General features: G+C 42.8%; 3 protein-coding genes and 2 pseudogenes across 3 annotated transcripts; 1 reads left to right on the top strand and 4 right to left on the bottom strand.

The window, feature by feature from the left end:
• Nucleotides 1-35135: 35135 nt before the first annotated feature.
• Nucleotides 35136-36081, bottom strand: LOC147966072 (uncharacterized; annotated as a pseudogene).
• A 5928-nt stretch (nucleotides 36082-42009) lies between these two features.
• LOC147966071 (uncharacterized) lies at nucleotides 42010-42775 on the bottom strand (annotated as a pseudogene).
• An 8853-nt stretch (nucleotides 42776-51628) lies between these two features.
• LOC125514649 (uncharacterized) lies at nucleotides 51629-52802 on the top strand. The gene is made up of 2 exons (XM_048679987.2): nucleotides 51629-51897; nucleotides 52344-52802. The coding sequence occupies exons 1-2, from the start codon at nucleotides 51787-51789 to the stop codon at nucleotides 52572-52574; spliced, it is 342 nt and encodes a 113-aa protein (XP_048535944.1). The 5' UTR covers nucleotides 51629-51786; the 3' UTR covers nucleotides 52575-52802.
• Nucleotides 52803-53966: 1164 nt separating this feature from the next.
• LOC125514650 (uncharacterized) lies at nucleotides 53967-54693 on the bottom strand. Its single transcript, XM_048679988.2, has one exon. The coding sequence runs from the start codon at nucleotides 54468-54470 to the stop codon at nucleotides 54228-54230; it is 243 nt and encodes an 80-aa protein (XP_048535945.1). The 5' UTR covers nucleotides 54471-54693; the 3' UTR covers nucleotides 53967-54227.
• A 1423-nt stretch (nucleotides 54694-56116) lies between these two features.
• Nucleotides 56117-58106, bottom strand: LOC147966070 (metalloendoproteinase 3-MMP-like). The gene has a single exon (XM_087528614.1). The coding sequence runs from the start codon at nucleotides 57437-57439 to the stop codon at nucleotides 56306-56308; it is 1134 nt and encodes a 377-aa protein (XP_087384740.1). The 5' UTR covers nucleotides 57440-58106; the 3' UTR covers nucleotides 56117-56305.
• Nucleotides 58107-72089: the final 13983 nt, after the last annotated feature.

The following is a 72089-nucleotide window of genomic DNA, read 5'->3' as shown; positions in this document are numbered from 1 at the left end:
TCTATGTGCCTCGTTGAAACATTTTGCTCATGTGTATGCGGTGAGTGTTAGCAATCATAGAAGACTATATGATGGTTGAGTATGTGGAGCTCTTACTTAAACTCTATTGAATAAGTTGAACTGCAATTGCTTGGTGACGGAGAACATAGGTTGTTGAGTTTCAAGAGAATTCATTGTTTGAACCTTAACATGTGAATTGGTTGCTACTATAACATGAGAAAATTTTATGATAAAAGAATTGTTGTTAAGATGTTAGGAAAAGTGATTGAAATTATCATTGATCAAACCTATGCACTTTGCTAGCATTCACACTTCATAAATTATTTCTTTTATCATTTACCTACTCGAGGACGAGTAGGAATTAAGCTTGGGGATATTGATACGTCTCCAACGTATCTATAATTTATGAAGTATTCATGCTATTATATTATCATTCTTGGATGTTTTACAATCATTTTATAGCAACTTTATATCATTTTTGGGACTAACCTATTGACCCAATGCCCAGTGCCAGTTCCTGTTTTTTGCTTGTTTTTTACATAACAGGAAATCAATATCAAATGGAGTCCAAACACCGCGAAACTTTTTGGAGATTTTTTATGGATCAGAACACCTAGGATGGGCCAGAGCAACACCTGGGGGTGCCCCGAAGGGGGCACAACCCACCAGGGCGCGCCTGGGGGCATGCGCGCCCAGGTGGGTTGTGCCCACCTCAGTGGCCTCCCGCACCCCCTCTTTACCCTATAAATTCCCAAAAATTCCAGAAACCCTCGGGGTTAACCTAGATCAAAATTTCCGCCGCCGCACGCCTCTGTAGCCACTAAAAACCAATCTACACCCTTTCTGGCACCCTGCCAGAGGGGGAATCATCTTCCGTGGCCATCTTCATCATCCCGGCGGCGACCACAATGAGGAGGGAGTAGTCCACCCTCGGGGCTGAGGGTTGTACAAGTATCTATGTGTTTAATCTCTCTCTCTCTGTCTCGTGTTCTTGAGATGTCACGGTCTTGATGTATTGCGAGCTTTGTTAATATAGTCGGATCATATGGTGATTTCCCCTCTCTATCTTGTTGTGATGAATTGAGTTTTTCCCTTTGAGATTTCATTGTTATCGGATTGAATACTTTTATGGATTTGAGAACACTTGATATATGTCTTGCAATTGAATACTCGTGGTGACAATGGGGTATCGTATTGATTCACTTGATATATGTTTTGGCACTCAACTCGTGGATTCTCGAGGTGACATTGGGGTAATCTATGCATAGGGGTTGATGCACGCTCTTGTCTTTGTTTCTCCGGTAGAAATTTTGGGGCACTCTTTGAAGTTCTTTGTGTTGGATTGAGTATTATGAATATGAATTTTCTTTGGTGTTATTTTAGTATGAACTCTAGGATAGATCGAATGGAAAAAATAGCTTTGTCTTATTTTAGTACGAACTCTTGAATAGATCGAACGGAAAGAATAGCTTTGAGGTGGTTTCGTACCCTACAAACAACTTATTCTTATGTTCTCCGCTTAGGAACTTTGGAGTGATTCTTCATCGCACTATGAGGGATGGTTATATGATCCAATTATATTAGCATTGTTCAGAGACTGCACTAGCGAAAGTACGGACCCTAGGCCTCATTTTCAAGCATTGCAATACCGTTTTTGTGCACGTTTACTATTTGCTACCTTGCTGTTTTTATTTATTCAGATTATAAAAATATATTTCTAACATCCATATTACACTTTTATCACCATCTCTTCACTAAACTAGTGTACCTATACAATTTGCCATTGTATTGGGTGTGTTGGGGACACAAGAGATTTCTTGTATTTGGTTGCAGGGCCATTTGAGAGAGACCATCTTCATCCTACACCTCTCACGGATTGATAAACCTTAGGTCATCCACTTGAGGGAAAATTGCTACTGTCCTACAAAACTCTGCGCTTGGAGGCCAAACACGTGTCTACAAGAATAAAGTTACGTAGTAGACATCAATGCTCCGGCGTGAGCGCGTTGTCCGTGCAGCCATCTCGACGTCCGGCTTCGCCAGGGACACGTTCCGCGGGCACGGCACCTGCTCTGACTTTGGTGAGATGGGCCTGTGCACGACTACCGTAGTCCTGCAACTTGGACTTCACTGTCGCCTTGATCTGCTCGCCGTTAGGTGTGCGTGCCAAGGTTGTGTGCCGGTCGTCGTCTCCCACATGTGCTGGTCGCTGGGCATGCGTGTCGTGGCCAGCATGCGTCGCCAGGCATGCGGGGCGCCTCTCTTGCGTGTGCTAGCTCGTGGTGTTTCTTCTAGTACGAACGATGTATATCTACGTACAGTTCTCAACCGTCAAAACTATGGTTAACATAAAATCAACGGTTATAAAGAGACAACGTATGGAGAACTATGAAAGCCTCTGTCCTTTATTATTAGGTAAAGAAAAGTATAATCGAGTGTTGGACAAAAAATCACATTAATTATGAAAAATATCTTTTTCTGGATGCAACAATCATACTAATTATAAAGAGTGTAATTATTTGAATGGGAGGATCATGTTAATTATGGAAAGTATTATCGAGCGTCACACAGTAGGGTCACTTTAATTATGGGAATATTTTTTTGAACTGAGAGGATCACATTAATTACTAAAAGTATAATAGAGTGATTAACGGATGGACCACTTTAATTATGGAGAGTATCATTCTATGGATATGAGTATCACATTAATTATGAAACGTATTATCAAGCCTAGAATGGGAGGATCGCGTTAATTATGAAAAGTATCACCAAGTCATTAATGCAAAACAATTTATAAACCAATCACCAAATCAATTTAGAAATCAAGTCATTAATGCAATTAATTAGCCAGAAAATTAATTACGTGTGCTACTAATTAATTCCTTTTAAGTATACATTTTTTTGCGACAAATCGGTTATAAATAAGGGCATTAATGCAATTAATCATTTAGTCAGACTTAATTAGGATGCAGATAATTAATAGTACGGAGTTTATTTAACCATGTCTCTACTATTAAAGCGGATTTGGGGACTGTAGGTGGTACGCCCAACTCCCCTCCCCTTGATCCGCCTTACAAAAACCATCTACCCGCACCTCCCCACAGACATACAAGAAAACCCACCTCCGTTGCCTCACTAAAAAAGAAAAGAAAAACAAACAAAAAAAGATTGTCCTCCTCCCGACATCACCCCCCCTCCCGACGATTTTCTACCTGCCACACCATCGGGTTGGCATCGTCTGAAACAATGACACACCTCAGCGTTGATCCAATGTCGACCCCCCCCCTTACAAAAACCATCTACCTACACCTTCCCACACGCACAAGAAAACCCACCTCCTTTGCCTCATAAAATAGAAAAGAAAGAACAAACAGATAAAGATCATCCTCCTCCCCCACCCCCGACGATCTACTACCTGCCTGTTGTCGACCTGGCATCCTCTGAAACAATGGCACGCGTCAGCATTGATCCGGTGTCACCGTCGTGTGTTATCAAATGAGGTGCCCAAGGAGAGCGCCTTAGGGTCGATCCGGTCGAGATGCAATTCGGGAAGAGTCTTCACCCAATCGATGTCCCTCACACCATCTTCATATCCATGCATTATTTCCATCATGCGGCAAGTGTTGCAGCGGACATCCAAACGAGCACAGATAAATAAACCCAACAGCCACCACCCTAAGAGCGTAAAGCAGGTTGTGGGGAATCTGCACACGTTGGTGTGACACCAATGGATGGGGTCATGTGCCGAGGTCGGAAGGAGGCCGCCATGGATGGCCACTTCAACGACTTCCCTCAGCAGGTACCATCACACACATCTCCAAGTAGACCACTACCTGCATATTCCTAACCCAATCAATGTTGTAACAGATTGATGTCATCTGCAACATGTTCCACCAAAAGCTACTGATAACTGAATTGTCCGTATATCTCTACTTCTAAAGGGGGAGTCTGTAGGTCGTTTCTTTCATGAGAACGCATCCATTAATGCTGAAACATTGTCTTAGTCATATTCTGCCCAATTCCTGCCTTGCCCACAGTTGTATGCAATTAATTATCCACACGGGTTAATTACATGTGTTAATTAGCTAGACAGTTAATAGGTTTGTTTAATTTGAAAAATATAATCGAGTGTTGGACAAAAATCACATTAATTTTGAAGATTATCTTTTTTGGATGCAACAATCATATTAATTATAAAGAGTATAATTATTTGAACGGAAGGATCATGTTAATTATGGAAAGTATTATCAAGCATCTGACAGTAGGATCACTTTAATTATAGGAATATTTTTTTGGACTAAGAGGATCACGTTAAATATCAAAAGTGTAATCGGGTGATTAACGGAAGGACCACTTTAATTATGAAGAGTATCATTCTTTGGATGTGAGTACCACATTAATTATGAAAAGTATTATCAAGCCTAGAATGGGATGATAATTTAATTTATGAAAAGTATCACCAATTCATTAATGCAAAACAATTTGTAAACCAATCACCGAATCAATTTAGAAATCAAGCCATTAATGCAATTAATTAGACACACAATTAATTACACGTGCAATTAATTAATTCCGTTTAAGTAGATATTTTTTGCGACAAATCAGTTATGAAATAAGGGCATTAATGCAATTAATAATTTAGTCACACTTAATTAGGATGCAGATAATTAATAGTAGGAAGTTTATTTAACCATGTCTCTACTATTAAAGCGGAGTTGGGGAGTGTACGTGGTATGCTCAACTCCCCTCCCCTTGATCCGCTCTACGAAAACCATATGCTCGCACCTCCCCATACACATACAAGAAAACTCACCTCCGTTGCCTCACAAAAAAAATAAAAGATAAAACAAACAGAAAAATATCGTCCTCCTCCCGACCCCCCCCCCCCCCCGACTATCTTCTACCTGTCGCACCGCTGGGCTGGCTTCGTTTCAAACAATGACACACCTCAGCGTTGATCCGAAGTCGACCCCCCTTACGAAAACCATCTACTTGCACCTCCCCACACGCACAAGAAAATCCACCTCCTTTGCCTCATAAGAACAAAAAGAAAGAACAAACAGAATAAGATCGTCCTCCTCCCCCCTCCCCCCCCCCCCGACAATCTAGTACCTGCCTGCCGCTGGGCTGGCATCCTCTGAAACAATGACACGCTTCAGCGTTGATCCGGTGTCACCGTCGTGCATCATCAGATGAGGTCCCCAAGGAGAGCGCCTCAGGGTCAATCCGGTCGAGAGGCAATTCGAGAAGATTCTTCACCCAATTGATGTCCCTCATAACATCTTCCTATCCATGCATTATTTCCCTCATGCGGCAAGTGATGCAGCGGACATCCATACGAGCACAGATAAATAAACCCAGCAGCCACCACCCTAAGGGCATAAAGCGGGTTGTGGGGAATCTGCACACGTTGGTGTGACACCAATGGATGGGGTCATGTGCCGAGCTCGGAAGGAAGCCGCCATAGGTGGCCACTTCAATGACCTCCCTCAGCAGGTACCATCACACACATCTCCAAGTAGACCGCTACCTGCATCTTCCTAACCCAATCAACATTGTAACAGATTGATATCATCTGCAACATGTTCCACCAAAAGCTACTGATAACTGAAACTTCGGTAAACCTCTACCTCTAAAGGGGGAGTCCGTTGGTCATTTCTTTTGTTCGCACATAGCCATTAATGCTGAAACATCGTCTTAGTCATATCTTGCCCAATTCCTGCCTTGCCTGGAGTTGCATGCAATTAATTAGCCACACGGGTTAATTACGTGTGTTAATTTTCTAGACAGTTAATGGGTCCATTTAATGTGAAAATTATAATCGAGTGTTGGACGAAAAATCACATTAATTATATAGATTATCTCTTTTTTGGATGTAACAATCATATTAATTGTAAAGAGTATAATTATTTGAACGGGAGGATCATGATAATTATGGAAAGTATTATCGAGCGTTTGATAGTAGGGTCACTTTAATTATGGGGAGTATTGTTTTTGGACTGAGAGGACCATGCTAATTATTGAAAGTTTAATTGAGTGATTAACAGAAGGACCACTTTAATTATGAAGAGTATCATTCCCGGATATGAGTATCACATTAATTATAAAAAGTATTATTATCAAGCCTAAAACAAGAGGATCACGTTAATTATGAAAAGTATCACCTGGTCATTGATGCAAAACAATTTGTAAACCAAACACAGAATAAATTTAGTGAGACCGGTTAATTATGCATGTTAATTAGCTAGACAGTTAATAAGTACGTCTAATTTGGAAAGTATAATCGAGCGTTGGACGGAAAAATCACATTAATTATGAATATTATCTTTTTTGGATGGAATGATCATATTAATTATAAATAGTATAATTATTTTAACTAGAGGGTCATGTTGATTATGTAATGTATTATCGAGCATTTGACACTAGGGTCACTTTAATTATGGAGAATATTTTTTTGGATTGAAGGATCACGTTAATTATGAAAAGTTTAATTGAGTGTTTAACAGAAAGACCACTTTAATTACGGAGAGTATCATTCTTTGGATGTGAGTATCACATTAATTATGAAAAGTATTATCAAGCCTAGAATGGGAGGATCGCGTTAATTATGAAAAGTATCAGCAAGTCATTAATGCAAAACAATTTGCAAACCAAACACCAAATCAATTTAGAAATCAAGCTATTAATGCAATTAATTAGCCAAACAATTAATTACGCATGCAATTAATTAATTTTGTTTAAGTAGAGACTTTTTCATGAAAAATCGATTATAAATAAGGGCATTAATGCAATTAATTATTTAGTCAGACTTAATTAGGATATAGATAATTAATTGTAGGAAGTTTTTTCAACTGTGTCTCTACTATTAAAGGGGAAGTAGGGCCCCTCCCCTTGAACCCCCCCCCCCCCCCACGAAGACCATTTGCCTGCACCTCCCCATACGCACAAGAAAAACCACCTCCTTTGCCTCATAAAAAAGAAAAGACAAAACAAACCGAAAAAGATCGTCCTCCTTCCCCACCCGCCGACGATCTACTACCTTTCTGCCGCCGAGCTGGCATCCTATGAAACAATGACACGCATTAGCGTTGATCCGATGTCACCGTCTTGCGTCATTAGATGTGGTGCCCAAGGAAAGCATGTCGGGGTCGATCCGATCAAGATGCAATTCGAGTAGAGTCTTCACCCAATCGATGTCCCTCATACCATCTTCATATCCATGCATTATTTCCATCATGCAGCAAGTGCTACAGTGGACATCCAGATGAGCACATGTAAATAAAACCAGCAGCCACCACCCTAAGAGCATAAAGCAGGGTGTGGGGAATTTGCACACATTGGTGTGACACCAATGGATGGGCCATGTGCCGAGCTCGAAAGGAGGCCGCCATGGATGGCCACTTCAACGACCTCCCTCAGCAGGTACCATCAAACACTTCTCCAAGTAGACCGCTACCTGCAACTTCCTAACCCAATCAACATTGTAACAGATTAATGGCATCTACAACATGTTCCACCAAAAGCTACTGATAACTGTAATGTCGGTATATCTCTACTTCTAAAGGGGGAGTCCATAGGCCGTTTCTTTTGTGAGCATGCATCAATTAATGCTGAAACATCGTCTTAGTCATATTTTGCCCAATTCCCGCCTTGCACACACTTGTGTGCAATTAATTATCCATACGGGTTAATTACATGTGTTAATTAGCTAGACAGTTAATAGGTCCATTTAATTTGAAAAATATAATCGAGTGTTGGACAAAAAATCACATTAATTATGAAGATTATCTTTTTTTGGATCCAACAATCATATTAATTATAAAGAGCATAATTATTTGAACGGGTGGATCATGTTAATTATGGAAAGTATTATCAAGCGTCTCACTGTAGGGTCACTTCAATTTGGGGAATATATTTTTGGATTGAGAGGATCACGTTAATTATCAAAAGTGTAATCGAGTGATTAACGGAAGGACAACTTTAATTATCGAGAGTATCACTCTATGGATGTGAGTATCCCATTAATTATGAAAAGTATTGGCCCTGTTTGGATACTCTAACTCAGTTAGAGGTTAGAGTTAGATTCTAACCCTGAACTAACCCTGAACTAACTCTAACCAAAGAGATGTTTGGACGGTAGGGTTAGATGGAGCGCGGATACGACGATGCGTCTTCACGGGCGGTGCGAGAGGGAGGGAGGGAGAGGACGAGAAGCTTCGAGGAAGTGGGGAGGGATCTGCTACGGGAAGAGCGAGAGAAAATGATGTTTTTTAGTGGTACCGAGAAGAACTAACCCAAATAAGCACATCATGGGTGGGTTAGTTTTTTAGGGTGGGTTAGATGCATCTAACCCAAACTAACCCTCCTGTTTGGATATTTTTGGGTTAGTTAAGTCCAAACTAATCCAAACTAACTCTAACCCATGGATCCAAACAGGGCCATTATCAAGCCTAGAATGGGAGGATCGCGTTAATTATGAAAAGTATCACCACGTCATTAATGCAAAACAATTTGTAAACCAATCACCGAATCAATTTAGAAATCAAGCCATTAATGCAATTAATTAGCGAGACAACTAATTACGCGTGCAAATAATTAATTCCGTTTAAGTAGAGATTTTTTCGCGACAAATCAGTTATGAAATAAGGGCATTAATGCAATTAATCATTTAGTCAGACTTAATTAGATTGCAGATAATTAATAGTAGGAAGTTTATTTAATCGTGTCTCTACTATTAAAGTGGAGTTGGGAACTGTATTGGTACGCCCAACTCCCCTCCCCTTGATCTCTCCTACAAAAACCATCTGCCTGCACCTCCCCACACACATACAAGAAACCCACCTCTGTTGCCTCACGAAAAAGAAAAGATAAAACAAATAGAAAAAGATCGTCCTCCTCCCAACACCCCCTCCCCCGATGATCTTCTACGTCTCGCATCGTCGGGTTGGCATCGTCTGAAACAATGACACACCTCAGCGTTGATGCAATGTCCGTCCCCCCACACGAAAACCATCTGCCTGCACCTCCCCCCCCCCACACACACAAGAAAATGCACCTCCTTTTCCTCATAAAAAAAAAGAACAAACAGAAAAAGATCGTCCTCCTCCCTCCGACGATATACTACATTCCTGCCGCCGGGTTGGCATCCTCCAAAACAATGACACGCGTCAGTGTTGATCCGGTGTCACCGTCATGCATCATCAGATGAGGTGCCCAAGGAGAGCGCTTCAGGGTCGATCCGGTCAAGAGGCAATTTGAGAAGAGTCTTCACCCAATCGATGTCCCTCATACCATCTTCCTATCCATGCATTATTTCCATCATGCGGCAAGTGTTGCAGCGGACATCTAGACGGGCACAGATAAATAAACCCATCAGCCACCACCCTAAGAGCATAGAGCGGGTTGTGGGGAATCTGCACACGTTGGTGTGACACCAATGGATGGGGTCATGTGCCGAGCTCGGAAGGAGGCCACCATGGATGGTCACATCAATGACCTCCCTCAATAGGTACCATCACACACATCTCCAAGTAGACCGCTACCTGCATCTTCCTACCTGAATCAACATTGTAACAGATCGATGTCATCTGCAACATGTTCCACCAAAAGCCACTAATAATTGAAATGTCGGTGTATCTCTACTTCTAAAGGGGGAGTCCGTAGGCCGTTTCTTTCATTTGCACACAGCCATTAATGCTGAAACATCGTCTTAGTCATATCTTGCCCAATTCCTGGCTTGCCCACAGTTGTGTGCAATTAATAAGCCACACATGTTAATTACGTGTTTTAATTAGCTAGACATTTAATAGGTCCGTTTAATTTGAAAAGTATAATCGAGTGTTGGACAAAAAATCGCATTAATTTGAAGATTCACTTTATTTGGATGCAAAAATCATATTAATTATAAAGAGTATAATTATTTAAATGGGAGGATCATGTCAACTATGGAAAGTATTATGAAGCGTTCTATAGTAGGTTCACTTCAATTATGGGAATATTTTTTTGGACAGAGAGGATCACATTAATTATTAAAAGTGTAATCGAGTGATTACCGGAAGGACCACTTTAATTATAGAGAGTACCATTCTATGGATGTGAGTATCACATTAAGTATGAGAAGTATTATCAAGCCTAGAACGGAAGGATCACGTTAATTATGAAAAGTATCACCAAGTCATTAATGCAAAACAATTTCAAAACCTATCACCGAATCAATTTAGAAATCAAGCCATTAATGCAATTAATTAGCCAGACAATTAATTACGCATGCAATTAATTATAGAAAGTATTATCGAGCATTTGATAGTAGGGTCACTTTAATTGTGGGGAATATTGTTTTTGGACTAGAGGACCATGCTAATTATTGAAAGTTTAATTGAGTGATTAACGGAAGGACCACTTTAATTATGAAGAGTATCATTCCCGGATATGAGTATCACATTAGTTATGAAAAGTATTATTATCAAGCCTAAAACAAGAGGATCATGTTAATTATGAAAAGTATCACCTGGTCATTAATGCAAAACAATTGGTAAACCAAAAACTGAATAAATTGAGACAGACCGATTTATTACGCGTGTTAATTAGCTAGACAGTTAATAAGTATGTCTAATTTGGAAAGTATAATCAAGCGTTGGACGGAAAAATCACATTAATTATGAATATTATCTTTTTTGGATGTAATGATCATATTAATTATAAACAGTATAATTATTTTAACTAGAGGATCATGTTAATTATGTAATGTATTATCGAGCATTTGACACTAGGGTCACTTTAATTGTGGAGAATATATTTTTGGATTGAAGGATCACGTTAATTATGAAAAGTATAATTGAGTGTTTAACAGAAAGACCACTTTAATTATGGAGAGTATCATTCTTTGGATGTGAGTATCACGTTAATTATGAAAAGTATTATCAAGCCTAGAATGGGAGGATCGCGTTAATTATGAAAAGTATCAGCAAGTCATTAATGCAAAACAATTTGCAAACCAAACACCAAATCAATTTAGAAATCAAGCTATTAATGCTATTAATTACCCAAACAATTAATTACGCGTGCAATTAATTGATTTTGTTTAAGTAGAGACTTTTTCATGACAAATCGGTTATAAATAAGGGCATTAATGCAATTAATTATTTAGTCAGACTTAATTAGGATGCAGATAATTAATTGTAGGAAGTTTTTTCAACCGTGTCTCTACTATTAAAGGGGAAGTAGGGCCCCTCCCCTTGACCCCCCCCTACGAAGACCATTTGCCTGCACCTCCCCACACGCACAAGAAAAACCACCTCCTTTGCCTCATAAAAAAGAAAAGACAGTACAGACCGAAAAAGACCGTCCTCCTTCCCCACCCGCCGACGATCTACTACCTGTCTGCCGCCGAGCTGGCATCCTCTGAAACAATGACAGACGTCAGCGTTGATCCGATGTCACCGTCTTGCGTCATCAGATGTGGTGCCCAAGGAGAGCGTGTCGGGGTCGATCCGGTCAAGATGCAATTCGAGAAGAGTCTTCACCCAATCGATGTCCCTCATACCATCTTCATATCCATGCATTATTTCCCTCATGCGGCAAGTGCTACAGTGGACATCCAGATGAGCACATGTAAATAAAACCAGCAGCCACCACCCTAAGAGCATAAAGCAGGGTGTGGGGAATTTGCGCACATTGGTGTGACACCAATGGATGGGGCCATGTGCCGAGCTCGAAAGGAGGCCGCCATGGATGGCCACTTCAACGACCTCCCTTAGCAGGTACCATCACACACATCTCCAAGTAGACCGCTACCTGCAACTTCCTAACCCAATCAACGTTGTAACAGATTAATGCCATCTGCAACATGTTCCACCAAAAGCTACTGATAACTGTAATGTCGGTATATCTCTACTTCTAAAGGGGGAGTCCATAGGCCGTTTCTTTTGTGAGCATGCATCCATTAATGCTGAAACATTGTCTTAGTCATATTTTGCACAATTCCCGCCTTGCACACACTTGTGTGCAATTAATTATCCATACGGGTTAATTACCTGTGTTAATTAGCTAGACAGTTAATAGGTCCGTTTAATTTGAAAAATATAATCGAGTGTTGGACAAAAAATCACATTAATTATGAAGATTATCTTTTTTTGGATCCAACAATCATATTAATTATAAAGAGCATAATTATTTGAATGGGTGGATCATGTTAATTATGGAAAGTATTATCAAGCATCTGACTGTAGGGTCACTTCAATTTTGGGAATATATTTTTGGATTAAGAGGATCACGTTAATTATCAAAAGTGTAATCGAGTGATTAACGAAAGGACCACTTTAATTATCGGGAGTATCACTCTATGATGTGAGTATCCCATTAATTATGAAAAGTATTGGCCCTGTTTGGATACTCTAACTCAGTTAGAGGTTAGAGTTAGATTCCAACCCTGAACTAACTCTAACCAAAGAAATGTTTGGATGGCAGGGTTAGATGGAGCGCGGATACGGTGATGCGTCTTCACGGGCGGTGCGAGAGGGAGGGAGGGAGAGGACGAGAAGCTTCGAGGTAGTGGGGAGGGATCTGCTGCAGGAAGACCGAGAGAAAATGATGTTTTTTAGTTGTACCGAGAAGAACTAACCCAAATAAGCACATTTTGGGTGGGTTAGTTTTTAGGGTGGGTTAGATGCATCTAACCCAAACTAACCCTCATGTTTGGATATTTTTGGGTTAGTTAAGTCCAAACTAATCCAAACTAACTCTAACCCATGGATCCAAACAGGGCCATTATCAAGCCTAGAATGGGAGGATCTCGTTAATTATGAAAAGTATCACCACGTCATTAATGCAAAACAATTTGTAAACCAATCACCGAATCAATTTAGAAATCAAGCCATTAATGCAATTAATTAGCTAGACAACTAATTACGCGTGCAAATAATTAGTTCCATTTAAGTAGAGATTTTTTCGCGACAAATCAGTTATGAAATAAGGGCATTAATGCAATTAATCATTTAGTTAGACTTAATTAGATTGCAGATAATTAATAGTAGGAAGTTTATTTAATCGTGTCTCTACTATTAAAGTGGAGTTGGGAACTGGATTGGTACGCCCAACTCCCCTCCCCTTGATCTCTCCTACAAAAACCATCTGCCCGCACCTCCCCACACATGTACAAGAAACCCACCTCTTTTGCCTCATGAAAAAAGAAAAGGTAAAACAAATAGAAAAAGATCGTCCTCCTCCCGACACCCCCTTCCCCGATGATCTTCTACGTGTCGCATCGTCGAGCTGGCATCGTCTGAAACAATGACACACCTCAGCGTTGATGCAATGTTCGTCCCCCCACACGAAAACCATCTTCCTACACCTCCCCACACACACACAAGAAAATGCACCTCCTTTGCCTCATAAAAAAAGAACAAATAGAAAAAGATCGTCCTCCTCCCTCCGACGATATACTACATTCCTGCCGCCGGGTTGGAATCCTCTAAAACAATGACACGTGTCAGTGTTGATCCGGTGTCACCATCATGCATCATCAGATGAGGTGCCCAAGGAGAGCGCTTCAGGGTCGATCCGGTCAAGAGGCAATTCGAGAAGAGTCTTCACCCAATTGATGTCCCTCATACCATCTTCCTATCCATGCATTATTTCCATCATGCGGCATGTGCTGCAGCGGACATCTAGACGAGCACAGATAAATAAACCCATCAGCCACCACCCTAAGAGCATAAAGCGGGTTGTGGGGAATCTGCACACGTTGGTGTGACACCAATGGATGGGGTCATGTGGCGAGCTCGGAAGGAGGCCGCCATGGATGGTCACTTCAACGACCTCCCTTAATAGGTACCATCACACACATCTCTAAGTAGACCGCTACCTGCATCTTCCTACCTGAATCAACATTGTAACAGATCGATGTCATCTGCAACATGTTCCACCAAAAGCCACTAATATTTGAAATGTCGGTATATCTCTACTTCTAAAGGGGGAGTCCATAGGCCGTTTCTTTCATTTGCATGCAGCCATTAATGCTGAAACATCGTCTTAGTCATATCTTGCCCAATTCCTGGCTTGCCCACAGTTGTGTGCAATTAATAAGCCACACATGTTAATTACGTGTTTTAATTAGCTAGACATTTAATAGGTCCATTTAATTTGAAAAGTATAATCGAGTGTTGGACAAAAAATCGCATTAATTTGAAGATTCACTTTATTTGGATGCAAAAATCATATTAATTATAAAGAGTATAATTATTTAAATGGGAGGATCATGTCAGCTATGGAAAGTATTATGAAGCGTTCTATAGTAGGTTCACTTCAATTATGGGAATATTTTTTTGGACAGAGAGGATCACATTAATTATTAAAAGTGTAATTGAGTGATTACCGGAAGGACCACTTTAATTATAGAGAGTACCATTCTATGGATGTGAGTATCACATTAAGTATGAGAAGTATTATCAAGCCTAGAACGGAAGGATCACGTTAATTATGAAAAGTATCACCAAGTCATTAATGCAAAACAATTTCAAAACCTATCACCGAATCAATTTAGAAATCAAGCCATTAATGCAATTAATTAGCCAGACAATTAATTACGCGTGCAATTAATTATGGAAAGTATTATCGAGCATTTGATAGTAGGGTCACTTTAATTATGGGGAATATTGTTTTTGGACTAGAGGACCATGCTAATTATTGAAAGTTTAATTGAGTGATTAACGGAAGGACCACTTTAATTATGAAGAGTATCATTCCCGGATATGGGTATCACATTAATTATGAAAAGTATTATTATCAAGCCTAAAACAAGAGGATCATGTTAATTATGAAAAGTATCACCTGGTCATTAATGCAAAACATTTGTAAACCAAAAACTGAATAAATTGAGTCAGACCGGTTAATTATGCGTGTTAATTAGCTAGACAGTTAATAAGTACATCTAATTTGGAAAGTATAATCGAGCGTTGGACGGAAAAATCACATCAATTACGAATATTATCTTTTTTGGATGTAATGATCATATTAATTATAAACAGTATAATTATTTTAACTAGAGGATCATGTTAATTATGTAATGTATTATCGAGCATTTGACACTAGGGTCACTTTAATTGTGGAGAATATATTTTTGGATTGAAGGATCACGTTAATTATGAAAAGTTTAATTGAGTGTTTAACAGAAAGACCACTTTAATTACGGAGAGTATCATTCTTTGGATGTGAGTATCACATTAATTATGAAAAGTATTATCAAGCCTAGAATGGGAGGATCGCGTTAATTATGAAAAGTATCAGCAAGTCATTAATGCAAAACAATTTGCAAACCAAACACCAAATCAATTTAGAAATCAAGCTATTAATGCTATTAATTAGCCAAACAATTAATTACGCGTGCAATTAATTAATTTTGTTTAAGTAGAGAATTTTTCATGAAAAATCGGTTATAAATAAGGGCATTAATGCAATTAATTATTTAGTCAGACTTAATTAGGATGCAGATAATTAATTGTAGGAAGTTTTTCAACCGTGTCTCTACTATTAAAGGGGAAGTAGGGCCCCTCCCCTTGACCCCCCCTACGAAGACCATTTGCCTGCACCTCCCAACACACACAAGAAAACCCACCTCATTTGCCTCATAAAAAAGAAAAGACAGAACAAACCGAAAAATACCGTCCTCCTTCCCCACCCGCCGACGATCTACTACCTGTCTACCGCCGAGCTGGCATCCTTCGAAACAATGACACGCGTCAGCGTTGATCCGATGTCACCGTCTTGCGTCATCAGATGTGGTGCCCAAGGAGAGCATGTCGGGGTCGATCCGGTCAAGATGCAATTCGAGAAGAGTCTTCACCCAATCGATGTCCCTCATACCATCTTCATATCCATGCATTATTTCCCTCATGCAGCTAGTGCTACAGTGGACATCCAGATGAGCACATGTAAATAAAACCAGCAGCCACCACCCTAAGAGCATAAAGCAGGGTGTGGGGAATCTGCACACATTGGTGTGACACCAATGGATGGGGCCATGTGCCGAGCTCGAAAGGAGGCCGCCATGGATGGCCACTTCAATGACCTCCCTCAGCAGGTACCATCACACACATCTCCAAGTAGACCGCTACCTGCAACTTCCTAACCCAATCAACGTTGTAACAGATTAATGCCATCTGCAACATGTTCCACCAAAAGCTACTGATAACTGTAATGTCGGTATATCTCTACTTCTAAAGGGGGAGTCCGTAGGCCGTTTCTTTTGTGAGCATGCATCCATTAATGCTGAAACATCGTCTTAGTCATATTTTGCCCAATTCCCGCCTTGCACACACTTGTGTGCAATTAATTATCCATACGGGTTAATTACCTGTGTTAATTAGCTAGACAGTTAATAGGTCCGTTTAATTTGAAAAATATAATCGAGTGTTGGACAAAAAATCACATTAATTATGAAGATTATCTTTTTTTGGATCCAACAATCATATTAATTATAAAGAGCATAATTATTTGAATGGGTGGATCATGTTAATTATGGAAAGTATTATCAAGCATCTGACTGTAGGGTCACTTCAATTTTGGGAATATATTTTTGGATTAAGAGGATCACGTTAATTATCAAAAGTGTAATCGAGTGATTAACGGAAGGACCACTTTAATTATTGGGAGTATCACTCTATGGATGTGAGTATCCCATTAATTATGAAAAGTATTGGCCCTGTTTGGATACTCTAACTCAGTTAGAGGTTAGAGTTAGATTCTAACCCTGAACTAACTCTAACCAAAGAGATGTTTGTATGGCAGGGTTAGATGGAGTGCGGATATGGCGAGACGTCTTCACGGGCAGTGCGAGAGGGAGGGAGGGAGGGAGGGAGAGGACGAGAAGCTTCGAGGAAGTGGGGAGCGATCTGCTGCGGGAAGAGCAAGAGAAAATGATGTTCTTAGTGGTACCGAGAAGAACTAACCCAAATAAGCACATCTTGGGTGGGTTAGTTTTTTAGGGTGGGTTAGATGCATCTAACCCAAACTAACCCTCCTGTTTGGATATTTTTGGGTTAGTTAAGTCCAAACTAATCCAAACTAACTCTAACCCATGGATCCAAACAGGGCCATTATCAAGCCTAGAATGGGAGGATCACGTTAATTATGAAAAGTATCACCATATCATTAATGCAAAACAATTTGTAAACCAATCACCGAATCAATTTAGAAATCAAGCCACTAATGCAATTAATTAGCCAGACAACTAATTACGCATGCAAATAATTAATTCCGTTTAAGTAGAGATTTTTTGTGAAAAATCAGTTATGAAATACGGGCATTAATGCAATTAATCATTTAGTCAGACTTAATTAGATTGCAGATAATTAATAGTAGGAAGTTTATTTAATCGTGTCTCTACTATTAAAGTGGAGTTGGGAACTGGATTGGTACGCCCAACTCCCCTCCCCTTGATCTCTCCTACAAAAACCATTTGCCAGCACCTCCCCACACACGTACAAGAAACCCACCTCTGTTGCCTCACGAAAAAAAGAAAAGATAAAACAAATAGAAAATGATCGTCCTCCTCCCGACACCCCCTCCCCCGATGATCTTCTACCTACCGCATCGTCGGGCTGGCATCGTCTGAAACAATGACACACCTCAGCGTTGATGCGATGTCCGTCCCCCCACACGAAAACCATCTACCTGCACCTCCCCCCCCACACACACACAAGAAAATGCACCTCCTTTGTCTCATAAAAAAGAACAAATAGAAAAAGATCGTCCTCCTCCCTCCGACGATATACTACATTCCTATCGCCGGGTTGGCATCCTCTAAAACATTGACACGCGTCAGTGTTGATCCAGTGTCACCGTCGTGCATCATCAGATGAGGTCCCCAAGGAGAGCGCTTCAGGGTCGATCCGGTCAAGAGGCAATCTGAGAAGAGTCTTCACCCAATCGATGTCCCGCATACCATCTTCCTATCCATGCATTATTTCCATCATGCGGCAAGTGTTGCAGCGGACATCTAGGCAAGCACAGATAAATAAACCCATCAGCCACCACCCTAAGAGCATAAAGCGGGTTGTGGGGAATCTGCACACGTTGGTGTGACACGAATGGATGGGGTCATGTGCCGAGCTCAAAAGGAGGCTGCCATGGATGGTCACTTCGACGACCTCCCTCAATAGGTACCATCACACACATCTCCAAGTGGACCGCTACCTTCATCTTCCTACCTGAGTCAACATTGTAACAGATCGATGTCATCTGCAACATGTTCCACCAAAAGCCACTAATAACTGAAATGTCGGTATATCTCTACTTCTAAAGGGGGAGTCCGTAGGCCATTTCTTTCATTTGCACGCAGCCATTAATGCTGAAACATCGTCTTAGTCATATCTTGCCCAATTCCTGGCTTGCCCACAGTTGTGTGCAATTAATTAGCCACACAGGTTAATTACGTGTGTTAATTAGCTAGACATTTAATAGGTCCATTTAATTTGAAAAGTATAATCGAGTGTTGGACAAAAAATCGCATTAATTTGAAGATTCACTTTATTTGGATGTAAGAATCATATTAATTATAAAGAGTATAATTATTTAAATGGGAGGATCATGTCAATTATGGAAAGTATTATGAAGCGTTCTATAGTAGGTTCACTTTAATTATGGGAATATATTTTTTTGGACTGAGAGGATCACGTTAACTATTAAAAGTGTAATCAAGTGATTACCGGAAGGACCACTTTAATTATGGAGAGTACCATTCTATGGATGTGAGTATCATATTAAGTATGAGAAGTATTATCAAGCCTAGAACGGAAGGATCACGTTAATTGTGAAAAGTATCACCAAGTCATTAATGCAAAACAATTTCTAAACCAATCACCGAATCAATTTACAAATCAAGCCATTAATGCAATTAATTAGCCAGACAATTAATTACGCGTGCAATTAATTAATTCTGTTTAAGTAGAGATCTTTTCCGCAACAAATTGGTTATGAAATAAGGGCATTAATGCAATTAATCATTTAGTCAGTCTTAATTAGGATGCGGATAATTAATAGTAGGAAGCTTATTTAACCGTGTCTCCACTATTAAAGCGGAGTTGGGGACTGTACGTGGTACGCTCAAGTCCCCTCCTCTTGATCCACCCTACAAAAACCATCTGCCCGCACCTCCCCACACACATACAAGAAAACCCACCTCCGTTGCCTCTCGAAAAAAGAAAAGATAAAACAAACAGAAAAAGATCGTCCTCCTCCCGACACCCCCCCCCCCCCCGACGATCTTCTACCTGTCGCACCACCGGGCTGGCATCGTCTGAAACACTGACACACCTCAGCGTTGATCCGATGTCGACCCCCCTTACGAAAATCATCTGCCTACACCTCCCCACACGCAGAAGAAAACCCACCTCCTTTGCCTCATAAAAAAAAGAACAAACAGAAAAAGATCGTCCTCCCCCCTCGACGATCTACTACCTGCCTACCGCCGGGATGGCATCCTCTGAAACAATGACACGCATCAGCATTGTTCCGGTGTCACCGTCGTGCATCATCAAATGAGGTGTCCAAGGTGAGTGCCTCAGGGTCGATCTGGATGAGAGGCAATTCGAGAAGAGTCTTCACCCAATCAACGTCCCTCATACCATCTTCCTATCCATGCATTATTTCCATCATGCGGCAAGTGCTGCAGCGGACATCCAGACGAGCACAGATTAATAAACCCAGCAGCCACCACCCTAAGAGCATAAAGCGGGTTGTAGGGAATCTGCACACGTTGGATTGACACCAATGCATGGGGTCATGTGCGAAGCTCGGAAGGAGGCCGCCGTGGATGGCCACTTCGATGACCTCCCTCAGCAAGTACCATCAGACACATCTCCAAGTAGACCGCTACCTGCATCTTTCTAACCCAATCAACATTGTAACAGATTGATGTCATCTGCAACATGTTCCACCAAAAGCTACTAATAACTGAAACATCGGTATATCTGTACTTCTAAAGGGGGAGTCCGTAGGTTGTTTCTTTCATTCACACGCAGCCATTAATGCTGAAACATCGTCTTAGTCATATCTTGGCCAATTCATGCCTTGCTCATAGTTGTGTGCATTAATTAGCGACGCGGGTTAATTACGTGTGTTAATTAGCTACACAGTTAAATAGGTCCATTTAATTTTAAAAGTATAATCGAGTGTTGGACGAAAATTCACATTAATTATGAAAATTATCTCTTATTTGGATGTAGCAATCATATTAATTATAAAGAGTATAATTATTTGAATGGGAGGATCATGTTAATTATGGAAAGTATTATCGAGCGTTTGATAGTAGGGTCACTCTAATTTTGGTGAATATTGTTTTCGGACTGAGAGGATCATGCTAATTATTTAAAGTTTAATCGAGTGATTAATGGAAGGACCACTTTAATTATGAAGAGTATCATTCCCGGATGTGAGTATCACATTAATTATGAAAAGTATTATTAGACCTAAATCAACAGGATCACGTTAATTATGAAAAGTATGACCCGGTCATTAATGCAAAACAATTTGTAAACCAAACACTGGATATATTTAGCCAAACCAGTTAATTACGCGTGTTAATTAGCTAGACAGTTAATAAGTCCGTTTAATTTGGAAAGTTTAATCGAGCGTTGGACAGGAAAATCGCATTAATTATGATGATTATATTTTTTGGATGTAACAATCATATTAATTATAAAGAGTATAATTATTTTAACTAGAGGATCATGTTAATTATATAAAGTATTATCGAGCATTTGACACTAGGGTCTCTTTAATTATGGAGAATATTTTTTTGGACTGAAGAATCAAATTAATTATGAAAAGTTTAATTGAGTGTTTAACAGAAGGACCACTTTAATTATGGAGAGTATCATTCTTTGGATGTGAGTATCACATTAATTATGAAAAGTATGATCAAGCCTAGAACGGGAGGATCACATTAATTATGAAAATTATCACCAAGTCATTAATGCAAAACAATTTGCAAAACAAACACCAAATCAATTTAGAAATCAAGCCATTAATATAATTAATTAGCCAAGCAATTAATTACATGTGCAATTAATTAATTCTGTTTAAGTAGAGATTTTTTTCATGACAAATTGGTTATGAAATAAGGGCATTAATGCAATTAATTATTTAGTCACACTTAATTAGGATGTAGATAATTAATAGTAGGAAGTTTTTTCAACCGCGTCTCTACTCTTAAAGGGGAGTTGGGACCCCTCCCCTTGACCCCCCCCTACGAAAACCAACTGCCCGCACCTCCCTACCCCCCCTCCCCCCCCACACACACAAGAAAACCCACCTCCATTGCCTCACGAAAAAAAAAGAACAATAGAAAAAGATCGTCCTCCTCCCGACCCCCCATGACGATCTGCTACCTGCCGCACGCCGGGTTGGCATCCTCAAAAACAACGACACACCTCAGCGTTGATCCGATGTCATCGTCGTGCGTCATTAGATGAGGTGCCCAAGGAGAGCGCCTCCGGATAGATCCGGTCGAGAGGCAGTTGCGACAAGAGTCTTCACCCGATCGATGTCCATCATACCCTCTTCCTATTCATGCATTATTTCCATCATGCGGCAAGTGTTGCAGCGGACATCCAGATGAGCACGGATAAATAAACCCAGCAGCCACCACCCTGAGAGCACAAAGCGGGTTGTAAGGAATCTGCACACGTTGGTGTCACACCAATGGATGGGGTCATGTGTCGAGCTCGGAAGGAGGCTGCCATGGATGGCCACTTCAACAACCTCCCTCAACAGGTACCATCACACACATCTGCAGTTAGACCGCTACATGCATCTTTCTAACCCAATCAACGTTGTAACAGATTGATATCATCTGCAACATGTTCCACCAAAAGCTACTGATAACTGAAATATCGGTATATCTCTACTCCTAAAGGGGGAGTCCATAGGTCTTTTTGTTCGTTCGCATGCAACCATTAATGCCAAAACATCGTCTTAGTCATATCTTGCTCAATTCCTGTCTTGCCCACAGTTGCATGCAATTGATTAGCTAGACCGATTAATTTTGTGTTTCAATTAGCTAGGAAATTAATAGGTCCATTTAATTTGAAAAGTATAATCGAGCGTTGGACAGGAAAATTACATTAATTATGAAGATTATCTTTTTTGGATGTAAGGATCATATTAATTATAAAGAGTATAATTATTTGAACGGGAAGATTATGTTAATTTATGAAAAGTATTGTCGAGCATTTGATAGTAGGGTCACTTTAGTTATGGGGAATATTTTTTGGACTGAAGGATCATGTTAATTATGAAAAGTTTAATCTAGTGATTAACACAAAGACCACTTTAATTATGGAGAGTATCATTCTTTGGATGTGAGTATCACATTAATTATGAAAAGTATTCTCAAGTCTAAAATGAGAGGATCATGTTAATTATGAAAAGTATCACCCAGTCATTAATGCAAAATAATTTGTAAAACAAAAAACGAATCAATTTAGAAATCAAGCCATTAATGCAATTAATTAGCGAGGCAATTAATTAATTCCGTTTAAGTAGAGATTTTTTTTGCAAAAAATCGGTTATGAAATAAAGGCATTAATGTAATTAATTATTTAGTTACACTTAATTAGGATGAAGATAATTAATACTCCATCCTCAGGATTGATCTGATGTCACCATCGTGTGTCATCAGATGAGGTGCCCAAGGAGAGCGCCTCAGAGTAGGTCCAGTCAAGAGGCAGTTGCGAGAAGAGTCTTCACCCAATCGATGTCCCTCATACCATATTCATATCCATGCATTATTTCCATCATGTGGCAACTGCTGCAGCGGACGTCCAGACAAGCACAGATAAATAAACCCAGCAGCCACCACCCCGAGAGCATAAAGCGGGTTGTGGGTAATCTGCACACGTTGGTGTGACACCAATGGATGGGGTCATGTGTCGAGCTCGGAAGTAGGCCGCTATGGATGGCCACTTCAACGACCTCCCTCAGCAGGTACCATCACACACATCTCCAAGTAGACCGTTACCTGCGTCTTCCTAACCTAATCAACATTGTAACAGATTGATGTGATCTGCAACATGTTCCACCAAAAGCTACTGATAACTGAAATGTCGGTATAGAACAGAACAATTGCCCAGTTATTGTATTTTGAACTATTTATTGTGTGACAGTATGATCCATTTTCTATTAATCGTGATTGGAAGGAACACCATTTCTGAACAATGAGGTTGGTGAGATCACAACGTAAGAAAAAAATAGATATTACTTCATTTGCCACTCATTTTTCTGTGTGACTATGTTGAGATGTTTAGATATCACATGTAGCTCTATATAGATGTTCCATAGTTAATTCAACTGGTATGATTAGCTAGAAAAGTAAAAGATTTAGGGATTTACGTTCAATCTTAGGATTTGCGTTCTTGTATCAAGTTTAAAAAATGCACACAGAAATGCAGCATAGAAACTACATAGGAGAGCTGCCTTTTTATTGATAGAGGAAGGCCGTGAGCACGTCAATTGTATGGGAAAAAGAAAGAAACGAAAATGAAAACTAAAATGAAAAACTCAAGAGAAAAGTGCTATGATCTCATGATAAGATGTCGACCACCAGCCAGTGCCAATGGGAGCACTCCAATAGTAGGTCCTAAGGCAGAGACAAATTTTGATTAGTACTAGCATGCATGCCAATGAAGGTCACATGCTCTGCCTAGTTCATGATTTCTTTTCACTTATGCAATTTAGCAAATAAGTATGTTGTTGTCCAATTATACCATGTCAGTATAGGTTGCGGAGGATGGTAGAGTGAATATTAGTTAAAAAGCATAGGTCAAGCTTGATATGTTTTAATCTGTAATTACTGATCCTCTTGTACAACTAGTCATGCATTTTGTGATTATCAGGCTTCAATTGCATGATTCTTTCGTTGATTAATTCCATATTTTGTAGGTTGGTCATAAGCAAGGCTGCCACATAGTTGAGGAAGATGATGTCCTTTGATTCTGACAGGCGACAACTATCTAGGCTGTACGGCCTATTGGAGAAGACATTCACAAGAGGACAGTGTGCATGTATACTGATTTGCATTGGCAGATCTTGCATTATATCCCAAAGAAATCAAAAGATCAGTTATGTCATCTCATTAGTAAATGACTTTCTATGCACCTTTTTTCTTTCACAATTACATGTTAACTGCATACATTCATGAATTGTACAAACTCTTATATTTTTTAATATATATTATTATTTTAAATGAATATGCGTGTCAACACATGTTCCAAAATTATGTAAGTAATCATTCTTGATACCAAGGTCATGAATGTCTAATTAGTGATTTTTTTTCTAGCTCCAATTTTTCTTTTTTACTTCGCATCTAAGATTTGTTTAAAATCAGACATAGTAAAGTTTGACCATATTTATCTAAATAAATATTAATATTCACAATATCATAAGATGCATTATGAATTAACTTCCATATTATATAATTTTAGTATTATATATATAGGACAACACTATTCTAATCCCAGGATCAAAATAACTATTATGATCACGGCGCCTTATATAGGTCCGATGAGACATTCCCAAACTCCGAAAACACAAAAAAAGAAAAGCCCGATTGGCCCATTCCCAACCCCACCCCACCTCCCGCATCACCTCTGTCGGATCTCCTGACACCTCCCTCCGCTGCCCCTGGCTCCAGCGCGCTTCTTCCCTCTGACCGGCGTCGCCGCCGCACTTCCTTCCACACGGCTGGCGCCCCTCTCGCCGGAGCGCCACCTCCCCATCCGCGGGCGCTCCTCCTCCCACTCCACCCCGATCCACCCTGATGCACGTGACCCACCCGGCGCCGCACCTGCATCTCGCTGCCCCGCTCCCTGGCCACCGGAGCGCCATCCTCTCCACTCCATCGCTGCCACCCCGCTCCCAGCTGAAACCCACGACGCGCCACCGATGCAGGACACCTCCCTGATGCGCTGCCGCCGTGCCGCGGATGACCACGAGCGACCTTCTTCCACCTCTCCAAGCACCGCCACTCGGGACGCCACGCACTTAGGCTCCCCTGCCGCCGCGAACTTCTTGCTCCTACCACCACGACCTTCTCCCCCCTGCCGCAGCGTCCTTCTTCCACGCACTCAGAACTTGGCCATTTTTGGACGAGGAATCAAGATCGCCCCTGCTGCTCTGTTTGGATCTACTCGGTTGCTGGTGTAGTTTGCTTCGAGGCTACTCACACCCAAGCTCCCACTAGCCACGGCAATCTCATTCCCGCAGCGGATGTCGCCGACCTCGACTAGTGGTTGCCGGATTTTGTGTTTCTTCTGTACAAAACTGATGCATTTCTTTTCTTGTTTCTGCAGTTTTGTTAACTGAACTTTACTGTGTCGACTGATTGAACTGCATAGAACTTAACTGTCTAGGCTGCAAGGGTGTCACGCGGAGGTGGCTCGAGCCGGCAGGAGATGCAGCAGTTCGATGCAGCCCCTCCACGTCGTTCAACTCATGCAGCCATCTGGCTCAAAGCCAACAGTGAGCTCCTACTTTAACTCACTGCCCACGTAGCTTCTGGGCATGTGTCGATGTGTGGTTGAAGCTCTTTCTTTCTCTCCATAGTCTCATGTGCTGATGCTGCCCTCTCAGTCTCTCTTATCTCAGTTTGGCACACCCAAAAAATGATTTTGTTACTCTCAGTTTGGCACGCCACTGCTGGTCGAGGAAGCTTTCTCTGGTACCTGCCATGGCAAGAGCTTGAGACGATGTGGTTGGGCGTGCAAGTACTACGCGCCGGACCCGGAGGAGGACTTCGAGGAGGGGTACGAGGGGAAGCAGGTGGTGGTGGAGAACCTGCGGCAGCTGTGCGTGCACCGAGTGGCCAACGAGAGCGGGCGGCCGTGGGCGTGGTGGGACTTCACCATGGACTATAAGCTGCGGTGCTCCATGAAGGAGAAGAAGTACAATAAGGCGTGCGCTGAGGAGGTGGTGGCCTCGCTCGGGCTGTCGCTGGAAAAGGTGCTGGCGTGCATGGGCGACCCCGATGCCGACGCTGACAATGCCATCCTGTCCAAGGAGCAGGAGGACCAGATCGGGCGCGGGTCGCGCGGGGGACGTCACCATCCTGCCCACGCTCGTCATCAACGACGTCCAGTACAGAGGTGGGTTGGCCCGTTGGCCATTTTTGCGCCGTCTCTTTCATTTTTCCGGCGACGAAAGAACTGACATGATGTGTGGTGTGTGCGTGCAGGGAAGCTGGAGAGGACGGCAGTGCTCAAGGCCGTGTGCGCCGGCTTCAAGGAGGGGACCGAGCCACAAGTCTGCCTGAGCCATGGTGAGCACCAAGGCCTTCATTTCCGATCACAAGAAGGGTGAATCGACGATGAACTTCTGACGAGCTTTTCTCTGCAGACATGGAGACGAACGAGTGCCTGCACCGAAACGGCGGGTGCTGGCGGGACGAGGCGACGAACATGACGGTGTGCAGGGACACGTACCGGGGCAGGGTGTGTGAGTGCCCCATGGTGAACGGCGTCCGCTATGACGGTGACGGGTACACCCACTGCAAAGGTACCTACCTGCATTTTTCTCCTCTCGATAGCACTAGGGAAGCTGTGCTGGAGGTTCACTCATAGTCTCATGTGCCGATGCTTAGCCAGAAAGCCAATCCTTATGTATTCTGAAAGTGAACCAGGTACACTCTATGTGTTTGCTATTATGCGTGCTAGAACTGAAGCATTTTTGTGATTAGCTCTTTTTTGTTCTGATGAAGCAAGTACTAGCTTCTCCTGCCATGCTACCTTTGGTCGAGAGCACATAGCTCAGTAGACAGAGCTTGACAAGGTAGAAATGCAACATGTGGTGTAGAGAAGGCCACATTTCTCACGTGGCACACATTTTCTTTTTTCTTTTTGTATGTAAAAAGGGTGTTTAGGCTTACCACCACATTTATGGATCCATTTTCGGTCTCCTCCACCATGCTCCTGTAGGTCGACTGCACCGCCACATGAAGTTCATAGGCCATAGCTGCGGATGGACGAAATTCCAACTGTACTGCAACCCCTCAAGATCCATAGGTAAAATGATCCACAAGCTCTTAATTTTCACACTGATGTACCATGTGCTGCAGCAAAGTGTCCATGCCTGATCTTTGTTGGGTTTTGTTTTTCAGTGGCCAAAGATGGCGCTCCATAGTTGTTCGATGTAATGCCTAAGGAGCAAACAATGTCTCTCTCACTTTTTTTCGAAAGACCTACCTATCATCTTGCCGCTGCTGCGTTAGAGTGGCTCCATCTGCAGATGGGGGATGTCTCGACCTGCAGCTGGGAGAAGTCTCGACCTGCACCTGGTCGTGCGTGCCACTACCACTTAGGTCCACCACCTACAGCCGGCGCCGCAGTGCCTCGACCGTTCAACTATGCCACATCAGCAGTTCAATATATATTGGAGAAGAAAAAACAACATTAGGTTCAAATGTTGTGTTTTGTGATTGTTGTAGACTTGGAGCAAATTAGAGGTGGTCTCAAAGAAAAAATTGTTCCCTTTGATGGAGCACCTGGCCGTTCCATTTGTTTTGTTTTGTTTTGCAAATTGCTAGTTGGCCGTATAGCTTCAGTAGTGGTATAATGCTTTAGGTTCCTGACTATTGGTCTTGATGTTTGGCCGTACTTGAGGTTCCATGCTTGAGGTTGAGCTCGGTAATGTATACGGGAGCAGTTTGGATTTGGTATTTTTCTACAGTTTGGCACCGTGTTATATGTATTTTAAAAAGTGCACAAAAAATAGCACTTCATTCAAAATTGGTTGTGCAAAGTGCGCATGCTCCATGGGTGCTTGTTGTAATCCAAAAATTCATTGAAAACAAGTAAAGTTGTTATGTTTAAAAAAGCCTTGGAAAGCAAAATGGAATTCAACAAAACAAAAAATGCTAGCGAGTTCTTTGCAAAAACCACATGAAGTTCAATAAGTATAATTTTAGAGGTTCAAGTAATATGAGAATGCTGGAAGTTTGTAGAAGAAAAATGTCGGTGGTGCAGTTGTTGTCAGCTACATTGGTCGGAGCCCCTACTCCTCCACGAATCTGGCCAATCGCGCACTGCCGACATGGATCCGCACTAAGAAGTTGAGATTAAAATAACAGAGATTATAATTTATAGTGTGTGTTTTTATTAGAAGAAAAAGAAAAGAGAAGTTCAGTTTTTAACGTTGACGTTGTTCAACATGCAAACCAATTGAAAAACTGTACAGGTTCGCCTACCAAAATGTCCAATATTTCTTGTGGAAAAAATTTCACTCTATTTTTGAAAAGAGTGAAATATAGTGCAGTTTAAAAAGTTTTTAAAAAAGCAAAATTTTCCTGTTTCTAAAAAACCTAGAAGCTCAATTAAAATACCGGAGTGGTTCAGTGTTTATAAGAAAACCTGGATTTCTTCATTCATAAAAAATAAAAACCAAGAAGTTCAAATTAAGATAACACAGAAGTTCGATGGTTATATACCATGAAGAAAAACAAAGCTTCAACTATAATAGTGTTAACTTGAGAAGTTTAAATTTCATAAAATAGAGAGTTCAAAGAAAATGTTATCGTTGTACTAAAAATAATCCCATGGATTTTCCCATTACTGAAAAATGATAACCAAAAAGTTCAAACTAAAATAAAAGTCATTCAATATATGTACTAGAAAACAATTTTTTCATGGTTTTAAATAACTCTGAGAAGGTCAAATTAAAATAACAAAGCAATTCAAAAAATATTTTTTTCTAAAAAGATTTTCTCCTTTTATATGAAAAACCTAGAAGTTCAAATTTATAAAATGATGTGGTTCTGTGTTTATTTACAAAAAAATCCATGTTACCAAATAATAAAGCCAAGACGTTCACTTTGAAGAAATGGAGGGTCCGATGTATACAAAAAAAATCATATTCTTCTCATTTCGCGAAGAAGTATGAAGTTAAATTTGAAAAAGTAAAATATAAAAGGATTTTCACCGTTTCTAAAATAAAAAAACTCTTGAAATTCAAATTAAAATAATAAAGCATTTCGGTTTTACTAAAAACTAGGTTTATTCCCATTACTAAAAAAACAAGAAGTCCAAATTTAAAAAACGATGAAGTTCGGTGTGAATAAAATACTCAGATTTTTCTCGTTACTAAATAATCAAAATAAACCCATGAAATTCCTTATAGGGACAAACACATCGGTTTTGTTTTCCACATTTATAAAACAAATACACAGAAGTTCAAAATAAAAATGTTGAGAAGTTCAAATTCAATTAATAAAGTAGTTCGACATTTAAAACATCTTAGATTTTTTTCGTTACTAAAATATGCTCAAAACAAGTCTTAGCATGTTCGAAAAATGCTCTTAACTAGTCATGATTTGTTAAAAAAATCCTTTCCAATGCTATCATTTGCTCAAATTCGACGAGTGCTTTGGGAGTTAAGGACAACTTTTTTACAGAGAAGTTCAAATTGAAAACGGCCAGAAGTTCACGTGTTGCATGGTGTGTGTTTTCATATGAGAAAATAGAATAAAAAGTTAAAGTATAAAAATTCCACTGCTAGAAGTTCAGGTGCTCAGCACGGGGAAGTTCAAAAACTTCTTGTGAGAGAGGCAATCGGCACTATATATCAGCTGTGCAACTCTGATGAACGGGTGAGAAATTACGAACAAAAAAACATCTTAGAAGTTCAAGTGAAAACAGCGGGAAGTGCGATGATTATAGAAAACTTAGATTTTTCTCGTTATTAAAGAATGAAAAAAATAAGTTCAAAAATAAAACAACAAGAAGTCCAACTTTTAAAAATAGAGTGCTTCAAAATTTCATAAAAAGATTAAAGAAATAAAATCAGGAAGTCCATATTAAAAAGATGAAGAAGTTCGATGATTATAGAAAACTCAGATTTTCCTCGTTATTAAAGATTGGAAACAAGAAGTTCAAAAATAAAAAACAAGAAGTTCAACTTTTAAAAATAGTGCGCTTCAAATTTTTATAAAAAAGGATTAAGAAATTCAGATAAATATTTATAAAAAAACTCAGATATTTTCACGTAACCGAGAGAAGTTCGATTGATAACTGCCAGAAGTTCACGTACTACACGGTGTGCATTTTGTATTAAAAAAGAATAAAAAAGCAAAGATTAAAAGTTTTTGTTGTTATAAGTGCAACTCCTCAGTCAAAGAAAGTTAAAAAAATTATTGTGAGAGGGGTTTGTACAAAAGGAGTATCATGTGTGTAACTACTAAAGAATGGATGAGAAAATTACAAACAAAAATACGTCACAGAAGTTTAACTTGAAAACAGCATGAAGTTCAACTACTACGCTGAATGAATTTCAGATAAAAAACTTTTAAAACCATCGCGAGTATGAAAAAACGATCAACACGGGAAAGATATGTGCTTACAGCAGCTTTCCACCGGTATATCACTTACTCAATTCCGGTGAGTGGATGGAGAGTTACGAGCAGTGGGTGGAGACCTACGAGTAAAAAATTCACGTGAAAAACAGAGTGAAGTTCAGGTACACGCGCCGAGAAGTTCACATTCTTCACGCGGTGCATTTTCGAAGAATCTGTTTCGCGATAAAGGCAGAACGAATGATCTCGTTGTTTTCGAAATTACAAGAAAACGACTAGGAATCAGAGAAAACCATCAACATGGAAAAGTTTCGCATTTTCCGTAGCTTTTCAGATGTATATTATTTGCCTCATTCTGACAAAGTTTGTAGAAATTATGGGGAAAATACGTTTTTATCCATTTTCCAAATTGACTTAAAACCATAAGAAATTAGGAGAAACAATATATACAAAAAAGTTTCGCATTTTTTCAAGCTTTCCAACGCCATATCATTTGCTGCATTCGGACGTACGGTTAAAAAATTAGCTCAAAAATATGAACTCGGTGGAACTTGTATCAGTTTCTAAATTACTTTTAAACCGTTCAAAATTAGAAAACACTTTTAACATGAAAAACTAGAGCATTTTCATAAGCTTTCCAACGCCATATTATTTGCCTCAATTGGATTAGCCGTTTAGAAATGGCATCGAAAATAAAAACTCGAGTGTTCCATTTGCGAAATTCTACGATTTTCCGAATTACTCTTTAACCGTAGGGAATTAGAGAAAACTTTCAACATGTGGAAGGAGCGGTTTTGCAGCAGCTTTCCAATGCCATATTATTTTCCTCATTCTGATAAACGGTTTAAAAATGCGATCGAAAATACGATTCGCGTTTTTTGTATGAAGAAAAAACGGTTTTCAAAACTGCTCTTAAACTGCTTACATTTTGCCAAAAATTTAACTTGGGTCATGATACTGATGTCCATAGCTTTCCAATGATATATCGCAAGCCCCATTTGGACACCTTTTAGTTGAAGTTCAACCTAGTACTCGGGGAAGGTCAAACGCGTTACTCGGAAAGTTCATGTTGTGATCAGAATATTATTCTGATCCCGTAATTAGAATAGTGTTTATATATATATGTGTGTGTGTGTGTGTGTGTGTGTGTGTGTGTGTGTGTGTGTGTGTGTGTAATTTGGACAAACATTATGAAGTTTGACCTAAGACAGATTCTATATGCAAAGTAAAAAGAAATGGAAGGAGTACAAGGGTATGTCTTGGGCATATCTAATTTTTTGTAAGGGGTGGTTTACATCTAGATGTGCTCTAAGGTTGGTCGTAGTGGGAGTATTATAGTTAGTACTATCATGCATGCCAAGTACTCCCTCCGTCCAGTGAAGAGTGTATATTTGGCTTTAAAATTTGTCTGCAAAGAGTGTACATCTATATTCTCAATGCACATTAAAGTGGGAAAAATGCTTCTCTCTCATCACACGGTAATCAAGACCAATAGCATTTTACACATGGTCTCCTTAATTTTACATGCACTTAGGTCATTGGGGGTAGATAATTAAAGAGGAGAGATATGGTGGGTTGCACATTTCAAATGCGTTTTTTACTCCACTCCATAATTTGTCCTAAAATTTCTACTCCCTCGTTTCCGGTTTATAGTGGTCAATTCAAAAATCTCACTAACCAAAGTAGATGGTGAGTGGTGGTATATTTTTTGTAGTTTGCAAAAGCACCCAATTAATGCTCTTGTTTTTCTAAAAAAATATGTTTACCAATGCATTAATTGCAGTGCATGCATGCATAAAGTACATGCATTGGTCAAATTTTCTCTTAATACTTGCATGCAATGATTTAATGCACCTTGGAATATGAACATGTGATGAGGAACAACCAAATTCAGCCTTATAAAATGAAAAAATTAAAATTTTCAGATAAGCCCTATAAACCGAAAATGGGGGAGTATATGTACACTTTTCCCCAGACGGAGGGAGTAGGCAATTTTGATGAGGTCGCGTAATATTAAATGAATAAAGGAAGGGTTGAGTATCATATTATGATACCTTATCATAATAAATTCTATGCAACTATGTGTCATGTATGACAATAAATAAGACTACTTATGATACTACTCTATGATACTATGCACTAAGGATGTAGTATCATACACTAGTATCATGTGCATGATACTAGTATATGATACTTCCCATTACGACCAGCCTAAGTATTGCACATCTAAATGATTCATTCAAACATACTAAGAAAAAAATATCCACACAAATCTCCGTGTAAAATCAATGACATAGAATTTAGATGTGCGATAATTAAGACACATCTGGATATGCTTTAGCAAAATCGTATTCTTCATAAACGTAACTCACATTTGATACCAAGTGGAGCTATACTTAAGAATTTTTTTCCTCGAAGAGCCAAGATGTTTTGGTGTCACCTAAGAGCATCTACATCCGTGTTGTTCAAACCTCCCTAAATGTTCGGGCGGACAACCCGGTCAGAAAAAACGGCACCCAACCGACCGCCTTATACCCAACCCAAATGTCTGAGCTGATCGGCACCCCCAAACTCAACCCATATGTGGGGCAGATATGGGACGGTCCGCACGTGCCTAAACACGTCTATCACATCGGACCGGTCCACCCGATCCCACATATACCCCATCCTAGATCAAACCATAGTCCTCATCCACAGTCTTGACTGCTTTGCATCCGTCCACTGCCATCTCCTTCCTTACCCTCCTCATCCCGGCCCCTTCCAGCACCACCATGGCCAACTCCGGCAGTGGATCCGGCAATAAGTCCTACCCCATCGATTGGGAGGCACTCCTTAAGGAGGAATCCAGCCCCAAGGAGGAGGACGAGGAACTTTCCCTCCGTCGATCACATATGTACAATGGCAGGATCTCAAGCTTTGCAGTATCCTTAGCCTCTTGATGGCCCGCAGGGGCAGCCGCAGCTCTGTGCCGGCCCGTGGCGGCCTGTCGTGGTTCGCATCTCCGTCGCTAGGCGGCGCCTAACACGTCCAGTCCTTTCTCCTCTCGGGCGGCGATGGGTGCTCACGCCCGCACCCCGAGTGCATTCGCGGCTACCAGAGTCAGAGGCGCAGGTCGCTCGTCATGCAAGGCAGAGGGCGGCGTGGGCTGGCTCCAGCCAGTCTGGCTACAGATCGTGTATATCCGGGTCGGAGCCACTTCCGCCCGCCGACGCCGGCAATGACATCCTCCATGACATCAACCACTACTCCTTCACCTTGGTGGAGACGGATGCCAATCATTGCTTCTACAAAAATGTGATGGAGCTCTCGATCGACATCGAGGAGTCGGGTCGCCTCGCCCAGGAAAAGATGGTCGCCTCGGTGGAAGCCGCCTGCCTCCCAAAGGGGCAGGCCCGTGCAGCCCAACGTCTGAACGGAATCCACACATCTCCTCGTCCGACAGCGGCACAACCATCGATGACGACGACGGCCATCCAACCGCTAACGCCTATGACGAAGATACAACCGCCGCTTCAGAAACCCAAGGGAAAGTTGTAACACCCAACTGTATAAGGAACGCAAAATCAAGGAACATAACACCGGTATGACGGAAACTAGGGCGGCAAGAGTGGAACAAAACACCAGGCATAAGGCCGAGCCTTCCACCCTTTACCAAGTATATAGATGCATTAATTAAATAAGAGATATTGTGATATCCCAACATATCCATGTTCCAACATGGAACAAATTTCAGCTTCACCTGCAACTAGCAACGCTATAAGAGGGGCTGAGCAAAGCGTTAACATAGCCAAACAAAGATTTGCTAGGAAAGGTGGGTTAGAGGCTTGACATGGCAAAATGGGAGGCATGATATAGCAAGTGGTAGGTATCGCGGCATAGCAATAGAGCGAGCAAGTAGCAAGCAAAGATAGAAGTGATTTTGAGGGTATGGTCATCTTGCCTGAGATCCCGATAGGAAGAAGAACGAGTCCATGAAGAAGACAAACGGACGAAGTCGAACGAATCCTCACAACTCCGGAATGAAACCGAAGCTAAGGCGAGAAGCAACCCGGAAAGAAGCAAACAACATACTAAACAGCCAAGCATAACATGGCATGATGCACAACCAAGTATGATGCATGTCCGGTTTAATGAGGCATGGCATGGCAAAGTGCACAAACAATACTACAAGTTAAGCGGAGCTCAATATGCAACGAGTTGCATATTGACGGAACACCACATCAATTATTTAGTTCACTCCCGGTTAGGTACTCAACAATATTAAATGTTGGTTAACATGGCAAGAGGTGAAGCATAACAAAACTATACCATCTAAACAATTTAAATGGGGCCGGATATAACAAACAACAAATCCGGTAAATCCCCATATGCATTTAGCAAATTAATGCAAACAACAATTTTAAACATTTTAAAAGTTATTATCATGATGCGGATGACATGTGCAAGTTTATGCAATTTTTATTAAAAGTTGACATGAACATATTATGAAACATTTGTCATCGTGGCGGAAACGAAAGGGGTGCCACGGCAACGAATCCAAAAATGATGCCACGCAACATATCGGTTCCAGTAGCTCACGGAGATACCGGTGCAAAGAAAGTGTGTCGGGAGCGTGCAAAAGATGGTGGGGTGATCCTGGATTCTGGGTGTCCCATGAGTTCGCGGCAAGGCTAACGAGGAACGTGCAAGGATCAAAACGGACATGGTGCAGACAACGGGTGCATCTCATACAACACATGCAAACGTTTTCGGACGGTCGTCTCGGGGTTATACCTTCGAAGCGTGCGTTTCAAAGCGGGTCGGTTCATAGAGGAAGTAGTCGTTCACGGGTCGTCGAGGAAAGTAGTGGTTCATGTCCGTAGATGTTCGGGGTCACGACACGGAACTTGACGTCCACAGGGTCTTCAACGATGGCCGTGGTACATGTTTCGTAGACGTTCGGGCGGCGGTAGTGGGACACGTTTTCGTAGAGGGACTTGACGAAAAGCACGTCGACGGTAGAGGTACAAACGTTCTCGGGGTACTTATCGGTCCGGTCTTGACGGTCTCGTTTTTGTGATGGTAATCGTACTAGTCGGCGGTAGTGGAACTTGGTGCATCCAAGGTCTTCGGGCGTAATGGTACAGATGTCATCGGAGTACTTGGTCTCTCGCGTAACTCCAAGGTTCGTTGTGTAAGCATACACATGTCTTTGGTGATGGTAGCCGTACATGCCCGTAGATGAACTTGCCGGGTCTGCGACATCTTAGTACCTGGCGTCCTTCGACCTTGAGAGAGAAGAAACTGAACCGTGACGGTGCACGATGAGGAGGGTCCTGCAGCAACAAGAGGTCGACGGAGGTGGATGCGCTACTAGTGTGCGGCGAAGGCATCGAGGCCATGGAGGCGCAACAGCGAAGCAGGGCTCGCAAGCAGAGGAGGAAGACACGACGCTGGTGCAAGGGACCTGGCGAGCTGGTCAACGCGGAGCGGCGAGGAGGCAGGGGCTCGCGACTTGCGCGATGCAGGGGAGCTTGGCGTGACTCCGACGAGGGGCCGGTAGCGCGGATCCGGCGGCGGAGGTGACGAATGGGCAGCGGACATGGCAGGGCTTGAGCTCCTGGTTCCGTAGGAAAACGAAGACGGGAGAGCGAGATGAGAGAGGTTCCTGGGAGGAGGACGAAGAGGAGGTAGGACGGCAAGGTCTCTGGCGACCTGCTACTGGTCGGGACGACAAGGAATGGTGAGGGAGCGGCTGCTTGGGCCTCCATGGTGGTGCGGCGCGAGGAAGGAGAGGCCGGGGCATCGGGGCCAAGCGGCGGCAGGGTTGGCGACGAGGATCTGGGCGAGGACGTCGAGGCAGGCAGCAGAGGCGCTGGTCGCGGGGGAAGGAGAGGCCGACGCGGGGATCAGGCGCGATGCGCTGCTCCTCCACGTGCGTCTGAAGGCGGCGCAGGAGGGAGACGAGTGGGAGAAGGAGGGGATCGAGGGAGAGGGTTCAGTTGGGCCTAGGGTTAAACAGGGAATAGATGGGCATGCTGGGCCTCGGGGAAGCAGGCCGGCCTGGCTGCTGGCTCTCTCTCCCTCCAAATTCTTTCCTTTGCTAATTTTTGTTTATATAAATAAACAATCAACAAAGGGGAGAATCCAGGGGGTTTTAGTTAGGGATATGAGATATATAAATATATATATCTGGAACCCTGGATTTATGTAGGGTTTGAATAAATTGCCCTGGCATTTTTAGAAGGTAGAAAAATAATTAGAGTTTGAATTATTCTCAAACTTCAATCATTTTTGAACCTGGCCAAAACAACTACGAATGGGATGAAATCTGATAAAGAGGGTGTAGGAAAGAGGCAAGATTTATAGGGAAAAGATGAACATTAAAGGAGGAGGAATAAAGTCACTTGTAAAGACATGAAAAAAAAAGAAGGAAGTGAGAGGTGATGATGCATGGGTGTGGCTTGAGAGAGAGATGACAAGGAAATATATGAAGTTGAGTCGGATAAAAGAAGAGTTGAAGAGTAGTGCAATTGTGTTATGGGTGATTCCGAGTTAATGGAATATTTATAATAGCTCCCTAATAATAGTAGGAGACTTTCATATGTTATAAAGAGAATTTCACCATGTGAACTCCCTCGATTTAAGTGGATCAAAGATCCATGCCATTTATTTAGTTGAGTAGAGGTGCAAAGATTAATGACATGATGGCATGATGACATGATGCAATGCACATGATGCAAATATGAATGCAATGAACCAAACAAAACACACGACAAAACCCGGAAACCTTGGAAGGCAACTGAAGCTCCGGTCTTGGGGCGTCACAACACTCCACTACTACGAGAGGATCTCGTCCCGAGATCTAGGATGGCACCGGAGGAAACGGAAGAGGAAGGGGTAAAACTAAGTTGCTTCTTTTGACAAAAGAGTGAAACCAAAGAACCTTGCGAGGTTGAACAAATTGAAAGAAGGAAGCCAACAAAGATGCAAGAAGTTGAAAACACTCCGATAGATAAGAGGAACATGGGATACGATGAGAATCTAGAGGTTAAGTGGCAAGATAGATATTGAAACCACTCCGGTTAAAACAAGATAGAGAAGGAATAAGAATGATATAATTTGGACATCACTCTCACTGTAAATGGAAGGAAACGAACATGATCTTGACAAGATGAGAGGATACTTGAAAAAGAGGACACGACACTCCTGTTGAAAGGTTAAGCACGAAAAGAACATGATCTTTGACAAAAATGGGATGGTGGGTGAAGAAAGCAACATCACAATGCCTCCGGAACGAAAGTATAGAAGTTGGATCGTTGGAAAGGAAAGAATTGAGAAGAAAATGACAACTTCTGCCACAAATGAGTTTGGAAAACACCCTTCCAAGAAGGTTATAACGGAGTTATTGGAAAACTAACAACGAAAAGAAAAAGCTTGTTGTGGGCTTATGGAATCAACTCAAAACTTAGAGGTGAATACATGCCACTACGGAAAAATAATAGATTGGATTGATATCAACAAGGAGATGAGAAACTTATCTCAACGGGAGGATAAATTTAGAACTTAGGTCATTTATAAGCACCATAATTAGCAACAATCCTTAGGGAAAAGCTTTAGGTGAAAAATAACCCAAGATAATTCCAACAAAGAGATTGATGGTTTGAAAAGATGTCTTGAGCGAAGAGAAAATGATGGATTTAGATATGTCACTCTTGAAACTTGTGAATCATGAAACACGAAGGAAAATTATCAATAATGACATAACACCACCTCAAATGGAATCTCGATGAGCACTTTGAGAAGGAATTTAATCCTTAGTGAACCATCATGTAAAGCCTCCATGAAGAACTCCGGTAATAAAAGAATGATCAACAGGAAGTGAAGGATGAAAAGAATAAGATTGAAGCCTTGCAATGATTGGATGGAGCTTTGCGATGAGATAAAGTTGAAACTTGGAAATCCGGAAGAAAAGATAAAGCATCTCGAATCGAGAATGTGATATGATGAACTACTTCGAAAATAAGAAATTAGAATGCTTGGATGAAACAAGAATAAGAATTATGTTATGCGTATCCTTCACCAATTTAAATTGATGACAAGCAACGGATTTGGCATACTACTTATTCTCGTAGAAAGGATTAAGATAGATATAGGTCAACTTGGGAGGGTCTTCAATGAACCACCGGTAGGACTGAAACAGTGGATAAATTAATATGATAAGAAAGGAAGAGAAATCTTGAACGAACCACCGTAAGAATTAAAACTGAAAGTAGGAAAGGCACAATTCACCGGGAAGAAATGGAAAATGAATGAAGATACTTGAGGGAAAATAGATAATGAGAATGAAGAGATCATGAACCGATTAGATAATATTAGAATGATGCATCGGTATGATTTGGAGGATGAGAGCTGAAAGCTGGAAATGAATAATTCTGAGATAATGGCCTCCGGAGAATCAAACTGAAAAGACTCCTGAATTGCACCGGATGGGTAAAAATAATTCTCACAATTGAAAACAATTAAGAGAGGATGGCATAACGCTAGAACCACGAATCTTTGAGAGAACGGATAAGATTTGGAGGAAAACTCTTCTTCGGTCTTCAAAATCCGAGAATGACGACGAGAAACAACACCATGAATTGTTGAGACACTCCGGAATAATGAAGAATATAAAGGATGAATCAACAACGAAAAGAATTTGAAAGATCTTGGAGAAAGACATTTGACTGATGATAATTCATTCTTACGTCAAACTTGGAGAAGAATTTGAGAGTAACACTGGGAAAAGAAGAGTCAGGTAAGATCCTAGGGAAAAGACCTATGGGTTAGGGCCCACTCAAAAGAAAAACCGTTGAGCAATTTAAAAGATAGATTGCGCCGGTTGAGTTAAATGGCTTGAATAAGACAACAACCTCGAGATAGGTTTGAACGGATCTTGAATGAAAAGAAGAGCCTTCTGAGATATCTTCAGCACTCCCGAACAAAATGAATAGCGAGAAGTGAATGATTATGAGGTGCACCGGCATGAGAAGGTATTTGAAACGAGGAAAAGGATATGATCAACAACAAAACTTGAATTAAATTCACCAGAGAAGAAAGAGAAAGAAGAATGATGAACTAGTAGAACATCTTCATGAGAACCACCGGGTAAGAACATTGACGGAAAAGAATGGAGAGACTTCGCATCAATAAGATGGATACTTGATTAAGAAATCTAAGTCCTTGAAGAAAAACGGTGGGTGGGCGGGAAAACAAAGGCAACTTGGAGACGGATGAAACAAACACCGTTGACGAAAACTTAGAGTTGATCTTGCGAATGTTGAAATGATCGGATCCACTTGAAGAGAAACACGCCGGTTGAAAAGGATTGACATGACAATCTCGATGATCATGACGGATTGGTATTCACATAGAAGTATGAGAACACCGCTTAGGAAATGTATGGAATCAACACTTGACTTCGAAGCAACTCGAATACCACAACTCAAAACAAAACAAAGGATTGGCTTGCAGAATAAGCCGGAACAAACATATGATAGAGATTTCGTCCGAAGTTTTCGTGGTGGGGCCCACACGGGCTCGATCGTACAACACCATCATGTACAAGGCAGTGCACATGACATACGAAGCGTCCCTGAGTCAGCATAACCAAGGACTCTTTAAGACACAACGAGACCACTGTAAAACCAACCGTGGATAGCCGAACCACTAGACGTCGAACCCCAATTTCATATCATGCATCTGTCGGAAAGATATCCTAGGAGCTACTTGAATTCCCACTTATAAACTCCTGAAACTTTCTGGTTATGCAATCAGGTGTTGGGGATACAGGGGAAGCATAATATCTCACCCAAAACTAACAAATCCTACATTCAGCTGTATCCATCCTTCAACACATAACCAAGAAATCTTCGGAAATCATTTACCTCAACCTTCGAAAAGCATCCGTTATACGAGTTATGGCAATACTCTCGAACTCCTGCCCCAGTACTGGGTGGCGTTGATGTTATCTCACCAACAACTGCATAAAGGAGATTTCCGATGTCGGCAAAACTCAGGTATTCCAGAACTGCAACGATAAAATTGTGACGACGACACCTCGGAGCTCAACTCCTCGGGACACTGCCACAACCCCTAAATGTCAGGAGGCACCAAGAACAATGTTCTCGTCACAAAACCATCGAAACGATTCCAAAATACCCTCGTGATCTTAAAAAAAATTAGTGAAATTTGAGAAGGGAAGAGTCAAAAACTCTACGTCAGGAGGCCTCACCAGAGTGATGAAGGGACTGAGGAGTAAAAAGAATCCTACTCTCCGATATATATAATCCTATAAGACTCAAAACATTTTTCTAGACTCAACAACGCCAGCGATTCGATCAAGCAGGGGGCTCCTAAGTCGGGGAAGGCTCTGATTACCAACTTGTAACACCCAACCGTGTAAGGAACGCAAAATCAAGGAACATAACACCGGTATGATGGAAACTAGGGCGGCAAGAGTGGAACAAAACACCAGGCATAAGGCCGAGCCTTCCACCCTTTACCAAGTATATAGATGCATTAATTAAATAAGAGATATTGTGATATCCCAACATATCCATGTTCCAACATGGAACAAACTTTAGCTTCACCTGCAACTAGCAACGCTATAAGAGGGGCTGAGCAAAGCGTTAACATAGCCAAACAACGGTTTGCTAGGAAAGGTGGGTTAGAGGCTTGACATGGCAAAATGGGAGGCATGATTTAACAAGTGGTAGGTATCGCGGCATAGCAATAGAGCGAGCAAGTAGCAAGCAAAGATAGAAGTGATTTATAGGGTATGGTCATCTTGCCTGAGATCCCGATAGGAAGAAGAACGAGTCCATGAAGAAGACAAACGGACGAAGTCGAACGAATCCTCACAACTCCGAAACGAAACCGAAGCTAAGGCGAGAAGCAACCCGGAAAGAAGCAAACAACATAGTAAACAACCAAGCATAACATGGCCTGATGCACAACCAAGTATGATTCATGTCCGTTTTAATGAGGCATGGCATGGCAAAGTGCACAAACAATACTACAAGTTAAGTTGAGCTCAATATGCAACGAGTTGCATTTTAGCGGAACACCACATCAATTATTTAGTTCACTCCCGGTTAGGTACTCAACAATATTAAATGTTGGTTAACATGGCAAGAGGTGAAGCATAACAAAACTATACCATCTAAACAATTTAAATGGGTCCGGATATAACAAACAACAAATCTGGTAAATCCTCATATGCATTTAGCAAATTAATGCAAACAACAATTTTAAACATTTTAAAAGTTATTATCATGATGCGGATGACATGTGCAAGTTTATGCAATTTTTATTAAAAGTTGACATGAACATATTATGAAGCATTTGTCATCATGGCGGAAACGAAAGGGGTGCCACGGCAACGAATCCAAAAATGATGCCACACAACATATCGGTTCCGGTAGCTCATGGAGATACTGGTGCAAAGGAAATGTGTCGGGAGCGTGCAAAAGATGGTGGGGTGATCCTGGATTCCGGGTGTCCCACGAGTTCGCGGCAAGGCTAACGAGGAACGTGCAAGGATCAAACCGGACATGGTGCAGACAATGGGTGCATCTCATACAACACATGCAAATGTTCTCGGACGGTCGTCTCGGAGTTATACCTTCGAAGCGTGCGTTTTGAAGCGGGTCGGTTCATAGAGGAAGTAGTCGTTCACGGGTCATCGAGGAAAGTAGTGGTTCATGTCTGTAAATGTTCGAGGTCACAACACGGAACTTGACGTCCACGGGGTCTTCAACGATGGCCGTGGTACATGTTTCGTAGACATTCAGGCGGCGGTAGTAGGACACGTTTTCGTAGAGGGACTTGACGAAAAGCACGTCGACGGTAGAGATATAGACGTTCTCGGGGTATTTGTCAGTTCGGTCTTGACGGTCTCGTTTTTGCGACGGTAGTCGTACTAGTCGACGGTAGTGAAACTTGATGCATCCAAGGTCTTCGGGCGTAATGGTACATGTCATCGGAGTACTTGGTCTCTCGCGTAACTCCAAGGTTCGTCGTGTAAGCGTACACATGTCTTTAGTGACGGTAGCATAGATGAACTTGCCGGGTCTGCGACGTCTTGGTACCTGGCGTCCTTCGACCTTGAGAGAGAAGAAACTGAACCGCGACAGTGCACGATGAGGAGGGTCCTGCAGCAACAAGAGGTCGACGGAGGTGGATGCGCTACTGGTGTGCGGCGAAGGCAGCGAGGCCATGGAGGCGCAACAGCGAAGCAGGGCTCGCGAGCAGAGGAGGAAGACACGGCGCTAGTGCAAGGGACCTGGCGAGCTGGTCAACACGGAGCGGCGAGGAGGCAGGGGCTCGCGACTCGCGCGATGCAGGGGAGCTTGGCGCGACTCCGACGAGGGGCCGATGACGCGGATCCGGCGGCGGAGGCGACGAACGGGCAGCGGACATGGCAGGGCTTGAGCTCCTGGTTCCCTAGGAAAACGACGACGGGAGAGCGAGATGAGAGAGGTTCCTGGGAGGAGGACGAAGAGGAGGTAGGACGGCGAGGTCTCTGGCGACCTGCTACTGGTCGGGACGACGAGGAATGGCGAGGGAGCGGCTGCTTGGGCCTCCATGGTGGTGCGGCGCGAGGAAGGAGAGGCCGGGGCGTCGGGGCCAAGCGGCGGCAGGGTTGGCAACGAGGATCCGGGTGAGGATGTCGAGGCAGGCAGCAGAGACGCTGGTCGCGGGGGAAGGAGAGGCCGATGCGGGGATCAGGTGCGATGCGCTGCTCCTCTACGTGCGTCTGAAGGCGGCGCAGGAGGGAGACGAGTGGGAGAAGGAGGGGATCGAGGGAGAGGGTTCAGTTGGGCCTAGGGTTAAACAGGGAATAGATGGGCCTGCTGGGCCTCGGGGAAGCAGGCCGGCCTGGCTGCTGGCTCTCTCTCTCCCTCCAAATTCTTTCCTTTGTTAATTTTTGTTTATATAAATAAACAATCAACAAAGGGGAAAATCCAGGGGTTTTTGGTTAGGGATATGAGATATATAAATATATATCTGGAACCCAGGATTTATGTAGGGTTTGAATAAATTGCCCTGGCATTTTTAGAAGGTAGAAAAATAATTAGAGTTTGAATTATTCTCAAACTTCAATCATTTTTGAACCTGACCAAAACAACTATGAATGGGATGAAATATGACAGAGAGGGTGTAGGAAAGAGGCAAGATTTATAGGGAAAAGATGAACATTAAAGGAGGAGGAATAAAGTCACTTGTAAAGACATGAAAAAAAGAAGGAAGTGAGAGGTGATGATGCATGGGTGTGGCTTGAGAGAGAGATGACAAGAAAATATATGAAGTTGAGTCGGATAAAAGAAGAGTTGAAGAGTAGTGCAATTGTGTTATGGGTGATTCCAAGTTAATGGAATATTTATAATAGCTCCCTAATAATAGTAGGAGACTTTCATATGTTATAAAGAGAATTTCACCATGTGAACTCCCTCGATTTAAGTGGATCAAAGATCCATGCCATTTATTTAGTTGAGGAGAGGTGCAAAGATTAATGACATGATGGCATGATGACATGATGCAAAGATGAATGCAATGGACCAAACAAAACACACGACAAAACCCAGAAACCCTAGAAGGCAACTGAAGCTCCGGTCTTGAGGCGTCACAAAAGCAGTCGATGAGGAACAGGTGAAGTCCGACGCCCCCTCCTCTACCTTAATCTATCGTCGAATGAACTTTGTCAATATGCTATGTTACGTACGATGAAACTTGCCATGTTCAATCATTGTGAACTTTATGCTATGTCCGTTTGTAAATCAAACCTGCTATGTTCGATATATGATCTTTGCTATGTGTAAATTATTTTCTTCTTTTTTGCGAAAGAAACTTTTGGTCTATTCATCAAACATCATGATAGTACTCCCTTCGTTTCTTTTTACTCCACATATAAGATTTGGTCAAAGAACAGAAGAAGCAATAGAAATTACATACATGTTCGGCCACTTAGCGACGAGTACGAGCATGGGAGCCAAACGTCATCGTCCCTCCCTCATTGAAGCCAGGCAAATGTATTGCCAAAGGACCAACGCACTTGAATAATGATCGCCGCAGATAAAAAAAGCGTAGAAAGAAGAATTCAACCTATAGACACACAAATTCGGATGCATCGAAAACAAACACCGACCAGTTCTCGTGAGATATGTTTAAAGTAGAAAATAAAGAACGAGAGAGTTTGAATGAAAGATGATCCATCAGTCTTTATTGATGATAGAAGTGGGCTATTTATACCCAGGCGGAAGTACACATGGTGCTTGGCGGTCAAGTAAACACATAGTTACTTGAGAGTCAAGAAATTACATAGTTGCCTTGAGAGTCAAGGAAGTACATGGTTGCTTGAGAACTAAGCAACCTATCTAACAATTAACTTAATCCTAATTAGCTTAATTGTAAGCAACTATTCTATTCTTAACACTCCCCCTTGTACAACGCTCTTCTTTGGTATATCCATCATCTTGACAAATTCTTTGAATAATCTTGACCGTCTCCTCCAAAAACCCCGTGGGAAAAATATGAGGAGAATAATGCAGATATGTTGCTAAAATTCCTTTAAACCCAGTGGGAAAAATAATAAGGAGAAAATGATGCAACATATAATGATTATTGTCTCTTGATAACTCATATGAGAAAAACCTTTCAAGAGGAGAAAACTCATTGATAAGTTTAGAGAACAATTAATATGTCTTGAGTACTTTCTTTAAAAACCCCGATAGGGAAAATAGAAAGTATGACGTATGATCTTTGATAAGATATTGCCTCACTAAAAACCATTATGAGAAACTTTTATAGAAAACTCATAAGGGATAAGAGTGTGATATGATACGCCATTGAAAACTCCTTTAAAACCCAGTGGGAAAATATAAGGAGAAAATGATATGACATATACGTGAACTTGTGTTTATATTGTCTCATTAAAAACCTTTATGAGAAACCATTAGGGAAAACTCATGAAGGGAAAAAGAATACAATATATGCAATCTTAGGATTGTTAATAGGTTATAGATTTGGGAAATTACTCCCCCTGAACTTTGCAAACCTGGAGAATGTGCAATACAAATTCCATTGATATGATCATGACATTATGAATAATCTGTAAGATTTTCAAAGTATGTTGTTTGCATATTGTTTCCTCACTTTTTATAATTCGTGAGGATAAGTAATTTTCGAGCAATGTACTTTATGATATTGCTCTTCATATAACCTGTAGGTATTGAGTAACACAAGTGGTAGCATCTTGATAAATCAAGTTATGTGATTCTGATGAATCTCAACCACATGATTTTGAGTGTGGTTACTCATTCTGCTAAGTCATGCATATATTGCAATGCTTTTAGATAAATCGATTATGTCAGAATGATAACTGGAAATAGCCATTAAAGCCCATTTATATGACTTCCATATGAAGGCTATTCAGCAAATTCAGTCATTGAGATGGTATTGTCATGGCCATATCTTGTATTTCCTGATGGAAATATCCAAGATTTATTGTGAGCTTGAGATATAAGCTGATATTTCCTATATCGACCATATACCTTTTGTTGGGGTTTGCACTCTGAACAAAGATAGCAAATATAGTGTCAGTCCTGACGTAGTTTGCAATTATATGAGTGTTTTGACATTAGTGAGATATAGAACTTCAGGTCCTGATATCACTTCATTAACACCCCTAGGTATGAAAGGATTTGTACCCTATCAGGGGTAGTATGGCCATATTACATGTCTTTTATTGATATGATATATCCACATTGAACTTCTCGTATATGTTTTGGATATATGCAGACTGATATATGTATTCTTGAGAGAATGCTGAAGTTGTAAGCTTAAGCTAAATTTGGTTGAATCCAAATTTTTCGTTTTGAGATGATTTTATGCATTTTTAGGTCTTATACATACATTGATGACGAAATCATCGATATACACTGAGGTGATGTAAGAAAATCAAATTTGTGATTTCATTATTAAAACACATAAACAATCATCACTATTCGAGTAATCCTTTTGAAGAAGGAACTCATTTAGTCGGTAGTACCATATGATTTTCGACTATTTTGAGCCACAGAGTGACTTCTGAAGTTTTACACAAAAACATGTTGCGATTTGTCTTTGGATTCGGAATTGTAAGCCCTTCAGGGACTATAATATAGGTATCCGAAATGTGTGATCCATATGAGTATGTAGTCACTGCATCCATTAACTGAATGGATATTGTTATTTTTTATTGCCAATGATATTTAGTATCGAAACATAATTTCACTCATACCAAGAGGGTATGTTACATCATAATTGATGTCGGGTCTCTGCGTGAACCCTTTGCTACAAGCCTCGCTTTCTCACCACCTCATTGACTTTGTCTATGAATGAGAAGTTTTTAGTATTCCATACGGAAGATACTTATGAGGAGTAGGTATTACTACGGTAAATACCACTCATTTGTTAAGCGAGTGCTATTCTTCATTACTTGCTTCCTTTTATGTGAACCAATATGAGTGCAAGAGGCACTCTACCATGGATTTTGGTTCTGGGCCCAAAAGGTTTTAGCAAATTGAGAAGAAATATATGTCGACAAATGTAGTCTTTAGTTTATATGATCCTGGTGGAATCATTGAAGTTTGTGGATAAAATATTTATTCCTTTTTAACTCCTTGTGATTTCCTACAACAAATGGAGTCAAGGTGTTTCGCTGTCCTGGCACCAAAACATTTGTGCACATTTATGCCAGGCTTTGGATGATGAGCATCCAGTGAGGTGTCTTTCAACTTGATGTTGAATTACATTTACTGGTTGAGGATTTGATTTCCTCTGTTTCCGCGGAAGCATATGAGAACTTATATCTCGTCTTGTCAGATTTTCTCCCCCTCTTGCTCTCATTTGGGGAGAAGAGTGGTTTATCAGGTACCTCCACTCTTTTTGATAGAATTTAGTGACACCTTGTCATCAGTAAATGTATGTGGCAGATTTGCAATGTGTTGCAAATATATGATTCTCTAAACTTCTAGTTCAGATTCTTTGAGTACGCAGATATAAGGATTGAATGTCAATAACATTTCTAATTTATTTCTCGGCATTCTTTGTGGTACTTATCTCCCCCTAATGCCGAAAAATATCCTTATTGCTGATGCAATCAGCATACGGGCTATGAATAATTTTGATTGACGATTAAATTGTTATTCCTCACATAGATCCCTAATTTTCGTGAGTGCCCATTGATGTACGCTGGAGTGGTGATATCGGTATGTAACCGAATTATCGCAGATGGGAAATACTTTTTTGATTTCCACATAGTAACTACAAGGGGAAAGTAGTATGATATGCAGTTGGTATGATTTAGAACATACTTACGGTGTGTAAGGCCGTATGTGTCCAGCAAGAGGCCGGTGAATTTACAATTCTTTAAAAGTGGTCATGTAATTCATTTAAATCTCTTTGATAAGAAATTTAGCTAAACCATCCTGGGTATGTACATAAAGTACTTAATGCAAAAAATGCTCATTGAATGAGTTCAACAACATTGTTCATTTGAATGGGTTTATAGATCCTGTTTTCAGGAGAATTTGCTCTTACTTTGATAAGTTGAGCAATTTTTTTAGTAAGATCATGCATGGTTGTGTGTGATAAGAGACACACTTAAAAACATTTTATGAATGTGTATATGAGTACCATGAAGTATCTAAATTACCCCAGATAATGGTTAAGCAATCTAGACATATCTTTTGAATGTGTTCAAGGAAGAATAAGTGTCATGCTTAGAATTTTAAGGTGAGAGTGCCTTAAAACTTATTTCCCCTATGGCACATGTGGTGCGCATATAATCTGATGATCTGGGGAATATTTTTGCAATTTGTTAAGTTGTGACCAACCGAATTGTCAACAATTTTCTAATCATCCCCAAACCAGGATGGCTAAGGCTATCAAGCCTAATATTTAATTTATTAATACTTAGAAAATCATTGTGTACGCAACAATATTGAGTATGAATTGGAACATACATTCAACTTTATCGAATATTGTATCCAATGGATATGATATTGGACATTTTACTACATGTAGTAGTACAAGTATGGGCTAATGATATATTGGGATAATTAGGAGATTACCTGAGGTCTCCGATATTTTTGAGTGCAAATGTTTTCATCCTCCATTTTCTGCACTAGACTTTGTTCCTCCTTCTGATGAAGATTCTGAGAACAATCCTTTACCAGAATTTTATTGTTATTTGCAAATTTGCAAATTTATCCCATTTAACTTATTGGCCTTTTAAAATTTGTGGTGTGGTTTGACCATATGTTTGAGGGTTTGGTAATCATATGTACGATGTTTGTATAGCCACACATTTGACAAACTGGATATTTGTCTTTGTGATCATTTGAAAATGATATATTCCCTATTAAGAGGTAGTTTTGTCTTTTATCCTACACTTTACTTTGAATTCCTCGTAGTTCATTTTTGAGACCACTGACTTGCATAGTATTCTCAGTACTAGCAAATATTTTAAATAATGGTATATCACCTGTTGGGTGGATCTGATGATTTTAAGAAATTATATATTTCTTCATCATGGAAATTTGTAGTACCATCATAAGAGGATGTAAAGTGTATTTAAGGCATATGAAAATATTGACCATGAGATCTCAACTTGAGGTTGATTAAGTGACAGAATTGTGAGCTGCGATGACTTGAAGTCTTGAAAAACGAATGGGTAATCATTTGCGATATGCTCAAGGCATCATGTTTATATTAAGGGAAATATTCAGGGTGAATAAAATGTCATCCATTATGTACTTGGTTTGAGATCTAAGTGAAGTTGGGACACATAAAATGCATATGAGTGTTGCAACTTTAGAGTCACCGCATTGCATGTATGACATTTGTTAGTCACTGTGAAAGTTTAACCATAATGTGATGTGGACATTGCAAAAGTGTTGAGACACTCAATCGTTGCCATAATTATGCAATCCATCTTGATGGACGAACAACCCTATAATTATAAATAGTGACATAGGCTTCACTGCCATGTATTTTACCAATGTAATAGACGGTAATCACTAGTATATGCAAATATTTGCATAGTTTTCTGTGACATATTCAAGCAAAATGAGGCTTGAATAGTTGATATTAGCACACAATACCATTTTGGTATATAGCGAGTGTGCAAGAACTATATTTACTATGAGAGCAAATCATTTTAGTGAACAACAACAAATGCTTGTGAGGAGCAAATTTTATTGGGGTCTTATGTGTATACCACAAATTAAATAGATAACACTTTGAAGATAATCACCAAATGCGGTGTAGATCTCACAGTAATAGAAAACATAGTCTGAATTTTCTCAGTAGATGTTCATATCTCTATTACCTTATGTTATGCTAAATTTATGAAATCACTTTGAAGGTAATCATCTGTCAGAGTGACATGATGTAGACCTTACAGTAATAGTGGATAGTCTACAAAATTTTGCAGTAGATGCCAGTATTACCTTATGATATCTTGAGGGTAGTCACAACTAATATTGATATTTGGAAGAGCACTTTGAAGGTAGTCATCTTGTTGGTAACAAGATGTAGACCTCACAGTAATGATGGATAATCTTCAAACGGTGCAGTAGATGCCACCAATACCTTGTGATTCACAAATAAAATTTGGGCATGTCATATGAAGTATGACAATTTATAATTCTTATTTGAGTTTCATTAAGATTTGCAAGAAAAATTGTTTTCGACTGCAAAAATATAGTTGTCCTAAAATCACATGTCATATAGAATGTTTGCGGTAAAAACATAATTGATGTCTTAAATTCCAGAAAAAATAGGATCTGAAATATAAGCAATACATTCTTTTGCAGTGGTATTGCCATTAAAAAAATGGTGTATAGTTATTTTATGTAATTTAGGATGAACTGAGGTTCTCCCACTTATGTTTTCTAAAACCGAGGGCTTATAGAATACAAATAGTAATAACCTGATGGTTAAAGTGCTAAAACAGAGGGTTGTACTACAAATCGCAGGAGTATAGACAACTTGAGAGTTGAAGTTGAGCGCTATACTGCATGATGAACTAAGCCTGAGGGCTTGACAGAAATTACAGGGACCTTTCTGTGGATAACAGAAACTTAAATGCTTAAACTAAAAGATAACCTAGAGGATAGAAATCCCCAATTTCTCACGTGCGGCTGAGGATTATCATCCACCGCCGCGCCGCTGGGAAGCGTTGCATTGGTTGGCCCGCCTTGTGCCAGAGGAAGCCGCGCTGGAGGGCGCATTGCGCCGCGCACTGGGCCAAAATCGAGTAGGCAGGCCATGACTGAGAGGGAGCGCGGGGATGGAAGGTGATGCGCGGGTGGAGTCGGCGTGGCTTTGGTACACGTGCGGCCGGAGTCGAGGCGATGCCGCCGCATGCCGGAGGGCTTCGCCGCGTGCTCTTACCCGCCAGTCTGGGTCGCTCCACGGAAGGCTGCGCACCGGAGGGTAGCGCCGAGCGCCGCTACATGAAGTGGGATGCTGATGCGGTCCAGTTCCTAAGTGCCTTCAACAAGTACTGTTGTTGTGGCGTGGCCGGTGCCCACGGCGCTGATTTCTGGTTGAACATGATTCTTCCGTGCTGCTCCCAGGTGTTGATTCCGATAGAATCGTTAAGTTGCTATTTATCCGTTCTTCTAGACCTTGATTGTGAGGCGATCCCTCTTGTGTAATCTCTTTTCTTGTGTGTGGCTAGATAGCTCGATCGGAGAGCAAAAGTGCATGATAAGGTGTTTAAAGTAGAAAATAAAGAAAAAGAGAGTTTGAGTGAAAGATGATCCATCAGTCTTTATTGATGATAGAAATGGGCTATTTATACCCAGGCGAAAATACACATGATGCTTGGCGATCAAGTAAGCACATAGTTATTTAAGAGTCAAGAAATTACATAGTTGCCTTAAGAGTCAAGGAAGTACATGGTTGTTTGAGAACTAAGCAACCTATCTAACAATTAATTTAATCCTGATTAGCTTAATTGTAAGCAACTATTCTATTCTTAACAAGATACACGTCCAGTTCAACAGGTCATTGGATTCCTGCTTGTCCCCGGACCCCATCAGCAGCAGTACTAGTAAATTCAAATCGGCCACGCACTCCAACAAGTTTGCAAAGGCAAAGGCCACAGCTCCAGCACCGCAAAAGCCACAAAAGCCCTGCACAACTCCGCATGCCAGCTCGCTACGTGCCGAGGTGCTCCCCCTCCACGTGCCGACTCCCGTGTCCTTTCTCCACGCTTCCCGACTTCTTATAGCGCGAATGGCGGCTCCTGAATCCTGATCACATCGTCTCTCACATCCCCATCCCTATCGCCTTGCTACTACTTCGGGCCCGAGCACGAAGCCATTTTTGCATCTCCGCGAGCGACTTGAGAGGCTGAGATCGGCCTTGCGGCGTAGGGGATGAAGCGGCTGCTCGTTCATGGCGGGAGGGCAATCGGCTGCCCCTCCAGGAGCGCCGTGGAAGATCCCACCGCCCTGCCCGCGCTTGGCAACGGCGTTCTACTGCCCAGGGTGAGCTCACGCAGCACAACTGCCCTTGAGTTTCTGAATTCTGAGTTTCCTGCCTTGCCTTCTTCGGCGTTTCATTCATCTGGCAGCGCCACACTATTCCAGGAATCTTCAGAAGTAGTAGTACCACTACCATGTAGCAGAGCGATCTACTGTTGTGAGTTTGTCCAAGTGGTAGTGTATTCTTGCATGGTGAATTGCAGAGGTAGTACTGAACTACTATGTGAGAGATGTGATGTAAAAAGACTGCTAAACTTCTAGGAAATCAGAATGTTTAAGAAGGCAGAACAGTCGGCAGGGCAGTGCATATGAATGATGTAGAGAAATGTTCAGGTGGCAAGTCGAATGTGCAGGTGTTCAAGTCCAGTGTACATACTACTACAGGGTACATAGTGGTACATCTGACAGTGTGTTCTATAACCTTTCTCTTTTTCATGTGATTTTCCCAGTACCACTCGACAGAGAAGCACGACGACAGTGACACGCTGGGCGAAATCGGGGAGAAGGCAAGAACGACGGCGGAGGAGTTCCTGAAGATGGCCAAGGAGAAGACCGACGACGTCGCGGAGGGCGCAAAGGAGACGGTGCAGGAGACCAAGGAAGCGGTGCTCGGCGAGTCGGACGACGAGAAGGACAAGTTCAAGCAGCGGGTCGAGCAGGGGAGGTACCATCAGAAATAAGCGGGAGGTGTTCCCTTTGCTGTATGCTCGCGTGCGTGCAGTCATGGCCTGCCCAAAGCCATTAGCTCTGCAGTTTGTATGTCAACCACTAGGCTTGGAGTAAGGTGCTACTGTATGTGTAATGTTTCTTCCCCCTTCAGTTCAGTGGCCTTCAGCACTGCAATGTGATCTTGGTGCTATACAACTTGCCACTTGCCGCAGAATAAATAATATTGAGCTTCTGAATTATGTATTTTTCTTCTCGACTGAACTTGGATGCACTTTGCAAGAATGTCACTGGATGTGTAAAGCTCTGGTGTGGAGGGTAACTGAAAAGATACATGCAGCAGGGGATAATGCCCTGTGACTTGACTATCAGATGGGCAGATGACGATGGCTCATAACTAATCTGGTTTGCACTTTGTTAGTCACGAATCCATCATGTCAACAACGCCGTTTAGGTGAAATCGTGTCCTTGCCAATGTTCTTCCAGCGAAATAGGAGTTGATGCACCCCACATCGGCAAGCAGCTGGACTGCTAGAGCCTAGAGGATGGTTAGTCAGTGTGCATATGTTGTCCTGTTTTGCTTACCTCGTGTGTGACATGAACTGCTTACATGATTGGGTACTATATAAATGAATTGGTACACGACTGAAGATGACAGAAATAGGTAGTTGTACCAAAATGAAAAATTGGGTGACTCTACAAGCATTATCATACAAAACGTTTCTCTTTAAACTTTAATTAAATTGGTTGCTCATATGGGCTTTCTATGAGCATCAAGTGCTTTTAGCATCTTTGTTATCTAGTGCACATGCATTCTAAATCCTTTACCGTTCGGATTGCACTCACAGACTCACTGACGCTCACCATCTCAGTAGTTGAATGGTCACTGGGTTTATTCTTCTGAGTTGAACTTTCGAGTAATGTTCCATATAGAGGGACAAGTATGCAATTATTTTAGACATTTCTTCTGAATCCCACCATCTCTAAAAATGTCTGCAGCTCTACGGAGCTTGGTACTTTGTCGTTGACAAGCCATTTCTGAAATCTTAGAGCAAGTACGTTTATGTAAAGCTGAAACCGTGCTACTATGCTGATACAGTACCGTTTGAATTGCCCACAGAAATGAAATTTCCACATCAGTTTCTCAGTGTTAAATATCTTTGTGTTGAAACAGAAGTGGACGAAAAATGAGGTCATTTCATCTGTGAAGGACGAAATGGAACTATGCAACTGTACTAGATGCAAACTCCCATACACTGACCTTTCCACCATCACATGGCTCTGCAGCATCTACTCAGAATTCAGATAACAAAACCAAAAAAAACGTTGAACTGAAATTTGCCGGAGGTGGCAGCCCGCAAACCTGAAGATCACGCACCAATCAGGCATCTGCTCGCGAGCGTGAGTGGACGAAACTAATCAGCAGCAAATTTCATCGGATCGATCGAGAACAGGACACAAGGAAGAAGAAAGAACCAATCAATAAGCAGAGATCTAAAACGATCGCTGATCTACTACGTGGTGGTGCAAAGCCTGAATCGAAGAACGGCAAAAACTATATGTACACAACCAATTAAACGACGCAAGAAACCAACAGATCGGCCGATCGATCGATCGGCGTTCCATCCATCCATTCCATCCTCCAGGGATCAGCCGAGCCTGGCTGCCTAATACCCGGCGGCCGCGTCGTCGCCGGCGCCGGCGGCGCCCTGCTTCTTCTTCTGCACCTTGCCCTTGATCCACTGGAAGCCGTGCGCGGTGCCCTCCTTCACCTTCTTCAGCCCCGTGGCCGCGGCCGCCTTGGTCTTCTCCACGCCGCCCTGCTTCTTCCCGCCGGCCCGCGGGGCCGGGTCGCTGCCGTAGTCCCACTGGTCCGCCCACGACGAGCCGAACGAGTTCTTGCGCTCCATCAAAGACGATCTCGATCAAGAGACGAACAAAAAGCTTCTCCTGCGGTCAGTCGGGGCGAGAATGGCGGGGCTTTATAGGGGCATGCGCGGCCCCGCTTCGGGCAACCAATCCACGGGACGGGATCGTCCCTTCCAGAAGGCACGCGTGGGAGGAAACGTACGCGTAGTCATGGCCGGATACGTCCGGGATCGGGACCGGGACGCGGTGGTCTCGCTGGCTGGCTGCTTGGTTGGCTCTCCTTCCCGCGGCGCTGCATGCCAGTTTTGACCGGCGTCGCTCACGACGGGGGCTGCGGTCCACGTCCATCCATACGGCCCGGGCTGCGAGCCCGAAGCTTCCAGCCGCGGAGATTGAAATGTTGGTTCTGCTGAATGAAATGTTTTTTTAACTGATTGAAATGTTGGTTATTGTTACTGTCGGACGAAATTACAGCCGGGTTGCGTGCGTGCGTGCAAGACCGATGTCGTGAGACCGTGACCTCCCCTTTGTTTCAGCGGACGGGCGGATGAACCGGTCGCCTGATTTGATCCGTTCAAGAGAGGCTTGCTTGCTTGTTTGGCTTGTCACGGCAGCAAGTGCCTGTCGTGGCGTTTAGAATTAAGCTTCGAATTGGCCCATTTGGAGTCGCGGGATTAGTTTTTTTGGGAGGAGATCGGGTTGACCAAGTTATCCAAGGAGTTTAAGGTTCATCGACCAGTGAGCATCTAGGAGTGCCGGTCGTCTTCTGGACAGGATCTCCCTTCTTGCTCTTTTTCTCTTATTGCAAATCAAGAGCTTTATTTATTTATTTTAGCTGAACCAAGACCTTAATTGATATCCCATAAAAAAGAGAGCTTAATTGATACGAATCATTCAGGGCTACTCCCTCCATTCCAAAGTAATTGCAGACTTGAAGTTCTAATACTGTCCTAACTCAAACCTAATCAAGCTTGATAAAGTCAATATAAAAATATACCAACATCTATAACACCAGATTTGCTTCACTACATTCACTGTGACATATATTTTCGTGTTATATTCATTGTGCACTCCTTGCTCAACCACCCAACCAAACCAACACGTGAGCGTTCGATACACAAAGCTAGGAAGCCAACATTGGGAGAGCAGACTTTTCCTATTTTTCTCGTTCATGCTTGTCCGGTCTGGGTTGGTAGGTATTCTGGTGGACGTCAACTGTACTTTGGAATTGCCAAAGGAAGTCGTGAGGTTATACTAATGCGTGCATGGACCAAGTGGACGGGCGACCAAACAAACTATTAACAAGGCATAGAATTTCCCCCCGGCAGTACCTCAAAATTCTCTCCCCCGCACAGGACAGACGCCCGCCGGGATCCTGAGGGGTGTTTGGTTCCAGAGACTTTTTTGTGTTGGGATTAGAAAAAGTCCCTAGCAAACCAAACAGGATGAGACTTTTTTGCTAAAAGTCCTTAGAAGCACCTTCTTGAGAACTTTTTTAAAAAGTCTAGAGACTAGAAAAAGTCCTAAGCCTGAAGAACCAAACACCATCTGAGTCGCTGTTGCTGATAGCCTGATACGGCACCCAGAGTCCAGCCCTCACCAACAGCAGCAACTACCGTTTGGCCGGACAGAGGTTACAAAATTAGTGTATGCCATTCTCACGCTAGGGAATTTGACACTGAAAAAATAAACCATGTGATCCGTGTAATCTACTGTATTATTCTGTAAACTAAAATATCAATGGCAGTAGTATGTACAGAAGAATCTACCCAAAAATATCAATGACCAATCGAACTAGCAACTAGCAATCGTGGCACAGCCTGCAGAGACGGACGTGACGTGACCGTCACGGCGGCGGGCAAAAGGACCAGGCGTTCTACAGTGACAGTGGGAGCAGCAGGCCAACCGCCACAACTACCGCAACGAACCGGCTGCCCGGGCGGGAGCCGGCGGCGGCGCTGCTGTCCATCTCCCGGCTGCTCGTCGACGGCGACGTCGGCGCCACGCCCTTGAAGTCGGGGTTGGTCCCGTACATGCTCTGGATCCCCTGCACGTCGTCCGCCTCCAGGTCCACCTTCCTCGTCCCCGTCCTGATGGTCGGGTACATGATGGCGCCCTGCACCGACGAGTGCCCCAGCCCCAGCAGGTGCCCGATCTCGTGCACCGCCACCGACTCCAGGTCCACCGCGCCGGGGCTGGAGGACGCGTCGCCTTGGCCGTCGGCGACCCATGCCTCCGCGGCGTCCAGGTGGAACCGCCCGTCCGTCGGCGAGAAGGCGTGCGCCAGCGTGCCCAGCGGCCCGTCGAAGGCCTCGCCGTCGCCGTGCGCCCCCGCGTAGAACCCGATGGTGATGTCGGCGTCGGCCTCGGACGCCGTCTCCGCGAAACGCAGCGTGGTGGCGTCCGACCACCGGGCGAAGGCGCGCGCGAAGACGGCGCTCAGCGTCGCCCGGTCGATGGACGTCGCCGCGGCCGCGGTGATCGCGTACCGCAGCTCGCGCCGGAACGGCGGCCACATGGGCCCACCGGGGAAGTAGGTGTAGAGGTGCCGGCCGTGTGCGCCGCCCGCGGACGACGCGTTCCGCCGGTCCATGGTGGAGGTGCCGTTGACGACGTCGGGCACGCCGCAGCGCGGGGCGACCATCTGGGACACGGTGGGCGGGTCGAGGAACCCCGTCGCGTTGAGGCCGAAGTTGCGCTGGTACGTGGCGATGGCCGCCTCCAGGTCGGCGTCGAACGCGTCGCTGAAGGGCGACGAGGACGGCGCCTCCGGGAGGTACCCGAAGTGGCTCAGGTAGCCCTTGAGCCGCGCGAGCCCGTCCCGCTCGTCGCCCATGTGGCAGCCGGAGAGGTTCTGGAACGCCAGCCACGGGTTCGGGAACGGGGGCTCCGCCTCCGGCAATCCGGCCACCGGGAAGGCCGCCACCGGCGACGACGCGACGAACACCATCGCCGCCGCCATGGCAGCAACCAGCAGCAAGACAAGGGAAGGAGAACCCGACTCGCCCATTGCTAGTCGATGAAGTCTTTCTGCAGATGAGATGAGCAGACGATCGAAGCAAGAGAAGCAGGTTGCTGTCGCGTAAGCTTTAAGGCTGGGTCGCGAGCGAGCAGCTCGGTCAGCATGGCCGAGAGGCGGGAAACGTCCGCCCCGCTTGGGTTCCTCCGAGTTGGTGTGTGCTTTTCCAAAGGTTTGGTTGGGTCAAGCATGGATGATGGATATGTGGCCTTGTGTTCGCCGCATGTTGCTGTCAACCGGTCGGGTGTCGACATGACAGATGACGGCTTCAGGGTTGGAAGCAACGGCAACGGCCTTGTGCTCTCGATCGAGCCTTGACTAGCTATCCGACAATTGAAGCAGCTTCCATCAGATTGATCCCGAGGATCCGAGGCTGAGGTCATGCAAGCTTTGGATTGGATATCATCTCGTGTGGAGATTTATCGGATGGGAAAAAAGGGGTCATTTCTTGCTAACTTTGCACCGGCCAGGAGGCAGACGAAACATGCGTCTTTGAATCGGCAACTCGTCAATCAGAGATCGGCAGCGATGCCTTCTAGTTCCACTGCTAGGTGTGTGCAGGTGACCAACCCCTCCTGCTCTAGATCACAAAGCGGACGACGGTTGAAACTTGAAAGATAGAGATGGGTGAGTGGGAACGCAGGCGGATCGGCGTTCCATAGCCAGATGCTTTTTTTTGCTGATGGGTGCTTTATTAGCATGACATGAGCAACTCTTGAGGCACTTTCAAAAAGACTGAATTATTGCAGCTTTCTAGTAACAGACTGATTAAGGTAAGCCATGTTGTTGTTAAATGGGAAAGGAATGGTTCTGTCGTAGCAGCATACGAGAAGGTCGTCGTGGTTTTTGCTGCGTGAACCCCTTGGGAGGCCCCTCAAGTCGAACACCTTGATTCGGCCGAAAGTGCCATGATAATGACGTATCTAGAAGGTCGTTTACCCGGTGGGCGGCACACAAATATCCAAAGCATGAACGGATAACCGTGCAAAGAAGAAAAAAAAACGATCGAATAGGCCACACGGCCCCATTTTCATTACGAAAATCGAGTCGCGACATAAGCCGAGTTCCGTTACTGGTAAATTGTCAGGCCAACTCCATCGCACGACCCCAAACGGACGTCCGATTTGACCGGATTTTGTCCCTTTGGGGCGGCAATGGGCTCGCCCATGTCCGCTTCTGTCCGTTGGGTTGTGGGTGCGCCCAACACGCGGCCGTACCCCAAATCATGTCGGTGTTGGACGTGATTAAAAAAACAGAAAAACTTAAATAAAATGACTAAAAAGGTAAATAAACGCAGTTAAAAAAAACTTAAAACATAAATTAGGGGTCACGGCCACAAAACGGCCCAGTTTCACGATTCACTTAAACGGCCCAGTGCCATAATTAACATAAAAAAAATAAAAAAAATACCGCCCACGCGCTCCTGTCGCGCCCGTCGATGCCGTGGCCGTCGCCGTCTTCAGTGGCCGCCGGTGTCGTCGTCGTCGCTGACGAGGTCGACGTAGTCCGACGGCATCCAGAGGTGGGTCGGCGGTCCGTGGTGCATGTGGGCGGGCTGGAAGGTGGCAGGTGCCTGCACCACCTCCTCCCGTGGCGAGGCGTCCCGCTCCAGTGACCGCGGCGGCATGGGGCACCCGTTCACGCCCCCCACGGCGTCCACCATCTTCGGCCTCCTCCTTTTTCACGGAGCCGCGACAGCGTCCCGGCGAGGAGCCAGTCTCGCGGTCGTGCTTCCCCTTGCGGGCGTAGTTCCAGAGGCCCATGGTTGTGTAACGCTCACGATGCGGCCCATGGTTGTGTAACCGCATTGTAAGCAATGTCGCAAGTGAGGTAATCTTCACACAACCCATGTAATACATAAGGGAAAGAGATACATAGTTGGCTTACAATCGCCACTTCACACAATACATGAATAAAGCATTACATCATCTAGATACAATCAAGGTCCGACTACGGAACCAAAATAAAAGAAGACTACCCCAAATGCTACAGATCCCCGATCGTCCCAACTGGGCTCCACTACTGATCAACTGGAAACGGAACAACACGATGAACAAGATCTTCATCGAGCTCCTCCTTGAGCTCGGTTGCATCACCTGCACGGTTCAACGGCACCTGCAAGCTGGTTTTGGAAGTATCTGTGAGTCACGGGGACTCAACAATCTCACACCCTCGCGATCAAGACTATTTAAGCTTATAGGTAGGGAAAAAGGTATGTGAGGTGGAGCTGCAGCAAGCACTAGCATATATGGTGGCTAACATACGTAAATGAGAGCGAGAAGAGAAGGCAATGAACGGTCGAGAAACTATGATCAAGAAGTGATCCTAGAACAACCTACGTCAAGCATAACTCCAACACCGTGTTCACTTCCCGGACTCCGCCGGAAAGAGACCATCACGGCTACACATGCGGTTGATGCATTTTAATTAAGATAAGTTTCAGATTTTCTACAACCGGACATTAACAAATTCCCATCTGCCCATAACCACGGGCACGGCTTTCGAAAGTTCATAACCTTGCAGGGGTGTCCCAACTTAGCCCATCACAAGCTCTCACGGTCAACGAAGGATATTCCTTCTCCCAGGAAGACCCGATCAGGCTCGGAATCCCGGTTACAAGACATTTCGACAATGGTAAAACAAGACCAGCAAAACCACCCAGATGGGCCGACAAATCCCGATAGGAGCTGCACATATCTCGTTCTCAGGGCACACCGGATAGGTCAAGCTACGAGGAAAACCAGCCCTCGAGTTGCCCGAGGTGGCCCCGCAGGCTGCCCATTTCAGACCAACACTCAGAGGAGCACTGGCCCGGGGGGGTTAAATAAAGATGACCCTTGGGCAGGCCTACCCAAGGGAAAGAAAAGGCTAGGTGGAAAATGGTAAAACCAATGTTTGGCCTTGCTGGAGGAGCTTTATTCAAGGCGAACTGTCAAGGGGTTCCCATTATAGCCCAACCGTGTAAGGAACACAAAATCCGGGAACATAACACCGATATGACGGAAACTAGGGTGGCAAGAGTGGAACAAAACACCAGACATAAGGCCGAGCCTTCAACCCTTTACCAAGTATATAGATGCATTAATTAAATAAGAGATATTGTGATATCCCAATAAAATATCCATGTTCCAACAAGGAACAAACTCCAATCGTCACCTGCAACTAACAACGCTATAAGAGGGGCTGAGCAAGCGGTAACATAGCCAAACAACGGTTAGCTAAGACAAGGTGGTTAGAGGCTTGGCTTAACAATATGGGAGGCATGATAAGCAAGTGGTAGGTATCGCAGCATAGGCATAGCAAAAGAGCGAGCATCTAGCAAGCAAAGATAGAAGTGATTTCGAGGGTATGGTCATCTTGCCTGAGATCCCGCAAGGAAGAAGAACGAGTCCATGAAGAAGACAAACGGACGTAGCCAACGTATCCTCACAAACACAACGTTACCGGATTACCAAGAAGAAGTACACCGGAAAGAAAGCAAACAACATAGTAAACAAACATCACATAAGCATGGCACGATGCGCAAACAAGTATGATGCATGTCCGGTTTAATGAGGCATGGCATGACGAAACACCACGTTACATAATTTAGTTCGATCTCGTTATGTACCCAACAATTATTAAATGTTCTTAACATGGCAAGGGGTGAAACACAACAAAACTACCTATCTAGGCAAGTTTAAATGAGGCCGGAAACAACAAAACAACAAGTCCGGAAACTCCTCATGTGCATATTTTAGGTTTGGCACTGATCTGCCCTAAGCCATATTTTAGAGTTGTTAAACATGCAAAGCAATGCCACCATGTTAAACTAGGCAAAATTCTGCCCCATTTACATATAAAGTTTATTAGATTTGGAGATACAGTTATTAAATTATGAAATAAATCATTTTAACAAGTTATTTAAGAAAATTTAAACAAACATCATTTTATACATTTTAAACATGGATGAAAATGACATATTATGAAACTACACAAAATTCTAAGCAACTTCAATATAGTTTGTTTTTATATGATGCACCCATGCATGAACAATAAGGGGTTTTCTGTAAAACAAGCAAACACTGGATAAATAGCAAAATCATAGCAGCAGGGAAAAAACACTACATGGGCCGAAACTGAGCAGAGGTCCAATAGAACAGAAAAAAAGGAGGCGCTGGTGGTGGCCTCACCATGGGCCTCGGCCCGGTTCAGTGGAGGAGGAGGTAGGCCGCGAAGGGGCAAGCTGGGCCTGGAGGCGCGGGATGTGGCCCACGCGGTCGCTCGCACGCTCGACCCAGCAACGCAGGCAGCAGCGCGAGAAGCAGGGGCGCAGGTCAACGCACGCGGCGCGACGCGGCAGGAGCTCCGACGAGGCGGTCTCGGCGGGGACCGATCAGAACGGGACTGGGGTGGCGGGATCCGGCGGATCTGGGCACGGGGATGGAGCTCCAGCGGCGCGACGGGAAGCTTCGGGCAGCCATGGCGTTGGGTGCTCTCCTGTGTTGAGAGACAGAGAGCGAAGCGTGAGGGAGGGAGGGAGAAACGACAGTGAAGAAGAAAGAGAGAAAGGAAGGAGGCAGAGGAGCTGCGGCTTGGTACAACGAGCGAAGAAAGAGGAACGGGCGCTGGGATCTTCGATGGTTGCTGCTGCTTGTGGCGGCACCTGAGGCAAGCCCCTCGGGCACGAGCAGGAGGGAGGAGTGGCGCTGGTGCGAGCTTTGAGGCTAGCGAGGTGTTCGTCTCCTCGAACGCGGCGAGGAGGAGGCGGCGCCTGTGGTCGAAGACGACAGGAAGAAGCCTGGCTCCATGGGGCTTGAGGACGCTGCTGGAGAGGTGGAGTGATGGATCGGTGGTGGTTGGCCAAAGGGGATCTGGGAGGATCCCAAGGTGGGAGGAGGTGGTTTTGGTCTCGGTGGTTGGCTGAGAGGTGGAGGGCATCGGTTGGGCAAGGAACAAATCGAGAAGGGACAAACTGGCGGCGGCGGAGGGATTTGGTGGATGGGACAAGTGGCTAGATTTTAGGGTTATACTAGATTAGGATATGGGCTACCTCGTCCCTCCGATCGCAATCGTACGATCGCGAATAAATAGCTAGGGAGTCCAATTAACAAAACGGAGATGTTTTGTAGATGTTTGGGGATGTCCCGGACACAACGGTAACGACTGTCCGAGTCGGGTCCGGGACAGCTTTTGGACGCGCGCGGGAGGAGGTCCGATGCACTGTGCAAAGAGGGGTAGGCATGGGCCTAGGTGGACTGTGGAGAGCGGGTTGGTCCGAGAGAAGAGGGGAGAGATGCAGCCCGGCACGGTTTCCGGAGACCGAAAACGTCCGACGAAAAGACCGGTTATACTGCCGCTATAGTTAATCGTTGGGCCGTCAAACGAACTCCGAATGCGATGAAACTTGGCAGGCGGCCTATCTACACTATAAAAACACCGCATGCCAACTTTCAACCCATTCCGAGAACATTTTCCGGCCACTTATAAAATAATATTTCGGACGTGCCGCGGGCGCGTGCAAGTGTGCCTGGGCTCAGAACGGACAACGGAAGGAACTGGGAGACCGGGACAGATGCAAGTTTTGACAACATGATGATGCAATGCACATGATGGCATGGCAAGATGCAACACGCAAGGGAATGACATGGCAACGACGGCGAGTAACTGGAAGACACCTGGCGCAACGGTCTCGGGGCGTCACAACACTCTACCACTACGAGAGGATCTTGCCCCGAGATCCAGGATGGCACCAGAGGGAAAACGGAAGAGGAAGAGAAGAGGTAAAACTAAGTTGCTTCTTTGACAAACGAGTGAAACCAAAGAACCTTGAAAAGTTGAACAAATTGAAAGATAGAATACAACGGAGATGAAAGAAGTTGAAAACACTCCGTCAGAAAAGAGGAACAAGGAATAACAAATCCGTATAGCACTCCGGTTGAAAAGAGATGCAAGACTTGATAGGATGAAAAGTACTTGAGCAAAGGGGCACAACACTCCGGTTAAATGGGTAAGCACGAAAAGAACACCATCCGAGATGATGAGAGAAAAGAGCAACATCACAACGCCTCCGGAAGAAATGAGAGGATGGAATGGAATGAATGGAGGAGAAAACAATATCTTCTATCTCAAATGATCTTGAAAATCATCTTTAGGGGAAAGTTCGAGCGGAGTTGTTGGAAAAACCAACAACGAAAAGACAAGGTTGTAGTGGGCTTATGGAGAACATTTCAAAACTATGAGGTGAAATTCTGCCACTAATGGAAACAAAAGATTGGATTGATATGAACAAGAAGACGAGAAACTTATTTCACCGGGAGGATAGATGAAGAACTTGGGTCATGTATGAGCACCATAAATAGCAACAATCCTTAGGGAAGGCTTTAGATAAAACATGACACAAGATAACTCCAACGAAGAGGTTGATGGATTTAAAATACCTCATTCTTAACATCATGTGAATCATGAAACATGAACTACAAATTATCAGGAATGACATAATACCACCTCCGATGATACGGTAGAAAGAATTGCACTCCGGATTGCAAGATGAAGAGTGCTTGAGCTCCTTAGAAAAAGAATCTTGATGAAAACTTCGAGAAGGAATAAATCCTTGATTAACCCTCATGTAGAATATACATGAAGAACTCCGGTCACAAAAGTATGATATAAGGAAATTGAAGTTGAAAACACAAGGTGAAGCCTTGCGATGATTTAGACGGATCTTCATGATGATATAATTGAGAGCACTTGGAAATCCGGGAAAAGAAAAGATGAATCAAATGAAACCGAGAATTTGATGAGCCTCCGGAATAAAGAATTAATCACTTGGAAGAAACAAGAATAAGAATTACATTATGCGTAACCCTCACCAATTAAATTGATGACAAGCAACGGATTTGGCATACCACTTATTCTCGTAGAAAGGATTAAGATAGATATAGTGCAAACTTGAGGAGGTCTTCAACGATCCGTCAGTAGAATTGAAACAACGAATAAATTGATATGATACGAAGGAAAAGAGATCTTGAACGATCCACCGTAAGAATTGGAAATGAACGAAGTAAAGGGATAAATCAACGGTAATGATTAGAGAACGAATGAAGATACTTGAGGGAATTTAGATCCACGAGACCAAAAGGATCACGAGCTGATTAGAGAATACTTGAATGATGCACCGGTATGATTTGGAGAACGAGAGCTGAAAGCTAGAATGAATAATTCTGAGATCATGGGCTCCGGAGAGTCAAACTGAAAAGACCCTTGAATTGCTCCGGATGGGTGAAAAGAATTCTCACAATCGAAAACAATTATGAGAGGAAGGCATTAAGCTAGAAGCACAAAGATTCAAGGGAAAAATCTTCTTCGGTCTTCGAATGCAAAGAATGATGATGAGAAACACCACCATGAATTGTTGAGATACTTCGGGATGAAAATTAGAAAGGTTGAGCCAACGATGAAAGAATTTGAAAGATCTTGGAGAAAGGCATATGACCGATGACAATTCATTCTTACGTCAAACTTTAGAAGATTTGAGAATAACTCCGGGAGAATAAGAAGAGTCAGGTAAGATCCTGGGAAAAGACCTATGGGTTAGGGCCCACTCAAAAGAAACACCGTTGAACGATTACTTGAAAAGAAGATTGCACCGGTTGAGTTAAACGGCTTGAATGAGATAACAACCTCGAAATAGGTTGAACGGATCTTGAATGATAAGACGAGCCTTCTGAGATATCTTCAGCACTCCGGAACAATCGAATAGCGAGAGGTGAAAGATTAAGAGGTGCAACGGCATGGGAAAGCATTTGAAACGAGTAAAGGGATATGATCAACACCAAAAACTTGAATTGAATCCACCGGAGAAGAAAGAAAACCGAGAATGATGAGCTTGAAGCTCCATTAGAATCTTCATGAGAATCACAGGATAAGAGCATTGACAGAAAAGAATGGAGAGACTTGAAGGAAATATGCCCTAGAGGCAATAATAAATTTATTATTTATTTCCTTATATCATGATAAATGTTTATTATTCATGCTAGAATTGTATTAACCGGAAACATAATACATGTGTGAATACATAGACAAACAGAGTGTCACCAGTATGCCTCTACTTGACTAGCTCGTTGATCAAAGATGGTTATGTTTCCTAACCATAGACATGAGTTGTCATTTGATTAACGGGATCACATCATTAGGAGAATGATGTGATTGACTTGACCCATTCCGTTAGCATAGCACTTGATCGTTTAGTTTGTTGCTATTGCTTTCTTCATGACTTATACATGTTCCTATGACTATGAGATTATGCAACTCCCGTTTACCAGAGGAACACTTTGTGTGCTACCAAACGTCACAACGTAACTGGGTGATTATAAAGGTGCTCTACAGGTGTCTCCGAAGGTACTTGTTGGGTTGGCGTATTTCGAGATTAGGATTTGTCACTCCGATTGTCAGAGAGGTATCTCTGGGCCCTCTCGGTAATGCACATCACTTAAGCCTTGCAAGCATTGCAACTAATGAGTTAGTTGCGGGATGATGTATTACAGAACGAGTAAAGAAACTTGCCGGTAACGAGATTGAACTAGGTAATGAGATACCGACGATCGAATCTCGGGCAAGTAACATACCGATGACAAAGGGAACAACGTATGTTGTTATGCGGTCTGACCGATAAAGATCTTCGTAGAATATGTGGGAGACAATATGAGCATCCAGGTTCCGCTATTGGTTATTGACCGGAGACATGTCTCGGTCATGTCTACATAGTACTCGAACCCATAGGGTCCGCACGCTTAAAGTTTCGGTGACGATTGTATTATGAGTTTATGTGATTTGATGTACCGAAGGTAGTTCGAAGTCCCGGATGAGATCGGGGACATGACGAGGAGTCTCAAAATGGTCGAGACGTAAAGATCGATATATTGGACGACTATATTCGGACATCGGAAAGGTTCTGAGTGATTCGGGTATTTTCGGGGGTACCGGGGAGTTACAGGAATACGAGGAAGAAGTAATGGGCCTCATGGGCCAAGTGGTGGAAGAGAGGAGGCAGGGCGCGCGCCCCCCCTAGCCCAAACCGAATAGGACTAGGGGGTCGTCCCCCCTTTCCTCCTTTTCCTCCTTCTCCTTCCTTCTCCTTCTCCTCCTTCCTTTCCTCCTCCTAGTAGGAGTAGGAAAGGGGAGTCCTACTCCTACTAGGAGGAGGACTCCTCCTCCTGGCGCGCCTATAGAGGGCCGGCCGGCCTCCCCCTTGCTCCTTTATATACAGGGGCAGGGGGCACCTCTAGACACACAAGTTGATCAGTTGATCTCTCCCAGCCATGTGCGGTGCCCCCCTCCACCATATTCCACCTCGGGCATATCGTAGCGGTGCTTAAGTGAAGCCCTGCGTCGGTAGCAACATCATCACCGTCACCACGCCATCGTGCTGACGGAACTCTCCCGTGAAGCTCTGCTGGATCGGAGTTCCCGAGACGTCATCGAGCTGAACGTGTGCTGAACTCGGAGGTGCCGTGCGTTCGGTACTTGGATCGGTCGGATCGTGAAGACGTACGACTACATCAACCGCATTGTGCTAACGCTTCCGCTTCGGTCTACGAGGGTACATGGACAACACTCTCCCCTCTCGTTGCTATGCATCACCATGATCTTGCATGTGCGTAGGAAAATTTTGAAATTACTACGTTCCCCAACAGTGGCATCCGAGCCAGGTTTTATGCATAGATGTCATATGCACGAGTAGATCACAAGTGAGTTGTGGGCGATATAAGTCATACTGCTTACCAGCATGTCACACTTTGGTTCCGCGGTATTGTTGGATGAAGCGGCCCGGACCGACATTACGCGTACGCTTACACGAGACTGGTTTTTACCGCCGTGCTATGCACACAGGTGACTAGCGGGTGTCAGTTTCTCCAACTTTAGTTGAACCGAGTGTGGCTACGCCCGGTCCTTGAGAAGGTTAAAGCAGCACTAACTTGACAAACTATCGTTGTGGTTTTCGATGCGTAGGTAAGAAAGGTTCTTGTTCAGCCCGTAGCAGCCACGTAAAACTTGCAACAACAAAGTAAAGGACGTCTAACTTGTTTTTGCAGGGCATGTTGTGATGTGATATGGTCAAGATGTGATGAGATATAAGTTGTTGTATAAGATGATCATGTTTTGTTGAAGTTGTCGACAACTGGCAGAAGCCTTATGGTTGTCTCTTTATTGCATAAGATGCAAGCGCTAAATAATTGCTTTATAATTATCGCTATGCGATAGCAATAGTTGCAAGAGAAATAGTTGGCGAGACGACCATGTGACGACACATTGATATAGATCAAGATGATGGGGATCATGGTGTCATGCCGGTGACGATGGAAATCATGATGATGTTTTGGAGATGGAGATCAAAGGCACAAGATGATGATGGCCATATCATGTCACATATTTTGATTGCATGTGATGTTTATCTTTTATGCATCTTATCTTGCTTTAATTGACGGTAGCATTATAAGATGATCTCTCACTAAATTTCAAGATAATAGTGTTCTCCCTGAGTATGCACCATTGCAAAAGTTCGTCGTGCCCAGACACCACGTGATGATCGGGTGTGATAAGCTCTACGTCCATCTACAACGGGTGCAAGCCAGTTTTGCACACGCAGAATACTCAGGTTAAACTTGACGAGCCTAGCATATGCAGATATGGCCTCGGAACACTGAGACTGAAAGGTCGAGCGTGAATCATATAGTAGATATGATCAACATAGTTATGTTCACCATTGAAAACTACTCCATTTCACGTGATGATCGGTTATGGTTTAGTTGATTTGGATCACATGATCACTTAGAAGATTAGAGGGATGTCTTTCTAAGTGGGAGTTCTTAAGTAATATGATTAATTGAACTTAAATTTATCATGAACTTAGTCCTGGTAGTATTAGCATATCTATGTTGTAGATCAATAGCTCGCGTTTAGCTCCCCTGTTTTATTTTTGATATGTTCCTAGAGAAAACTAAGTTGAAAGATTTTAGTAGCAATGATGCGGATTGGATCCGTGATCTGAGGTTTATCCTCATTGCTTCACAGAAGAATTTTGTCCTTAATGCACCACTAGGTGACAGACCTATTGCAGGAGCAGATGCAGACGTCATGAACGTTTGGCTAGCTCAATATGATGACTACTTGATAGTTTAGTGCACCATGCTTAACAGCTTAGAATCAGGACTTTAGAGACGTTTTGAACGTCATGGATCATATGGATGTTCCAGGAGTTGAAGTTAATATTTCAAGCAAATACCTGAGTTGAGAGATATGAAGTCTCCAACAAGTTCTATAGCTAAAAGATGGAGGAGAATAGCTCAAGCAGTGAGCATGTGTTTAGATTGTCTGGATACTACAATCGCTTGAATCAAGTGGGAGTTAATCTTCTAGATAAAATAGTGATTGACAGAATTCTCTAGTCACCATCACCAAGTTAGTAGAACTTCGTGATGAACTATAGTATGCAAGGGATGATGAAAATGATTCCCGAGCTTTTCATGATGATGAAATCGATGAAGGTAGAAATCAAGAAAGAGCATCAAGTGTTGATGATTAACAAGACCACTAGTTTCAAGAAAAGGGCAAAGGGAAAGAAAGGGAACTTCAAGAAGAACGGCAAGCAAGTTGCTGCTCAAGTGAAGAAGCCCAAGTCTAGTCCTAAGCCTGAGACTAAGTGCTTCTACTGCAAAGGGACTGGTCACTGGAAGCGGAACTGCCCTAATTATTTGGCGGATAAGAAGGATGGCAAAGTGAACAAAGGTATATTTGATATACAGATTATTGATGTGTACTTTACTAGTGTTCGTAGCAACCCCTCGGTATTTTATACTGGTTCAGTTGCTAAGAGTAGTAACTCGAAGCGGGAGTTGCAGAATGAACAGAGACTAGTTAAGGGTGAAGTGACGATGTGTGTTGGAAGTGGTTCCAAGATTGATATGACCATCATCGCACACTCCCTATACTTTCGGGATTAGTGTTGAACCTAAATAAGTGTTATTTGGTGTTTGCGTTGAGCATGAATATGATTTGATCATGTTTATTGCAATACGGTTATTCATTTAAGTAAGAGAATAAATTGTTGTTCTGTTTACATGAATAAAACCTTCTATGGTCATACACCCAATGAAAATGGTTTGTTGGATCTCGATTGTGGTGATACACATTCTCATAATATTGAAGCCAAAAGATGCAAAGTTAATAATGATAGTGCAACTTATTTGTGGCACTGTCGTTTAGGTCATATTGGTAAGAGCATGAAGAAAATCCATGCTGATGGGCTTTTGGAATCACTTGATTATGAATCAGTTGATGCTTGCGAACCGTGCCTCAGGGCAAGATGACTAAGACTCCGTTCTCTGGAATAATGGAGTAAGCAACTAACTTATTGGAAATAATACATACTGATGTATGCAGTCCGGTGAATGTTGAGGCTCGCGGCGGGTATCGTTATTTTCTGACCTTCATAGATGATTTGAGCAGATATGGGTATATCTACTTGATGAAACATAAGTCTGAAATATTTGAAAAGTTCAAAAACTTCAGAGTGAAGTGGAAAATCATCGTGACAAGAAAATAAAGTTTCTACGATCTGATCGCAGAGACAAATATTTGAGTTACGAGTTTGGTCTTCAATTAAAACAATGTGGAATAGTTTCACAAAATCGTGCCACCTAGAACACCACAGCGTAATGGTGTGTCCGAACGTCATAACCGTACTATTATTGGATATAGTGCAATCTATGATGTTTTTTTTACCGATTAACCACTATAGTTTTGAGGTTATGCATTAGAGACAGCTACATTCACGTTAAATAGGGCACCATCTAAATCCGTTGAGACGACACCGTATGAACTATGGTTTGGCAAGAAACCTAAGCTGTCATTTCTTAAAGTTTGAGGTTGCAATGCTTATGTGAAAAAGTTTCAACCTGATAAGCTCAAACCCAAATTGGAGAAGTGCATCTTCATAGGATACCCAAAAGAAAATGTTGGGTACACCTTCTATCACAGATCCGAAGGCAAGATATTCGTTGCTGAGAATGGATCCTTTCTAGAGAAGGAGTTTCTCTCGAAAGAAGTGAGTGGGAGGAAAGTAGAACTTGATGAGGTAACTGTACCTGCTCCCTTATTGGAAAGTAGTTCATCACAGAAATCTATTCCTATGACTACTACACCAATTAGTGAGGAAGCTAATGATGATGATCATGTAACTTCAGATCAAGTTACTACCGAACCTCGTAGGTAAACCAAAGTGAGATCCGCACCAGAGTGGTATGGTAATCCTGTTCTGGAGGTCATGTTACTTGACCATGACGAACCTACGAACTATGAGGAAGCGATGATGAGCCCAGATTCCGCGAAATGGCTCGAGGCCATGAAATCTGAGATGAGATCCATGTATAAGAACAAAGTATGGACTTTGATTGACTTGCCCAAAGATCGGCGAGCCATTGAGATTAAATGGATCTTTAAGAGGAAGACGAACGCTGATAGTAGTGTTACTATCTACAAAGCTAGAATTGTCACAAAAAGGTTTTCGACAAGTTCAAGGTGTTGAGCATGATGAGAATTTCTCACTCGTATCTATGCTTAAGTCTGTTCGAATCATGTTATCTATTGCCGCATTTTATGAAATCTGGCAAATGGATAAACAAAACTGCATTCCTTAATAGGATTTATTAAAGAAGAATTATATATGATGCAACCAGAAGGTTTTGTCGATCCTAAAGGTACTAACAAAATATGCAAGCTCCAGCGATCCATCTATGGACTGGTGCAAGCATCTCGGAGTTGGAATATATGCTTTGATAAGTTGATCAAAGCATATAGTTTTATACAGACTTGCGGTGAAGCCTGTATTTACAAGAAAGTGAGTGGGAGCACTACAACATTTCTGGTAAGTATGTGTATGACATATTGTTGATCAGAGATGATGTAAAATTATTCTGCAAAGCATAAAGGAATGTTTGAAAGGAGTTTTTTCAAAGAAAGACTTCGGTGAAGCTGCTTACATATTGAGCATCAAGATCTATAGAGATTGATCAAGACGCTTGATAAGTTTTTCAATGAGTACATACCTTGACAAGATTTTGAAGTACTTCAAAATGGAACAGTCAAAGAAGGAGTTCTTGCCTGTGTTACAAGGTGTGAAGTTGAGTAAGACTCAAAACCCGACCATGGCAGAAGATAGAGAGAGAATGAAAGTCATTCCCTATGCCTCAGCCATAGGTTCTATAAAGTATGCTATGCTATGTACCAGACCTATTGTATACCCTGCCTTGAGTTTGGCAAAGGAGTACAATAGTGATCTAGGGGTAGATCACTGGACATTGGTCAAAATTATCCTTAGTGGAATAAGGATATGTTTCTCGATTATGGAAGTGACAAAACGTTCATCGTAAAGGGTTACGTCGATGCAAATTTTGACACTGATCCAGATGACTCTAAATCTCAATCTGGATACATATTGAAAGTGGGAGCAATTAGCTAGAGTAGCTCTGTGCAGAGCATTGTTGACATAGAAATTTGCAAAATACTTACGGATCTGAATCTGGCAGAACCGTTGACTAAACTTCTCTCACAAGCAAAACATGATCACACCTCAGTACTCTTTGGGTGTTAATCACATAGCGAT

This window comes from Triticum urartu, chromosome 6A (genome assembly GCF_056163025.1).
Source record: "Triticum urartu cultivar PI428250 chromosome 6A, HENAU_Tu73, whole genome shotgun sequence".
NCBI classification, from domain to species: domain Eukaryota; kingdom Viridiplantae; phylum Streptophyta; class Magnoliopsida; order Poales; family Poaceae; genus Triticum; species Triticum urartu.
Note: the sequence above shows the minus strand (reverse complement) of the source record. Positions and strands in the feature narration are given on the sequence as shown.

Bases quoted from the DNA above. Each gene is read 5' to 3' on its own strand.
- LOC125514649 (XM_048679987.2), top strand. From the start codon at position 51,787: ATGAAGCGGCTGCTCGTTCATGGCGGGAGGGCAATCGGCTGCCCCTCC. The intron at 51,898-52,343 runs GTGAGCTCACGC...TGATTTTCCCAG, and splicing joins ACGGCGTTCTACTGCCCAGG to TACCACTCGACAGAGAAGCA.
- LOC147966070 (XM_087528614.1), bottom strand. From the start codon at position 57,439: ATGGGCGAGTCGGGTTCTCCTTCCCTTGTCTTGCTGCTGGTTGCTGCC.
- LOC125514650 (XM_048679988.2), bottom strand. From the start codon at position 54,470: ATGGAGCGCAAGAACTCGTTCGGCTCGTCGTGGGCGGACCAGTGGGAC.